Here is a 71,713-nt window from a genome sequence, read left to right as displayed (position 1 = left end):
TCTGGCTATTCTTCAATACTGTTAGGTATGTTTTTTGCATGGAGTTGATAGAGACCTTTATATGCCTGTTTTTTGGCTGAACTCTGTGGTTTATAATTGCCAGGGTTTTTTTAGCACATATTTTTACTTTTTTGTTACATTTGTACCCTGCGCTTTCCCACTCATGGCAGGCTCAATGCGGCTTACAAGGGACAGTGGAGGGTTAAGTGACTTGCCCAGAGTCACAAGGAGCTGCCTGTGCCTGAAGTGGGAATTGAACTCAGTTCCCCAGGACCAAAGTCCACCACCCTAACCACTAGGCCACTCCATTTGTAGCTGTGTTAGTACAATTTATATATTTATGATCCATATTAAACATTTTTCTGTATTCATAGACGAAGACCCTGGTAGTATGAAACATGTCCCTGTCAAGCTTTTAACTATTTATGTATTGTAAGATAAGCATTGCCATGCTGCAATAGATCAGAGGTCAATCAAGCCCAGCATCCTGTTTCGAGCAGTGGCCAATACAGGTCACAAATACCTGGCAAGATCCCAAAACTGTAAAACAGAATGAAGCCCCATAGTCCTTGGAAAGAATAAACAAGTGATTCATCTCTGCTCCACAAGAAAACAAACTGCATAAAAGGGAAGGGGACAAGATTTCATATACGACCTTTCTGTGGCTACAATCAAAGCACTTTACATATTAAATAAAGCGGGAATCAGGAAGAAAAGCTGCAGGGAATAAAGAGCCCCAGGAATGGATTGAGCAGTGCCAGTGAGGGGAGGAGAATGAGGAAGAAGAGCCTGAGGGAATAAAGAGCCCCAGGAATGGATTGAGCAGTGCCAGTGAGGGGAGGAGAATGAGGAAGAAGAGCCTGAGGGAATAAAGAGCCCCAGGAATGGATTGAGCAGTGCCAGTGAGGGGAGGAGAATGAGGAAGAAGAGCCTGAGGGAATAAAGAGCCCCAGGAATGGATTGAGCAGTGCCAGTGAGGGGAGGAGAATGAGGAAGAAGAGCCTGAGGGAATAAAGAGCCCCAGGAATGGATTGAGCAGTGCCAGTGAGGGGAGGAGAATGAGGAAGAAGAGCCTGAGGGAATAAAGAGCCCCAGGAATGGATTGAGCAGTGCCAGTGAGGGGAGGAGAATGAGGAAGAAGAGCCTGAGGGAATAAAGAGCCCCAGGAATGGATTGTGCAGTGCCAGTGAGGGGAGGAGAATGAGGAAGAAGAGCCTGAGGGAGTAAAGAGCCCCAGGAAGGGATTGAGCAGTGCCAGGGAGGGGAGGAGAATGAGGAAGAAGAGCCTGAGGGAATAAAGAGCCCCAGGAATGGATTGTGCAGTGCCAGTGAGGGGAGGAGAATGAGGAAGAAGAGCCTGAGGGAATAAAGAGCCCCAGGAATGGATTGTGCAGTGCCAGTGAGGGGAGGAGAATGAGGAAGAAGAGCCTGAGGGAATAAAGAGCCCCAGGAATGGATTGTGCAGTGCCAGTGAGGGGAGGAGAATGAGGAAGAAGAGCCTGAGGGAATAAAGAGCCCCAGGAATGGATTGAGCAGTGCCAGTGAGGGGAGGAGAATCAGGAAGAAGAGCCTGAGGGAATAAAGAGCCCCAGGAATGGATTGAGCAGTGCCAGTGAGGGGAGGAGAATGAGGAAGAAGAGCCTGAGGGAATAAAGAGCCCCAGGAATGGATTGAGCAGTGCCAGTGAGGGGAGGAGAATGAGGAAGAAGAGCCTGAGGGAATAAAGAGCCCCAGGAATGGATTGAGCAGTGCCAGTGAGGGGAGGAGAATGAGGAAGAAGAGCCTGAGGGAATAAAGAGCCCCAGGAATGGATTGAGCAGTGCCAGTGAGGGGAGGAGAATGAGGAAGAAGAGCCTGAGGGAATAAAGAGCCCCAGGAATGGATTGAGCAGTGCCAGTGAGGGGAGGAGAATGAGGAAGAAGAGCCTGAGGGAATAAAGAGCCCCAGGAAGGGATTGAGCAGTGCCAGTGAGGGGAGGAGAATGAGGAAGAAGAGCCTGAGGGAATAAAGAGCCCCAGGAATGGATTGAGCAGTGCCAGTGAGGGGAGGAGAATGAGGAAGAAGAGCCTGAGGGAATAAAGAGCCCCAGGAATGGATTGTGCAGTGCCAGTGAGGGGAGGAGAATGAGGAAGAAGAGCCTGAGGGAATAAAGAGCCCCAGGAATGGATTGAGCAGTGCCAGTGAGGGGAGGAGAATGAGGAAGAAGAGCCTGAGGGAATAAAGAGCCCCAGGAATGGATTGTGCAGTGCCAGTGAGGGGAGGAGAATGAGGAAGAAGAGCCTGAGGGAATAAAGAGCCCCAGGAATGGATTGAGCAGTGCCAGTGAGGGGAGGAGAATGAGGAAGAAGAGCCTGAGGGAATAAAGAGCCCCAGGAATGGATTGTGCAGTGCCAGTGAGGGGAGGAGAATGAGGAAGAAGAGCCTGAGGGAATAAAGAGCCCCAGGAATGGATTGAGCAGTGCCAGTGAGGGGAGGAGAATGAGGAAGAAGAGCCTGAGGGAATAAAGAGCCCCAGGAATGGACTGAGCAGTGCCAGTGAGGGGAGGAGAATGAGGAAGAAGAGCCTGAGGGAATAAAGAGCCCCAGGAATGGATTGAGCAGTGCCAGTGAGGGGAGGAGAATGAGGAAGAAGAGCCTGAGGGAATAAAGAGCCCCAGGAAGGGATTGAGCAGTGCCAGTGAGGGGAGGAGAATGAGGAAGAAGAGCCTGAGGGAATAAAGAGCCCCAGGAATGGATTGAGCAGTGCCAGTGAGGGGAGGAGAATCAGGAAGAAGAGCCTGAGGGAATAAAGAGCCCCAGGAATGGATTGAGCAGTGCCAGTGAGGGGAGGAGAATCAGGAAGAAGAGCCTGAGGGAATAAAGAGCCCCAGGAATGGATTGAGCAGTGCCAGTGAGGGGAGGAGAATGAGGAAGAAGAGCCTGAGGGAATAAAGAGCCCCAGGAATGGATTGAGCAGTGCCAGTGAGGGGAGGAGAATGAGAAAGAAGAGCCTGAGGGAATAAAGAGCCCCAGGAATGGATTGAGCAGTGCCAGGCTCATTTTATTTATTTGTAGCATTTGTATCCCACCAATTTCCAGGCTCAATGTGGCCATTTCCGGGTAACAGAATTACAAATGGTATTGCGTTAAGGTGCATACATACATGGTAACATACATGGAACATAATATATAAGATCTGTTTTCAGTTCGGAAGACGGCTACTGTGTGTGTGTGGCATTGCCTGGCACTGCATCCCCTGCTGCCCACCTCCTGCCAGTCTCCTACCTGCTCCATCCTCCTGCCCTTCTCCAGCTCCTCTGTGAATGTCTCCTGGGCTGCAGGGATGGGTTTCTCTGGAAGCCAGTGATCAGCTTCTTTAGCACTTGCTTCTGAAACAGGAAGTCTGTGCATTGAACAAAGGAAGAGAGACAGAGACTGAGAGACCTCCCTCCAGCCCTGTGAAGGCAGGGCCGTGCCTAGGGTCTCTGGTGCCCCCCTGCAGACTATCAGTTGGCGCCCCCCCTCCCCCCTCCCCCCCGTCTAGCATAAAATGCCATAAATAAGTAAATAAACGTTGAGCACCTGATTATCAAAGTGGACTTATTCCAAACACTATAATGAAAATAAAATGAGTTTTTCTACCTTTGTTGTCTGGTGACTTTGTTTTTCTGATCATGCTGGCCCAGTACCTGATTCTGCTGCTATCTGTCCTCTTAACTCCATTTCCAGGTCTTCATTTCCATTTGTTTCTTTACTTTCCTCCTTTATTCTTCATTTCTTGCCTTACATTCGTAAGTAAAAGCTGGGTCCTTGTTTTCACTGTCTTCCTTCCATCCCGCATCTGTCTTCGGTCTCTCTCTGCCATCCAGTGTCTGCCCTCTCTGCTGTCCCCTCCATTCAATGCCTGCCCTCTCTCCCTGCCCCTTCCATCTACATCTGTCCTCTATCTCTGCCCCTTCCATCCACCATCTTTCTGTCTGCCCTCTCTCTCTCTCCCCCTTCCATTCACTGTCTGCCCTGCTTGTAAAAGAAGTACTACTACTTATCATTTCTATAGCGCTACCGGACGTACGCAGCGCTTCACACTTGAACATGGAGAGACAGTCCCTGCTCGATAGAGCTTACAATCTAATTATGACAGACAGATAGACAGGACAAGTAAGGGATAAGGGTTAGGACAGACAGGACATATCAGGGATAGGGGACAGTTGAAGAGTTAGGTTTAGGAGTTAAAAGCAGCATCGAAGAGGTGGGTTTTTAGCTTAGATTTGAAGATGGCCAGAGATGAGGCTTGGCGTGACAGTAGAAGTACTAGATGTAACTGATGTATGTATGCACGTATGTATTTACTCCTTATCTGCTAGGCTACCTCCAGAGTGAAAGAGTAGGCTAATGGTTATTGCAGTAGGCTGAGAACCCGGTGAACTGTGCTCAGTTCCCATTGCAGCTTCTTTCTAACTCTGAGCAAGTCATTTAACCCCCCATCTCCCCAGGTCCAGAACTTAGATCGTAATCTCAGTAGGGAAAGTACCTGCGTATAATAAATGTAAACAGCCTTGGTTGTACCACAAATAGACAGTATATCAAAACCCATGATAAACTTAAAATACCCCAAAGCTGCAATGATCTGTGCTAACAACTATCATCTCCTGTATATTGTGATAAGGAAGAGGCTGTCCTACCCTGGTTAGGCCCCTAGAGGGCGCTGGCCCCCCTAAAATGTCCAGGGAGAAGGGCTAGGTGAGTTGAAAAAGGGAGCCAGCAGTGGGATATATGGCAGGAGGTCGCTAGGACCGGGGAGAGTCCTGGGGATAGAAACAGGTGCAGCAGGTTATGGGCTGGGTCCTGTTGGGGCAATTAACCATTTATCTACCCTCCTGAGTTGTGAGCAAGAGGAGGAAAAGGAAACCTAGCTGCTGTAGAGGAGAGCTAGGGGCTGGTATCTGAAGCAGAGTACTCCCCCATGAGAAGTGCTGGCTGTGCCCTTTGACTGGTGGTAGAACTGGGTGTTCCACAAGAAGGAAGCTGGCTGGGGTAAGATGGCCCTGGAGTATCAAGAGTAAAAGTCTGTGTGTCTAGACCAATGAAGAGGTACTGTGTGTTCCAGCTGAAGAGATTGTGTGTCCGGGGACTGGGGTAGTACTGAGCCCAAATGCCTGTGAGGGAGGGCTCAGGGGGAAGAAATCTATGGGTAATGAAATGTGCAAGAAGAAATGTTTAAAATGGAAGATTGCACTAAGCTGGAAGAACTGTATAAGCTTGTGAAAGTGTTTGAAGCTTAAAGAAGTGTGCCCCAGAGGCTGGAATAAAGATTTGTATGGAAGAAATCCTGTTGTTAAGACCTGACTCTGTTTGCCTTTGTGAGAAGCAGGTCACCCCGAGTGGAAAGGGGTAGGACATTAATTTGCATACAATCTGCATATTGTGAACCAGCTCACCCGGAGTGAGAGAGGGACCTGGGAGCCTGAGGTGGGAGCTTCCTCATCCTCACAGGAGCCTCATCTTTACAATATGCACAAATGAAGGAATAATAATAGAAAGGTAAAGCACATTTGACATACTCCCTTTCTATAGTACAACCAAAGCTGTTTACATACTATATACATAGTATATAGTACATAGTATATATTTCTAAGGCATTTCTCCCGTGCTGTGTTTACAAAAAAATGTTCTTCATGTGTGCACCACAGAATTTGCCATAAATAAATACAGCAGCAACATCCTAAGGATCCGGAATTGCACTTGTACCATAGACATCACGCAACATTAGGAGATTATGTTCCGGATTGGAGCAGCGGGTCGCAATTAGAACTTGACAAGCTTGACGGAGTTTAAAAAGGGGTTAGATAGATTCCTAAAGGACAAGTCCATAGACCGCTATTAAATGGACTTGGAAAAATTCCGCATTTTTTAGGTATAACTTGTCTGGAATGTTTTTACGTTTGGGGAGCGTGCCAGGTGCCCTTGACCTGGGTTGGCCACTGTTGGAAACAGGATGCTGGGTTTGATGGACCTTTGGTCTTTCCCAGTATGGCAATACTTATGCACTTATGTACTTATGTAATTCTAGTTAGTACTGAAGGTAACCTGCAGTGGACAGAGCCATGTCTGACAGGCACAAGAAGCGGAAGTAGCACATCCTGCGGGGTCAGGGGTGGTCTCTCAGCGAAAAGATAATAAATCATAACGGGAACGGCTGCCAGTTCACCTTGAGCTGAAATCCCGCAGCTCCTCCCCTTCCCTGAATGGTAAATTCAGGGCCGATCAGCTGGCCAGGAGCTGCCCTCAGCCCCGCTCCGAGGCTGCCTCTCCCACCAGGGGAGTGAGGGGCGCAGGAGGGGGGATGGTCGGAACTTAAGCTCGCTTGCTCGTTCGCTCATTCACTCACCCCCGGTACCGGGCTCTGCAGCTCTTCTCGTCCCGCCTCCGCCCGGAGCTCGAGACACCACCTCAGCCAGACAGCCGGAGAGAGTAAATCTCTTCTCGTCGTCATCGGGCCTCACTGTGTCCCGCCCTCGCGGAAATAGGAAGTTACCTCAGAGGAGGGCGGGACACAGAGAGGCCCGACGAGGCGGAGAAGAGATTTACTTCTTTTACAAGCACCAGGGCAGACGCAAGGTGCTGCCTGCAACGACACTTCACAATATTTTTTTTAAAGGTAGGATGGGAGGCTGGGAGCAGCGGGAGCGGTATGGCGGGGCAGCACCGCAGCGGCGCCCTTGAAGGTAGGCGCCCCCCTGCGGTGCTTACCCCGCTTACCGTGTTGGCACGGCCCTGTGTGAAGGATTTGCAAATGAGACTGGGCTAATGTTGTGTTATTTCATGATTCATTTACAGGATCAAGGAGGACTCAGAAGAGGCTAGTGAACTGGGCTGCACATTTTCACCCCTGACTGGCAGAAGAAGAAAACTCAGTTTGTGTAGGACAGAGTGGGTGTGTCACATCGCACTCTGGGAGCTGTAGACCTTCCTAGGAGAGATAACTGTGTAAGAATGTCACATCGCACTCTGGGAACTGTAGTCCTTCCTGGAAAGGCTTACTGTGTGACAGTGTCGTAGTACATTCTGGGAGCTGTAGTCCTTCCTAGAAGTCATTACTGTGTGGGAGTTTCACAGTGCAGTCTGGGAGCTATAGTCCTTCCTAGGAGGGATTACTGTGTGGGAGTTTCACAGTGCAGTCTGGGAGCTATAGTCCTTCCTAGGAGGGATTACTGTGTAGGAGTGTCACAGCGCACTCTGGGAGCTGTAGTCCTTCCTAGGAGGGATTACTGTGTGGGAGTGTTACACTGCACTCTGGGAGCAGTAGTCCTTCCTAGGAGGGCTTGCTGTGCAAGAGTGTCATAGTGCATTCTGGGAGTTGTAGTCCTTCCTAGGAGGGATTACTGTGTGGGAGGGTCAGAGTGCACTCTGGGAGTTGTAGTCCTTCCTAGGATGCATTACTATGTGGGACAGACCCAGTGCACTCTGGGAGCTGTAGTCCTTCCTAGGAGGGATTACTGTGTGGGAGGGTCAGAGTGCACTCTGGGAGCTGTACTCCTTCCTAGGAGGGATTACTGTGTAGGAATGTCACAGTGCACTCTGGGAGCTGTAGTCCATCCTACGAGGGTTAATGTGTTGGGGTGTCACAGTGCACTCTGGGAGTTGTAGTCCTTCCTAGGATGCATTACTATGTGGGACAGACCCAGTGCACTCTGAGAGATGTAGTCCATCCTAGGAGGGATTACTGTGTGGGAGTGTTACACTGCACTCTGGGAGCTGTAGTCCTTCCTAGATAGGCTTGCTGTGCAAGAGTGTCATAGTGCATTCTGGGAGTTGTAGTCCTTCCTAGGATGCATTACTATGTGGGACAGACCCAGTGCACTCTGAGAGATGTAGTCCATCCTACAAGGGTTTAATGTGTGGGGTGTCACACTGCACGCTGGGAGCTGGAATCCTTCCTAGAAGGCATTACTGTGTGGGGGTGTCACACTGCACTCTGGGAGCTGTAGTCCTTCCTAGAAAGGTTACTGTACAAGACTGTCATAGTGCATTCTGGGAGTTGTAGTCCTTACGAGGATGCATTACTATGTGGGACAGACCCAGTGCACTCTGAGAGATGTAGTCCTTCCTAGAAGGGTTTAATGTGTGGGAGTGTCACACTGCACTCTCGGAGCTGTTGTCCTTCCTAGAAGGGTCATAGTGCACTCTGGGAGCAGTAGTCCTTCCTAGGAGGGATTACTGTGTGGGAGTGTTACACTGCACTCTGGGAGCTGTAGTCCTTCCTAGATGGGCTTGCTGTGCAAGAGTGTCAAGTGCATTCTGGGAGTTGTAGTCCTTCCTAGGATGCATTACTATGTGGGACAGACCCAGTGCACTCTGGGAGCTGTAGACCTTCCTAGGAGGGATTACTGTGTGGGAGTGTCACAGTGCACTCTGGGAGCTGTAGTCCTTCCTAGAAGGGTCATAGTTTGTATAGGACAGAGCATGTGTGTCAGGAAGCAGAAAGTGACAGTCAGAGGGAGAGAGAGAGCGAGTGTAAACCCCCTAGTCGTGGAGCAGGTGAATATGAATAATGGAAGAAATAAATACATGAGTGTCACAGTTTTAAATAGGGTTCCCAAATAAACTCCACACAACCAAGGGATTTAGCAAGAAAAAATATTAAAGGTTTTATTAAAGGGTAAAAGGGATAGAGGGTAAAGTAAATAGAAACACTTGTTGGTTATGTTTCTTAAATGTTGGTACCAATTTTTACAGGTTGATGGTATTAAATAAAATTAGTGCAAGATGTTAAATGCTTTGAAATAAGTCACAAAGGAAATAAAGGCAATAACAATTTTAAAACTACGATTACAGTCACCAAGGATCACAGCTATCAAGACCCCAACTCCACATCTGCAGTAACCCAAAACATCCCACACATGTACACAGCACTAATTAGTGTACTCAGATCTGATATATATAGTTTTCAATTTGTGCGCACACAATAATATTACCGGTATATCAAATCTTCGCTAGCATCGCTGCTTTCTTGCGTTGGGTACCTTAGTCTTCTTCACTTCCACGCCTCTTCGGTTGGGGAGGTCAGTCCACTGGTCCAGGGACCCCTACTGCTCTGACTCAAAAAAAACTCAAAAAAGGAAAACCCTGACTTTCTGCGCTCGGTGTATGCGCTAACCTCAATCAGTAGTTTCTTTGGCAAGGAACTTGTGGACTAACTAGATGCAAATAAAACAGATAAGCGGGGAAAATTTCTATCTAAACCACCCAAAACATGACCCCTTTTTGTTTTGTTCTACAACCACCCCAAATCTCACTGATGGACGGCTACACTAACTCCCCTAGAGGCAGGCACTCACAGGACTCAAGGCATAGGCATGGCAGCTGTTCCCCAAGGCAGGCTTTTGTCTGGATCCCCGGAGGCAGGCATAAACAAGAGAAACACAGTGTTCACTTTTAGTCTGACCACTCAGTGCCGGGGGATGCCTCTTCTCTCTCTCTTTGTGGATGCTCAAACCTGCAAGCTTCTGGGCTAGATCCCTCCTGAGGCAGGCACTCAAAAAGCACAGTTTCTTTTCTTGTCTGGGCACTCAGTGCAAGGGAGGGGGGCAGTCTCTCTGTCTCTTCTTGTGGGGCTGCTTCTCATAAGCCTCTTCTTTACAGGACAGACTCACAGCCGGCTTCTCCTCTCTGGACAGGCAAACACTCACACAGAGGGATGCAGCTCTGCACTGCTCCCAACACACTCCAGACCCCCTTCTCTTTCCCCTCTGCTGCTCTCTCTGCCTGAGTGCCCGTATTTCTTCAGGACTCACCAGCTCTCTCTTCATCTGGAGCTCATCAGCTGCCTCTTCTTGTCTTGATTGGATCTTATTCTCATCCAGCCTGCCCGAGCATGTCCCTCTGCATGAGTCTGATTTCTCCCCTCAAGCCATGCTTGCAATCTCCATTGTCTGCAGATTGCCTTCTTGTGCCTCTGCTGCACTGTAAAACTTTTTTTCTTCTTTGTTCCACTCCTCCTGCCCTCTGGATTGGCTCAAAATTTGCGCCAATCAAAGGATCAGACTGCCTCCTGCCACCTCATTGGTCCAAATTCGTGCCTCTTAGCAGATCCTGGCTCCTATTGGCTGACTCTCACACTGTCCCTCCCCTAGTCACATCCCACTCTGGGAGTTGTAGTCCTTACTAGAATGCATTACTATGGGGAACAGTCCCAGTGCACTCTGAGAGATGTAGTCCATCCTACAAGGGTTTAATGTGTGGGGGTGTCACACTGCACTCTGGGAGCTGTAGTCCTTCCTAGAAGGGATTACTGTGTGGGAGTGTCACAGTGCACTCTGGGAACTGTAGTCCTTCCTAGAAAGGTTTACTGTACAAGACTGTCATAGTGCATTCTGGGAGTTGTAGTCCTTACTAGGATGCATTACTATGTGGAACAGACCCAGTGCACTCTGGGAGCTGTAGTCCTTCCAAGGAGGGATTACTGTGTAGGAGTGTCAAAGTGCACTCTGGGAGCTGTAGTCCTTCCTAGCAGGGATTACTGTGTAAGAATGTCACATCGCACTCTGGGAGCTGTAGTCCTTACTAGGAGGGATTACTGCGTGGGAGTGTTACACTGCACTCTGGGAGCTGTAGTCCTTCCTAGATAGGCTTGCTGTACAAGAGTGTCATAGTGCATTCTGGGAGTTGTAGTCCTTCCTAGGATGCATTACTATGTGGAACAGTCCCAGTGCACTCTGAGAGATGTAGTCCATCCTACTACGGGTTTAATGTGTGGGGGTGTCACACTGCACTCTGGGAGCTGTAGTCCTTCCTAGAAGGCATTACTGTGTGGGGGTGTCACAGTGCACTCTGGGAGCTATAGTCCTTCCTAGAAGGGTCAGAGTGCACTCTGGGAACTGTAGTCCTTCCTAGAAAGGTTTACTGTACAAGACTGTCATAGTGCATTCTGGGAGTTGTAGTCCTTACGAGGATGCATTACTATGTGGAACAGTCCCAGTGCACCCTGAGAGATGTAGTCCTTCCTAGGAGGGATTACTGTGTGGGAGTGTTATACTGCACTCTGGGAGCTGTAGTCCTTCCTAGATAGGCTTGCTGTGCAAGAGTGTCATAGTGCATTCTGGGACTTGTAGTCCTTCCTAGGATGCATTACTATGTGGAACAGTCCCAGTGCACTCTGAGAGATGTAGTCCATCCTACAAGGGTTTAATGTGTGGGGGTGTCACAGTGCACTCTGGGAGCTGTAGTCCTTCCTAGAAGGGTCAGAGTGCACTCTGGGAACTGTAGTCCTTCCTAGAAAGGTTTACTGTACAAGACTGTCATAATGCATTCTGGGAGTTGTAGTCCTTACGAGGATGCATTACTATGTGGAACAGTCCCAGTGCACTCTGAGAGATGTAGTCCTTCCTAGGAGGGATTACTGTGTGGGAGGGTCACAATATACTCTGGGATCTGTAGTCCTTCCTACGAGGGATTACTCTGTGGAAGGGTCATAGTGGACTCTGGGAGCTGTAGTCCTTCCTAGGAGGGATTACTGTGTGGGAGGGTCACAATATACTCTGGGATCTGTAGTCCTTCCTACGAGGGATTACTCTGTGGAAGGGTCATAGTGGACTCTGGGAGCTGTAGTCTTTCCTACGAGGGATTACTGTGTGGCTCAGAGTGCACTCTGGGAGCTGTAGTCCTTGCTAGGCGGGATTACTGTGTGGGAGTTTCAAGTGCACTCTGGGAGCTGTAGTCCTTCCTAGGAGAGATAACTCTGTGGGAGTGTCACAGTGCAGTCTGGGAGCTGTAGTCCTTCCTAGAAGGGTCATAGTGGACTCTGGGAGCTGTAGTCCTTCCTAGGAGGCATTACTGTGTGGGAGGGTCAAAGTGCACTCTGGGAGCTGTAGTCCTTCCTAGGAGGGATTACTGTGTAGGAGTTTCAAGTGCACTCTGAGAGCTGTAGTCCTTCCTAGGACGGTTACTATGTGGGAGGGTCAGAGTGCACTCTGGGATCTGTAGTCCTTCCTAGGAGGCATTACTGTGTGGGAGTGTCACAGTGCACTCTGAGAGCTGTAGTCCTTCCTATGAGGGATTACTCTGTGGAAGGGTCATAGTGGACTCTGGGAGCTGTAGTCCTTGCTATGCGGGATTACTGTGTGGGAGTTTCAAGTGCACTCTGGGAGCTGTAGTCCTTCCTAGAAGGGTCATAGTGGACTCTGGGAGCTGTAGTCCTTCCTCGAAGGCATTACTGTATAGGAGTGTCAGAGTGCACTTTGGGAGCTCTAGTCCTTCCTAGGAGGGATTACTGTGTGGGAGGGTCACAATGTACTCTGGGAGCTGTAGTCCTTCCTACAAGGGATTACTCTGTGGAAGGGTCATAGTGGACTGGGAGCTGTAGTCCTTGCTATGCGGGATTACTGTGTGGAGTTTCAAGTGCACTCTGGGAGCTGTAGTCCTTCCTAGAAGGATCATAGTGGACTCTGGGAGCTGTAGTCCTTCCTCGAAGGCATTACTGTGTAGGAGTGTCAGAGTGCACTCTGAGAGCTGTAGTCCTTCCTAGGACGGTTACTATGTGGGAGGGTCAGAGTGCACTCTGGGATCTGTAGTCCTTCCTAGGAGGCATTACTGTGTGGGAGTGTCACAGTGCACTCTGAGAGCTGTAGTCCTTCCTATGAGGGATTACTCTGTGGAAGGGTCATAGTGGACTCTGGGAGCTGTAGTCCTTGCTATGCGGGATTACTGTGTGGGAGTTTCAAGTGCACTCTGGGAGCTGTAGTCCTTCCTAGAAGGGTCATAGTGGACTCTGGGAGCTGTAGTCCTTCCTCGAAGGCATTACTGTATAGGAGTGTCAGAGTGCACTTTGGGAGCTCTAGTCCTTCCTAGGAGGGATTACTGTGTGGGAGGGTCACAATGTACTCTGGGAGCTGTAGTCCTTCCTACAAGGGATTACTCTGTGGAAGGGTCATAGTGGACTGGGAGCTGTAGTCCTTGCTATGCGGGATTACTGTGTGGGAGTTTCAAGTGCACTCTGGGAGCTGTAGTCCTTCCTAGAAGGATCATAGTGGACTCTGGGAGCTGTAGTCCTTCCTCGAAGGCATTACTGTGTAGGAGTGTCAGAGTGCACTCTGGAGCTGTAGTCCTTCCTAGGAGGGATTACTGTGTGGGAGGGTCACAATATACTCTGGGATCTGTAGTCCTTCCTACGAGGGATTACTCTGTGGAAGGGTGATAGTGGACTCTGGGAGCTGTAGTCCTTCCTACAAGGGATTACTGTGTGGCTCAGAGTGCACTCTGGGAGCTGTAGTCCTCGCTAGGCGGGATTACTGTGTGGGAGTTTCAAGTGCACTCTGGGAGCTGTAGTCCTTCCTAGGAGAGATAACTCTGTGGGAGTGTCACAGTGCAGTCTGGGAACTGTAGTCCTTCCTAGGAGGCATTACTGTGTGGGAGTGTCACAATGTACTCTGGAATCTGTAGTCCTTCCTATGAGGGATTACTCTGTGGAAGGGTCATAGTGGACTCTGGGAGCTGTAGTCCTTGCTATGCGGGATTACTGTGTGGGAGTTTCAAGTGCACTCTGGGAGCTGTAGTCCTTCCTAGAAGGCATTACTGTGTGGGAGTTTCAAGTGCACTCTGGGAGCTGTAGTCCTTCCTAGAAGGCATTACTGTGTGGGAGTTTCAAGTGCACTCTGGGAGCTGTAGTCCTTCCTAGAAGGGTCATAGTGGACTCTGGGAGCTGTAGTCCTTCCTCGAAGGCATTACTGTGTAGGAGTGTCAGAGTGCACTTTGGGAGCTCTAATCCTTCCTAGGAGGGATTACTGTGTGGGAGGGTCACAATGTACTCTGGGAGCTGTAGTCCTTCCTACAAGGGATTACTCTGTGGAAGGGTCATAGTGGACTGGGAGCTGTAGTCCTTGCTATGCGGATTACTGTTGTGGGAGTTTCAAGTGCACTCTGGGAGCTGTAGTCCTTCCTAGAAGGGTCATAGTGGACTCTGGGAGCTGTAGTCCTTCCTCGAAGGCATTACTGTGTAGGAGTTTCAAGTGCACTCTGAGAGCTGTAGTCCTTCCTAGGACGGTTACTATGTGGGAGGGTCAGAGTGCACTCTGGGATCTGTAGTCCTTCCTAGGAGGCATTACTGTGTGGGAGGGTCAGAGTGCACTCTGGGAGCTGTAGTCCTTCCTAGGAGGCATTACTGTGTGGGAGGGTCAGAGTGCACTCTGGGAACTGTAGTCCTTCCTAGGAGGCATTACTGTGTGGGAGGGTCACAATGTACTCTGGAATCTGTAGTCCTTCCTATGAGGGATTACTCTGTGGAAGGGTCATAGTGGACTCTGGGAGCTGTAGTCCTTGCTATGCGGGATTACTGTGTGGGAGTTTCAAGTGCACTCTGGGAGCTGTAGTCCTTCCTAGAAGGGTCATAGTGGACTCTGGGAGCTGTAGTCCTTCCTCGAAGGCATTACTGTATAGGAGTGTCAGAGTGCACTTTGGGAGCTCTAGTCCTTCCTAGGAGGGATTACTGTGTGGGAGGGTCACAATGTACTCTGGGAGCTGTAGTCCTTCCTACAAGGGATTACTCTGTGGAAGGGTCATAGTGGACTGGGAGCTGTAGTCCTTGCTATGCGGGATTACTGTGTGGGAGTTTCAAGTGCACTCTGGGAGCTGTAGTCCTTCCTAGAAGGGTCATAGTGGACTCTGGGAGCTGTAGTCCTTCCTCGAAGGCATTACTGTGTAGGAGTTTCAAGTGCACTCTGAGAGCTGTAGTCCTTCCTAGGACGGTTACTATGTGGGAGGGTCAGAGTGCACTCTGGGATCTGTAGTCCTTCCTAGGAGGCATTACTGTGTGGGAGGGTCAGAGTGCACTCTGGGAGCTGTAGTCCTTCCTAGGAGGCATTACTGTGTGGGAGGGTCAGAGTGCACTCTGGGAACTGTAGTCCTTCCTAGGAGGCATTACTGTGTGGGAGGGTCACAATGTACTCTGGAATCTGTAGTCCTCCTGTGAGGGATTACTCTGTGGAAGGGTCATAGTGGACTCTGGGAGCTGTAGTCCTTGCTATGCGGGATTACTGTGTGGGAGTTTCAAGTGCACTCTGGGAGCTGTAGTCCTTCCTAGAAGGGTCATAGTGGACTCTGGGAGCTGTAGTCCTTCCTCGAAGGCATTACTGTATAGAGTGTCAGAGTGCACTTTGGGAGCTCTAGTCCTTCCTAGGAGGGATTACTGTGTGGGAGGGTCACAATGTACTCTGGGAGCTGTAGTCCTTCCTACAAGGGATTACTCTGTGGAAGGGTCATAGTGGACTGGAGCTGTAGTCCTTGCTATGCGGGATTACTGTGTGGGAGTTTCAAGTGCACTCTGGAGCTGTAGTCCTTCCTAGAAGGGTCATAGTGGACTCTGGGAGCTGTAGTCCTTCCTCGAAGGCATTACTGTGTAGGAGTGTCAGAGTGCACTCTGGGAGCTGTAGTCCTTCCTAGGAGGGATTACTGGTGTGGGAGGGTCACAATATACTCTGGGATCTGTAGTCCTTCCTACGAGGGATTACTCTGTGGAAGGGTCATAGTGGACTCTGGGAGCTGTAGTCCTTCCTACAAGGGATTACTGTGTGGCTCAGAGTGCACTCTGGGAGCTGTAGTCCTCGCTAGGCGGGATTACTGTGTGGGAGTTTCAAAGTGCACTCTGGGAGCTGTAGTCCTTCCTAGGAGAGATAACTCTGTGGGAGTGTCACAGTGCAGTCTGGGAGCTGTAGTCCTTCCTAGAAGGGTCATAGTGGACTCTGGGAGCTGTAGTCCTTCCTAGGAGGGATTACTGTGTGGGAGGGTCACAATGTACTCTGGGAGCTGTAGTCCTTCCTACGAGGGATTACTGTGTGGCTCAGAGTGCACTCTGGGAGCTGTAGTCCTTGCTAGGCGGGATTAGGTGTTAGTAGTATATTACCTTTGTCCATTGGAAAAATCTGTGTGGAAGCATGTAATTTAGGTAGGAGGTAAGGTCTGTTATAAAACGTTGAGGGGCAGTTTTTATTAGTAACTAGGGCATATATCTAATTTGCAATGGAACTTGGTAAATTTGTTGATCACTTGGGTGATTGTTTTCTTCCTTCAATAAGTCAAAGTTTGTCCAGATTCGGTCAGCTGGGTATTTATCAGTAGTAGGGTCCAAACAGTTGATGAATTTTTCATAATCGTTTGAGTTAAGTGGTAGGGTGGATCGTGGCTTGATTATTTTCTCGTGGAAGTAGCTAATTCATTTGCTGATGGGGTATCTGTATTGGTTGTGGTAACCGGAGTGGAATAGCTTATGTGTATCCTTATATTCTGGCCCAATTTTGGATTTGTAATATGATCTTTTATCTTGTCTAATTGTATATTTGTATTGTCTTAGCAGTCATCTTTCCTTTTGTTCCATGTTCGTTCAAGTCTTCTCACCTGGGTTTTTCGTTTTTTCAAGTCATCATTAAACCAAGGTAGTGAACTGTGTCTACGTGATGTTCTTGTTTGTGATGGTGCTATTCTGTTGTTTGTGCCTTTTTGTGCTGCGTCCCAGAGCCCAACAGAACCAGCACTACTTACACAGACAAATTCTCCAACTGGTATCTTAGAATCCTGGTCAGCTGGTAAAGTCTACTAAAACAATAACAACTAGAAACAAAAAGAACCAAAAGAAGCTTCTTGGGGTTAATACAGGTTTATCCTTTACCAAAATTAGGAAAAAATAGTCTTGTACAGGGCTTTTTTAAGGGGGTACTTGGGGGTACTGAGTACCGGCACCTTTCCATTGTCCTGCTAAAATTGGCCCATGGTCCTCAAGTTTTAATGAAAGATCTCAGGCTCTACCCACCAATTCCACCTTGTCCTAGATTCTGTGACTGGTTGCAGGGGGCCTGGCTATTGTGGGCTGGGTCCCTCATTGATCACCTCACTCCTGAAGGGTGGCCTAACATTTGAGTACCTTTTTTGCTAGAAAAAGCACACTCTATAGGTACAGTATACAGAAATGGAAATTCAGTGGAAAAGGTCAGGACATTCTTTCAGTCTCCCTGGCGTGGGGCCAAAAGAGATGTACGCTGATCTCTTTCCTGTCTTACAGAAAAGTTTATATAGGGTTTTTTCCTTACAGTACAAATGAGTAAGAGGGAGGGAGGGGAGGTCCCCCCCCCCCCCCCCCCCCCCCCCCAGTTAGCATCTTGCAGGTACAGTCAGGATCTCTTTGTTTATAGTATCAACAAAGAAGTACATAGCATATGTTTGCATTTCCTTAGAAGATGGATTTGTTGTCAAAATGTTTTGGATCATTATCTCTCTTCTGGTCACATTTACAGTTTTCCCCACAAAAGAATCTATTTGTCAGAACTTTTGGTCTTTTGTCCTCAGTATTTTCCTTATCCTTATTCTAAAGAGAGGAGGCAAGAGTTTAACTGCTCCCTTTAGAGGTGTTACATTTCTCTCCTGACAGCCCAGACCCTGTGTTTGGAGACATGTCAGAACATAGATTCTCTTGTGTTCAAAGAAATACATAATAAAAGCTATTGCTACCTGGCTCCAGAGGTCTGTTTCTCCTTTTTGTGAGATACAATATTTGATCTATTGTTCTAGACAGAACAATACAGAAAAGTCATTCTCTCTTGCCTTGAAGTGGCCCCCTACAAAAGACATGGAAAAGAACTCTGTCGCCCAAATTCCCTGAGGCCTGTCCACACTTATGGGAGGGTCGTGGGCAGACAGGTTTACAATTACCTGGCTGGTCAAGAGGGGGGTAGAGTGAATTGCTTCCAGCAATAACTGTTCTCATGATCAGAAGGGGAGAAATCTCCATCTCTCCCTGTACGTTGAATACTGGAGGCCTTCTCTGTGCCTCCTCAAACAGTGTCAAGTGTGTTTCTACATCTATTGTCCCAGTTTAGGAGATATTGAATGGAAGCTATTTGTACTGACCATACATTCGTGTAGAACTGTTGCCAGAATTGTACCGGGTCAATTTGGCCTCTTGTGTTGTAAGTTTTACGTTCATGTTTCTGGACCAGATTTTTTCTTCGCCATTGTATGGATAAGTTTAATTTAAAGTGGTCTGACCATGGTATCTCAGACCCATCTCTTTAACAAGGCATACAAAAGATCAACCAATGTGAATATACACAGCTCCTCCACATATTTCCAGAACTGTCTGATAATATCTGCTTACTATATTACTATCACGTTATATCATTATCAAGTTACCCAAAATCCTTCTTGTTATACTATTATGTTTTTTCATTATCATGTTGTCCAAGATTCTTCTATAACACTAAATGTCTATTTTCTAACATATGCGTTGCTTGAGTGTTATGGAGGGGCATAATCGAACAGAAACGCCTATCTCCATGGGCGTTAATCTCCGAGAACGGGTCCGTAAAGGGGCGGAGCGAAGCGTAGTTTCGAAAAAAAAATAGACGCCCATGTGGTTATTCGCCAAGGTGTGAGCTGGGCGTTTTTGCTTTTCAGCGATAATGGAAAATGAAATCGCCCAGCTCAAAAACGAATAACTGCAAGGCATTTGTTCGTGGGAGGGGCCAGGATTCATAGTGCACTGGTCCCCCTCACATGCCAGGACACCAACCAGGCACCCTAGGGGGCACTTTTACAAAAACAAAAAAAAAGGTAAAAGACCTCCCAGGTACATAGCACCCTTCCCTTGTGTGTTGAGCCCCCCAAATCCCCCTCAAAACCCACTGCCCACAAGTCTACACCATTACTATAGCCCTATGGGGTGAAGGGGGGCACCTACATGTGGGTACAGTGGGTTTGGGGGTTGGACGACTAATAAGCATTAAGCAGCACAATTGTAACAGGTAGGGGGGGGATGGGCCTGGGTCCACCTGCCTGATGTCCACTGCACCCCCTAACAACTGCTCCAGGGACCTGCATACTGCTGCCTGGGAGGTGGGTATGACATTTGAGGGTGACAATAAAAAGTTGTGATACATCATTATTTTGTGGTGGGAGGGGGTTAGTGACCACTGGGGAGTCAGGGGAGGTCATCCCCGATTCCCTCTGGGGGTAATCTGGTCATTTAGGGCACTTTTGGGGACTTATTCGTGAAAAAACAGGGTCCAGGAAAAGTGTCCTAAATTCTAGCTAAAAACTGTTCCATTATCGGCGAAGGGCGCCCATCTCTGTTCGCCCGATAACCACGCCCCAGTTCCGCCTTCGACACGCCTTCGATATGCCCCCGTCAACTTTGTCCGCATCCGCGACGGAGTGCAGTTGAAAGCGTCCAAATTCGGCTTTCGATTATACCGCTTTATTCTTTTTTGTGAGATTAACGCCCATCTCCCGATTTAGGTCGGAACTTGGGCGTTTTTGTCTTTCGATTATAAGCTGGATGGTCTTCTAGGTGCAAGTTTATATCTCCTAATATTAGAAGATTAGAATTAGATACACGGGCATTAGAAATGAAGTCCATGTGGATTCTCTGGTGTTTTGTGAGGTTTCTTTTATGAGTGAAGCTTTTATTACACTCACTGCAGATGAATGGTTTCACTCCTGTGTGGATTCTCTGGTGTTTTGCGAGGTATTGCTTCTGATTGAAGCTTTTATTACACTCACTGCAGATGAATGGTTTCATTCCTGTGTGGATTCTCTGGTGTTGTGTGAGGTATTGCTTCTGATTGAAGCTTTTATTACACTCACTGCAGATGAATGGTTTCACTCCTGTGTGGATTCTCTGGTGTTTTGCGAGGTATTGCTTCTGATTGAAGCTTTTATTACACTCACTGCAGATGAATGGTTTCATTCCTGTGTGGATTCTCTGGTGTTCTGTGAGGCTTGTTTTATGAGTGAAGCTTTTATTACACTCACTGCAGATGAATGGTTTCACTCCTGTGTGGATTCTCTGGTGTTTTATGAGGTTTGATTTATGACTGAAACTTTTATTACACTCAGAGCAGATGAATGGTTTCACTCCTGTGTGGATTCTCTGGTGTTCTGTGAGGCTTGTTTTATGAGTGAAGCTTTTATTACACTCAGAGCAGATGAATGGTTTCACTCCTGTGTGGATTCTCTGGTGTATTGTGAGGTCTCCCTTCTGCCTGAAGCTTTTATTACATTCAGTGCAGATGAATGGTTTCATTTCTGTGTGGATTCTCTGGTGTTTTGTGAGGTTTGTTTTATGAGTGAAGCCTATATTACACTCCGTGCACATAAATGGTTTGATGCCTGTGTGGATTTTGCAGTGGCTTCTGAGTGCTTCTTTCACAGTAAAGCTTCTACCACACTCAGTGCATGCAAAAGGCTTTACTCCACTGTGGATTCTCTGGTGTTCTGTGAGGTTTCTTTTCTGAGTGAAGCTTTTATTACACTCACTGCAGATGAATGGTTTCACTCCTGTGTGGATGCTCTGGTGTTGTGTGAGGCTTGTTTTCTGACTGAAGCTTTTATTACACTCACTGCAGATGAATGGTTTCACTCCTGTGTGGATTCTCTGGTGTTGTGTGAGGCTTGTTTTCTGACTGAAGCTTTTATTACACTCACTGCAGATGAATGGTTTCACTCCTGTGTGGATTCTCTGGTGTTTTGTGAGGCTTGTTTTATGAGTGAAGCTTTTATTACACTCACTGCAGATGAATGGTTTCACTCCTGTGTGGATTCTCTGGTGTTCTGTGAGGCTTGTTTTATGAGTGAAGCTTTTATTACACTCACTGCAGATGAATGGTTTCACTCCTGTGTGGATTCTCTGGTGTTTTATGAGGTTTGATTTATGACTGAAGCTTTTATTACACTCAGAGCAGATGAATCGTTTCACTCCTTTGTGGATTCTCTTGGGCATTGGGACGTTTCTTATGACATTTTCTTCCTGTCTGAAGCTTTTGTCACGACTAGAACATGCAGATAATCTCTCATCAGTGTCATTTTTCTGGTATTTTATAACGCTTCCTTTATTGATAATGGTTTTCTCATCTACTGTAGTTGTACACACTCTAGTTTCTTTATTTTTGTTCTCGTGTTTCTCTTTCTTCCTACTGAAATCTTTCCCACTCTCAGAACCTATACAGTGTGTCTCTCTTATGCATGTTTTCTGCTGTTGCTGTAGTTCTCTCTTTTGACTGAAAGTTTTCCCACAGTCCGTACCTGTATATGGTCTCTCTTCAGTATCGGATCTCTGATGTGATTTCAGAGTTAATTGATCATTAAGGAATATCTCACATCCATCACACAAACATTTCTGAACTCTCATCTGGTTTGTCTGTTCTTCCACTGTTTGTGTGATATTACTGGTACAATGTTCACAGGAGCTGAGCTTCCTGTTGAAGGTTTTTGTTTATTTTGATTTTTTCCCTTTTCTCCCCAGTCAGAACAGGACGAAGTCTCTTCTTTCTCTCTTTCTGAGAACATCTTTTCCTCTTCAGGCTTCTCACTGAGCTTCCATTTATGTGTCTCTGCATTACTGTTCTTAGGGTCATCTTTTTCTAAATAAATTTAAAAAAGAGCATTGTATAGTACTGTAGGAGAACAGCAGTTTAACGAGTTCAATAAAAAAATTTGTATAAATACCCCCTCCCTGTTGGAAATACATTTCCAAGCTAATCACTACCAGGGATGAATACAGAATATATGATTATATTCAAGTTGATATTTAAAAGCACCTTTTGATCTTTGTACATAGATATTGTTTATCCCTATTGTCACGATTGTGGCCGTGACCCCTCCCCGACTTACCTTATTTCTGGGGGTCAGCTTCTTAGCTGGCTTCTGTTTCTTTCTGTCTGTCCTTTCTGAGCTAGCTCTGTCCTCTCTGTGCTGCCTGCTTCCTGCAGCATGACTCTAATTGCTTCGCTATACTGCACCTGTGTGTGTTGCCCTGACAGAGAGTTAGCTCTGTCTCTCTGTGCTGGCTGCTTCCTGCAGCATGACTCTAATTGCTTCGCTATACTGCAGCTGTGTGGGTTAAGCCTCTCTGTGTTTCAGTATGCTGGCATCCGTAACGACTATCACCCAATTGGGAGCTGCCAGAGAAACACCCTTCTGCAAATTGGCTGACCGGAGCCACCACGCGAGACTGTCCCTGGCCCGGCTCGACCAAGGAAGGCGTCATTGATAATCCAGCGATGTTGGCAACCATCTGCTCAAAAGGAAATTCTGAAGAGGCCGCATGTGAGCCCTTGCCCATTGGAATGACCTCCAAGGTCGCCGTCATGGAACCGAGGAGCTGAACATAGTCCCACACTCGGGGAGCGCAACAACTCAATAAGGTCCGTACCTGAGAAAGCAATTTGATCCTTCGCCCGTCGGGGAGAAACACCTTCCCCCGCTTTGTATCGAATTGCACTCCAAGATACTCCAGACTCTGATCAGGAACCAGATGACTCTTGTTCCATATGACCACCCCAACCTAAGGATTGCAACACCGCAATCACTCGGTCGGTGACCACTCGACTTTCCTCTGCTGTCGTCGCCCGAATCAGCCAGTCGTCGCGATATGGATGCACTCGAATCCCCTCCTTCCGAAGGAACACCGCCACCACCACCAAGACCTTGGAAAAAGTGCATGGGGCAGTGGCCATTCCGAAAGGAAGGGCCTGAAATTGGAAGTGCTGACCCAGCACCGCAAATCTGAGAAATCTCTGATGGGGCTGCCAAATGGGAATGTGCAGGTAAGCTTCCCTCAAATCGAGAGCCGTCAATAACTCGCCTGGTTGAACAGCAGCAATAACTGCCCTTAATGTCTCCATGCGGAAGTGATGAACTCGCAAAAACTGGTTTACTTTTCTGAGCTCGAGAATAGGCCAAAAAGCCCCTTCCTTCTTTGGAACCACAAAGAAGATAGAGTACGGACCTGTGCGCCTTTTGAGAGGAGGAACAGGCACGATAGCCCCTATCCTTAGCAGGTCTCGCAAACACTGCAGAACCACTGTCCTCTTGGCCTGCGATACACAGCGGGACTCCAGAAAAAAAGTCTGTGACGGGAGAGAAGAATTCTAGCTTGTAACCTTCTCGCACCACATCGAGGACCCACTGGTCCGAAGTAATTCTGGCCCACTCTGGAAGAAACAGAGAAAGCTGACCACCGATCTGCTCTCCTCCTGAGTAGACCTGCGCCCCATCATTGGGAGGCCCGAGAAGGAGCCCCCCTGACGAGAGGGGGATCCAGCTGGATGCTTCTCGTTGCGAAAGTAAGAATTCTGCCCAAAACGAGGACGATGAAAGGCTGCGTTGGGCCACCCGGGCGATACCGTCGCATCTCTCTGAAACATGACCTCGATGCTCCCTGCCTGGATGTAGACTTGGGTCTATCCTCCGGAAGACGCTGAGATTTAGAATCCCCCAAATCTTTAACAATCTTTTCCAAAAAGCAATTTCCCTCGGAAAGTCAATTTAATGAGCCGTTGCTTAGAGGCCATATCTACGGCCAACGACTGAGCCACAGAAGACCGCTGAGAGGAAACGGTCAAGGCCATGAGTTTGGCCGAAGCATGGACCAAATCATACAAGGCATCCACCAAGTACGCCAGCCCAATATCCATCAGGGGCAATTAAGGAGCGTCCGACATATCCGACTCCGAAAACAAATCCATGACAGAATGTAGCTAACTGAGACAAGCTCTAGCCGCATAAGAACTACAAACAGAAGCTTCAAGTGTCAAAGCGGCCACCTCAAAGGCACGTTTTAAAGAGGCCTCTAGCCATCTGTCTTGCACATCCTTAAGTGCCATACCACCTTCCACTGGAAGAGTAGTCTTCTTAGTGACCGCCGTCACCAGGGCATCCACCCTAGGTAGAACAAACTGCTCTAAACGTTCCGCTGAAACCGGATACAGCCTGGCCATAGCCCTGCCTACTTTCAGCCCCCCATCCGGATCCGCCCACTGGGCCGAAATCAACTCTTCAATAGCTTCATGTACCGGAAAGGCCTTAGAAGGTCGTCTGGTACTAGCCATCTTGGGGTTGACCGCCTGAGAAGCCGCAACCTCAGGATACTCTATATCCAGGGCTTCCAGCACCTGAGATATAAAGGAGGACAACTCCTCCTTATGGAAAATCCTCACGGCGGAAGAGTCCTCCGGTTGGTCAGTGAGGACACCGTCCTCTACCCCCGTCTGCTCCGAGAGAGCCACTACAGAGGAAGCTGCAGGTGACCATATGCAGGACCCCTCCTCAGACCCCAAAGAAAGCCTAGGCTTCTTAAGGGAGAAATCCTCTGGGGAAAAACCTGGATTGGCCGCTCTTGGAAACAGGATGCTGGGCTTGATGGACCTTTGGTCTGTCCCAGTGTGGCAGTACTTACGTACGTTCTCTTAGGCTGCTGCAGCTGGAATTATGATGTTGTGGTTGTCCGTCTGAGTAAGTGGAACAGACGTTTCAGCCAACATGCTGTGGCGTTCTTCATGGTGGCTGAAATGTCGGTTCTTACTCAAACGCGGCAAGACCCAGATAACTACAATAATAAACCTTTCAACGATTTTTCAATCTGCTGTTCTTTACTTGTTTTTCAACTGAAACCAATGACAACAACAAAGGCAGAGATAAGAAACAGACAATGCATCTAACTGTTCCTAAACCAATAAAGCTACTAGATTTGGCTCCGATAGCCCCCTACAGTATAAGATGAAACAACCACTGACCCAGCAAAGCCTCAACCTCCCCTTCCCCTCCCCAAACATAGAATCATGATGGCAGACAAGGGCCAAATGGCCCATCCAGTCTGCCTTTCCTGAGAAACCACTAACTCCTCCTTTTCCTAACAGATCCCACGTGCCTGTCCCATGCTTTCTTAAATTGACAGTCTTCGTTGCCACGACCTCCACCAGTAGGCCATTCCACGCCTCCACCACCCTTTCCATGAACGAATACTTTCGTAGATTCCTCCTAAGCCTATTTCTTTTAACTTCATTGTATGCCCCCTCATTCCAGAGTTTTCCTTTATTTGAAAAAAGCTCGCCGCCTCCTATATATCGACGACACTGTCACGGTTGTGCCCATGTTCCTTGCTCTCAATCACCTCGCCCCCCCGGTGGTTAGACCTGGTGGCTGCTGTGAACTGATGGCTTGCCGTTTCCCATGTTCCAGAAGATATGCTGGTCCGGTCCGGATCTTCCAGCCTTCCAGATTGTTTTGGGAGTTTTTTGTAACTAAGCAGTACCCGTACCTGGTGAACTCCCTTGTATGCTGCCTTTATTAATCACCTGGGAAGTTCTCTAGTTTGCCTTGCAACAGAGGTCCTCAGAGGAGTTTCCTTTGGTGAGAGTTAGTTGTAGTGCTGCTGTGCTATTTCCTGATTGTGGCTTTGACCCTGCTTGTCTCCTGGTTTATTCTTCTGTCTGTTGCCTGCCCAGACCCGGCTTGTTTTCTGGTTTATTCTGCTGCTTGCTGCCTGCCTGGAACCCCGGTGTGTTTTCTAGAAGTGACCTGCTGTTTGCCGGCTGCTGTTTCCTGCAGTTCTGCTTTCCTGCCCTGTCCGGTAAGTCCTGCCGGCCACCTGCACCCAGGGGCTCAACTCCTGAGGAACGGCGGTCAAGTGCAGGTGAAGTTTGGGCTGAATTCCTGTCCTGCTTGCTCTAGCTTGAGTTGTCCCAGCTGCAGTCTCTGCCTGGTAGTTTCAGACCTGGGTTTGCTGGTACGTCTGTTCTGCCTTGTCTGTTTTTGGGTGATTCTCCTGCCGCTGCCGCCCCTCTGAAGTGGCCCAAGGGCTCACTAACCCCGAGGTTCCACGAGAAATGTGACAGATTGCAAGGCCATGAGCTCGGAGGGATCATCCATCGTGCAGGCGCTGTAGGAGCATGCTAATGCCCTCCACACCCTGGGGGCACGTATGGACCAACTAGAGAGACTTATGTCGGCATCCCTAAAGTTAGCAGCAGATGCTTCAAGTTCAGGTCCAGCACCAGCAAGAGCTCCGGCCACGCCAGGGATCCGTCTGAAGTCACCACCTAGATATGACGGCAATCCCAAAGACTGTAGAGGTTTTCTCAACCAGTGTGAAATAATTTTTGAGCTCCAGTCTCAAGATTTCCCCACTGAGAGAACCCGGATAGCTTATATTATGTCTCTATTGTCCAGTCAAGCATTAGCTTGGGCATCCCCTCTTTGGGAGAGGGACAATCCGGTGCTTCATGATCTCCAGAGTTTCCTGGATCAATTTAAATGAGTTTTTGAAGAGCCTGGGAAGGTTACTTCCGCAACTTCTGCACTCTTGAGACTCAAGCAAGGAACACAGACCTTGGGTGACTATCCAGCTTATATTCGAAAGAGAAAAACGCCTATATTGCGACCCAAATCGGGAGATAGGCGTCTTTCTCCCGTGGGCGCCCAAATCGGTATAATCGAAAGCCAATTTTGGGCGTTTCCAACTGCAATCCGTTGCGGAAACGGGTAAAGTTGACGGGGGCATGTCAGAGGCGTGGTGAAGGCGGAACTGGGGCGTGGTTATCGGCCGAGGAGAGATGGGCGTCTTTAGCTGATAATCGGAAAAAAAAAGGCGTTTTTACTGCGATTTTGGGTCACTTTTTTTGGACCCTTTTTTTTCACGAACAAGTGCCCCAACTGCCCAATGACCACTGGAGAGAATCGGGGATGACCTCCCCGGACTCCCCCAGTGGTCACTAACCCGCTCCCACCATAAAAACCTCACTTTAAAAACTTTTTTTCCAGCCTCTATACCAGCCTCAAATGCCGTACCCACCTCCATGACAGCAGAATGCGTTCTATCCTGCGACAGCCTTTCCCTGGTTCTGATGTGGCTCTCGGGTGAGTGTGACACCTTTTCTGTTATGCGCACTGCAGAGTCACATCAGCAATGTATTGTGGTGGGGGTAGGGTATTGGGTTCCGTAATTCCACTAGCTTGTGGCAAATGCTCACGATGTTGGTAGTTGGTAGGCTGTACTCCCATGGTGCTTTCCCCCCTGCTAACTGGGTCAGAGGGTGTTTTTGAGCTGGGCGTTTTTAGTTTCCATTATTGCTAAAAAAAACAAAAAACGCCCAGCTCAAAAACATCCATTTTTTTTGAAAATACGGTCTGTCCCGCCTCTTCACGTACCCGTTTTCGGACATAGACGCCCATGGAGATAGATGTTCGCGTTCGATTATGCCCCTCTATGCGATCAGGTTCCGCACTTTGGCTTCTGAATTAGCCTGGATCAATGAAAGTCTGATCGCGACCTTTTGGCAGGGATTGGCACCGCAAATTAAGGATGAGCTGGCAGGACGTGAACTTCCCACCAGGTTGGATGATCTAATCAAGCTTTGTAATATGATTGATATTTGATTCCAGGAGCGTGGCCGAGAATGGCATTCCTTAGAAAAGATAGGTATTAAGACACCTAGCCATCAAGTTTTACCACAGACTCCTCGTCCGCAGGAGGTTCCCCCCCAACCACCAGTAGAACCCATGCAACTAGGTCATACTCCTCTCACGATTCAAGAGAAACAGAGGCGTCGGACCCTCAATCTTTGCCTGTATTGTGGTGATACGGGACACTACGCGGTCAACTGTCCACTGAAACCTGGATCCTTGGGGCCAGGTCTGACTGCAGGCCACAGTAATAAGTCAATCTTCTAACCTTCTGCGTACCCAATTCTTAATGTCAGCAGTGCTCGGCCTAGGTCACAGACAGGAGCATACTGAGGTCTTTCTGGACTCTGGGGCGGGTGGAAGCTTTATAGCCGAGTCTCTAGTCCATGGGCTTAACATTCCGACACAAGAATTACCTAAGACCATCCCGCTCTTTTCAGTGTATGGAAGCATTCAAGGATATGTAAACACTCAAACGGTTCCCATGAGCTTACGGATTGGCGATCACAGGGAGGACATCTCTCTATATGTCCTTCCCTCAGCAGTGCAGCCCATTGTATTGGGTCTTCCATGGCTACAGAGACACAATCTGGTCCTGGACTGGGGCAAGGGTGAGATATTGGACTGGGTCGAGTCTTGCAGAAAACGTTGTTTTATCCCTGACACCGATAGTGTGGTCGGTGAACAGCCGGACCAAGACTCAGGATGCGTGGACGGATATTAGTGACTCCCAGGACTCTAAGACTTCTACGAGGGGGCTGACCTGCGCATGTGCATTACCCCAGATCAGCCAGTGCCAAGCGGAATCCGGTAATATGCCCAGCCCCCAGAGTCCAGCCAACAGGAGTTCTAGGATGACTCCTTGGGGCCGGTGGTCCCGCACCTTACGTAAAAGCCGACCCCAGGCCCTAAGCTTCAGGACTATCCTGAGATCTGGAAATCTAAGAATCGGAAGTCTAGCTCACAGCAAACCATGGCCTGTAGCTCTACTCCAGCGCCGGGCACTCAACCCAGCTCCGTGGACAAAGCCCAGCCTCGCCCTCAACCGGCCATCTCACGACCTGCGCTTAATGATATGGACGTTGGTGACACGCCTAAACTTGTCAGCAGATTCCACCAAGAAGATCCAGAGAAATCCAGACCTCCTGAGAAGTCCAGGGAAGACTTAAGGGAGAGGTACTGTCACGGGAGTTTCCTTTGGTGAGAGTTAGTTGCAGTGCTGCTGTGCTATTTCCTGATTGTGGCTTTGACCCTGCTTGTCTCCTGATTTATTCTTCTGTCTGCTGCCTGCCCAGACCCGGCTTGTTTTCTGTTTTTTTCTGCTGCTTGCTGCCTGCCTGGAACCCCAGTGTGTTTTCTGGAAGTGACCTGCTGTTTGCCGGCTGCTGTTTCCTGTAGTTCTGCCTTCCTGCCCTGTCCGGTAAGTCCCTGCTGGCCACCTGCACCCAGGGGCTCAATTCCTGAGGAATGGCGGTCAAATGCAGGTGAAGTTTGGGCTGAATTCCTGTCCTGCTTGCTCCAGCTTGAGTTGCCTCGACTGCATTCTCCGCCTGGTAGTTTACAGTTCTGGGTTTGCTGGTACGTCTGTTCTGCCTTGTCTGTGTTGGGTGATTCTCCTGCCGCCACTTGGCAGTGGCCCAAGGGCTCACTAACCCCAAGGTTCCACAAGAAACGTGACACACTGAGGTATTTAAACATCTCTATCATATCCCCTCTCTCCCGCCTCCCTTCCAGCGTAGACATGTTGAGGTTCATGAGCCTGTCTCTCTATGTTTTATGACGGAGACCGCTTACCAATTTTGTAGCCGCCCTCTGGACAGACTCCATCCTGTTTCTATCCTTCTGGAACCCCAGTGTGTTTTCTGGAAGTGACCTGCTGTTTGCCGGCTGCTGTTTCCTGTAGTTCTGCCTTCCTGCCCTGTCCGGTAAGTCCTGCTGGCCACCTGCACCCAGGGGCTCAATTCCTGAGGAATGGCGGTCAAATGCAGGTGAAGTTTGGGCTGAATTCCTGTCCTGCTTGCTCCAGCTTGAGTTGCCTCGACTGCATTCTCCGCCTGGTAGTTACAGTTCTGGGTTTGCTGGTACGTCTGTTCTGCCTTGTCTGTGTTTGGGTGATTCTCCTGCCGCTGCCGCCACTTGGCAGTGGCCCAAGGGCTCACTAACCCCAAGGTTCCACAAGAAACGTGACACACTGAGGTATTTAAACATCTCTATCATATCCCCTCTCTCCCGCCTCCCTTCCAGCGTAGACATGTTGAGGTTCATGAGCCTGTCTCTCTATGTTTTATGACGGAGACTGCTTACCAATTTCGAAGCCGCCCTCTGGACAGACTCCATCCTGTTTATATCCTTCTATAGGTGTGGTCTCCAGAATTGCATCCCTCTCCTTATGCACCCAAGCATCCTTCTGGCTTTGACTGTCACCTTTTCTACCTGTTTGGCTACCTTAAGGTCATCAGACACAATCACCCCCAAGTCCCGCCGAGTGACAAATTGTGAAAAACAAAGTATAGGATACCGTAAGAATGCCAGAGTCATAGTTATTGAAGGTTTTACAGATAGGAATCTAAACAATACTCCAATGAAAACAGAAGAATCTTAGAAACAGGCCCACCCCAGGTACTAATGTCATCTCGCCATCACTCATTATCAGTCACACCGGCATCCTGTAGTGAGACTCACCCACTGCCAGTCACTACTTAATGTGCCTGAGAAGAGATTAAGAATAACGGGAAACCCTTACCTAGAGACATCAGGATCTCATAGTTGTCCTTCATCACCTCCCTCCAAAGCTCCTTCTGCTCCTCATCTAAATACTCCCACTCCTCCTGGGAGAAAGAGACAAAGACGTCCTCAAATGTCACCCACATCTGAAACACAAACCAGAAACACAATCAGGGACACAGGGAGGTGCTCAGAATGCATTAGATTTCAGCTCCTGCCTTTGTTTTGGGGGTTGTAACTGTGCAGATTTTTTTTTTAATTCAGCTTCAAAATTCGCCCTTTCCTCTCTGAATACACCACCCGAACTCTCGTCCATGCTCTCATTACCTCTCGCCTTGACTACTGCAACTTACTCCTCACTGGCCTTCCACTTAGCCATCTATCCCCCCTTCAATCTGTCCAGAACTCTGCGGCACGTCTCATATTCCGCCAAAACCAATTTACTCATATCACCCCTCTCCTCCGGTCACTTCACTGGCTTCCAATCAGATACCGCATTCAATTCAAGCTTCTCCTTCTTACCTACAAATGCATTCAGTCTGCTGCCCCTCACTATCTTTCTACCCTCATCTCCCCCTATGTTCCCGCCCGTAACCTCCGTTCACAGGACAAATCCCTCCTCTAACACCGCCAACTCTAGGCTCCGCTCATTCTGCCTCGCCTCACCCTATGCTTGGAACAACCTTCCTGAGCCCCTACGCCAAGCCCCCTCCCTGCCCATCTTCAAGTCTTTGCTTAAAACCCACCTCTTCAATGCTGCATTTGGCACCTAACTCTTCCGTTCACTAAACCCAGACCGCCCCAATTTGACCGCCCCTATCGGACTGTCCCTTCACTTGTCTCTTAGATTGTAAGCTCCTTGAGCAGGGACCGTCCCTCTATGTTAAATTGTACAGCGCTGCGTAACCCTAGTAGCGCTCTAGAAATGTTAAGTAGTAGTAGCTTTTTGTGTAGAATTCCCCCCCCCCCCCCCCCCCACCCGGGACTCCAGGACTGACTCCGCCTAAGCCGTCTCCCAGCTCAGGCTTGATTATCCCATCCCCTCAGTAATCTTGCTCCCAGCACATATACAGAAACCGAGCGCGTGAAACAATGCGCTTGCTGGCTCTGAACGCAACTAGCATGCAAATGCATGCAAAACAGGGCTCTTAGCTAAACCTATTCATCCCCAATGATCAGCGACCAGCACGCTAAAGATTGGCTCACTGGCTGTGGCAAACCCTACGCCATTGGGGAGGAATGGTGAACCCTGTCCAGCATGCATTTGCATGCTAGCAGGTCCCCATTCCCCCCAATGCAGCAGCCCCCCGCAGGAACCTTGACCCGACCCCCTGCCCAGCACGTCTCCAGCATCCCTCAGATGTTCCTGGTGGCCCAGCAGGTCACGAGACAATCCCCACCCCCCAGATGCGCTGGGATGGAAGAGGAGGGAGACCACCTTTTGACAACCCAGTCTTGTCAAACAAGTGCGGGAGGACTGTCTACCCCATGCTCAAATTTGCATGCAATTATCTCTGATCAGAGGTCCAGTAAAGCCCCCTGCTCTTCCAGCACTATTTTCAGAGCGCTGTTTGGAACAGAAGGGGCTTTTGATCATCTGCCCATTTGTGAATATTGCCAATACATATCACCAGCTGTCTCCCTCCCTCCCATACGGAACTTCTCCTGTCCTATGGAATCCCCCAAATTCAGCCACGTTTCACCCCTGACAGCCCCAGCTTTTCCTCTTTGTCCCTCCTGTAGCACCCCCTCCTCAGCTTGCCCTTTTCATCTCCTCTCTCTCCTCACTCCCCAATCTCTCCTTCCACCCCTAGTATGCACCTGCCCTCTCGCTGAGGATTCTAGGTCAGTTCCCACCGGATCGTTCCCACCCACCAATTCCCATGTGGACAATTCCCACCCATAACTCAAAAAATACAAAACACATAAGGCAAGTAATCTCCCTCTCTTTTCTCTTCCAGACCGTACCCCCTCACACCCCTCCTCCACAACATTACCTTTTACACATCCTTTTCCCCTTCCAGACATGCAGTTCATGAGGGGGGAACAAAAGTCCCCCCGAGCCCCCAAACTAGGTTTCAACCTAATTCAGTCCCTCAAAATGACACGCTGATTACGATTTATAACAAATGACTACCTATGAAAAGTTATTCTGTCCTCTGTGCACAGGCTCATTTCTTCTTGTGTGTGTGTGGCATTGCCTGGCACTGCATCCCCTGCTGCCACCTCCTACCTGCTCAGCACAAACCCCAAGAACCCCAGGAGAAGAATGAGGAAGAAGAGCCTGAGGGGCTACAGGGAATGGATTGAGCAGTGCCAGGCTCATTTCTTCTTGTGTGTGTGTGGCATTGCCTGGCACTGCATCCCCTGCTGCCCACCTCCTGCCAGTCTCCTACCTGCTCCATCCTCCTGCTCTTCTCCAGCTCCAGTCCAGGCTCCTGTGTGAATGTCTCCTGGGCTGCAGGGATGGGTTTCTCTGGAAGCCAGTGATCAGCTTCTTTAGCACTTGCTTCTGAAACAGGAAGTCTGTGCATTGAACAAAGGAAACGAGACTGAGACACCTCCCTCCAGCCCTGTGAAGGGTTTGCAAATGAGGAACAGTCCCAGTGCACTCTGAGAGATGTAGTCCATCCTACAAGGGTTTAATGTGTGGGGGGTGTCACACTGCACTCTGGGAGCTGTAGTCCTTCCTAGAAAGGTTTACTGTACAAGACTGTCATAGTGCATTCTGGGAGTTGTAGTCCTTACTAGGATGCATTACTATGTGGAACAGTCCCAGTGCACTCTGAGAGATGTAGTCCTTCCTAGGAGGGATTACTGTGTGGGAGTGTTACACTGCACTCTGGGAGCTGTAGTCCTTCCTAGAAAGGTTTACTGTACAAGACTGTCATAGTGCACTCTGGGAGCTGTAGTCCTTCCTAGATAGGCTTGCTGTGCAAGAGTGTCATAGTGCATTCTGGGACTTGTAGTCCTTCCTAGGATGCATTACTATGTGGGACAGACCCAGTGCACTCTGAGAGGTGTAGTCCATCCTACAAGGGTTTAATGTGTGGGGGTGTCACACTGCACTCTGGGAGCTGTAGTCCTTCCTACAAGGCATTACTGTGTGGGGGTGTCACAGTGCACTCTGGGAGCTGTAGTCCTTCCTAGAAGGGTCAGAGTGCACTCTGGGAACTGTAGTCCTTCCTAGAAAGGTTTACTGTACAAGACTGTCATAGTGCATTCTGGGAGTTGTAGTCCTTACGAGGATGCATTACTATGTGGAACAGTCCCAGTGCACTCTGGGATCTGTAGTCCTTCCTACGAGGGATTACTCTGTGGAAGGGTCATAGTGGACTCTGGGAGCTGTAGTCTTTCCTACGAGGGATTACTGTGTGGCTCAGAGTGCACTCTGGGAGCTGTAGTCCTTGCTAGGCGGGATTACTGTGTGGGAGTTTCAAGTGCACTCTGGGAGCTGTAGTCCTTCCTAGGAGAGATAACTCTGTGGGAGTGTCACAGTGCAGTCTGGGAGCTGTAGTCCTTCCTAGAAGGGTCATAGTGGACTCTGGGAGCTGTAGTCCTTACTAGGCGGGATTACTGTGTGGGAGGTTCAAGTGCACTCTGGGAGCTGTAGTCCTTCCTAGGACGGTTACTATGTGGGAGGGTCAGAGTGCACTCTGGGATCTGTAGTCCTTCCTAGGAGGCATTACTGTGTGGGAGTGTCACAGTGCAGTCTCGGAGCTGTAGTCCTTCCTAGAAGGGTCATAGTGGACTCTGGGAGCTGTAGTCCTTCCTAGGAGGGATTACTGTGTAGGAATGTCACAGTGCACTCTGAGAGATGTAGTCATTTCTTCTTGTGTGTGTGTGGCATTGCCTGGCACTGCATCCTCTGCTGCCCACCTCCTGCCAGTCTCCTACCTGCTCCATCCTCCTGCTCTTCTCCAGCTCCAGTCCAGGCTCCTGTATGAATGTCTCCTGAGCTGCAGGGATGGGTTTCTCTGGATGCCAGTGATCAGCTTCTTTAGCACTTGCTTCTGAAACAGGAAGTCTGTGCATTGAACAAAGGAAGCGAGACAGAGACTGAGACACCTCCCTCCAGCCCTGTGAAGGGTTTGCAAATGAGACTGGGACTGGGCTAATGCTGTGTTATTTCATGATTCATTAACAGGATCAAGGAGAAGTCAGAAGAGGCTAGTGAACTGGGCTGCACATTTTCACCCCTGACTGGCAGAAGAAGAAAACTCAGTTTGTGTAGGACAGAGTGGGTGTGTTACACTGCACTCTGGGAGCTGTAGTCCTTCCTAGGAGGGATTACTGTGTGGGAGTGTTACACTGCACTCTGGGAGCTGTAGTCCTTCCTAGATAGGCTTGCTGTGCAAGAGTGTCATAGTGCATTCTGGGAGTTGTAGTCCTTCCTAGGATGCATTACTATGTGGGACAGACCCAGTGCATGGTCTGTAGTCCCGCCCAGCGCATCCCAGGATGCAATAGGCGGGGCTAGCCGCCATTTTGCATCGGCGTCGACAGGAAGAGGAGGGAGGCAGGCAGGCTGCGTCCCTCCTCCAAGAAAAGGTAGGGGGGCCAGCCGGGGGGGGCCGGCAGGGAGGGTGGGTGACCACGGACCACCAGGGATTCTGAACGCCGGGGGAGGGTAGGAGTTGGGGATAACAGGGTGGCGGCCACAACAATTTCTTGGGGTTTGGGGGGCTGGACCTATAGCCCCCCCCCCCCCCGTCGCTGGATGGGAGGGTGGGAGAGGGTTTGGCCGGCGGCGGCCTCAACGTTTTCTGGGGGTTTTGAGGGGGGGCTGGAGACAACTGTTTGACAGGTTTGGGCTTTTGACAGCCCAGACCTGTCAAACAAGTGCGGGAGGATTGTGCTGAGCGCATGCTCAGGCGCAATTCTCCCGCACTTCAACATGATAATCAAAAATAATAGCGCTGCTTAGATTAGCATGCATTATCTTTGATCATCGATGCAGAAAAGCCCTGCGCTGTCCAGGCGCTATTTTTAGGGCGCTGTTTGGAACAGCGCGGGGCTTTTGATCATGAGGGCCTCTGGGAGCTGTAGTCCTTCCTAGGAGCGATTACTGTGTGGGAGTGTACCAGTGCACTCTGGGAGCTGTACTCCTTCTAAGAAGGGTCATAATGCATTCTGGGAGCTGTAGTCCTTCCTAGGAGGCATTACTGTGTGGGAGGGTCAAAGTGCACTCTGGGAGCTGTAGTCCTTCCTAGGAGGGATTACTGTGTAGGAGTTTCAAGTGCACTCTGGGAGCTGTAGTCCTTCCTAGGAGGCATTACTGTGTGGGAGGGTCAGAGTGCACTCTGGGAGCTGTAGTCCTTCCTAGGAGGCATTACTGTGTAGGAGTGTCAGAGTGCACTCTGGGAGCTGTAGTCCTTCCTAGGAGGGATTACTGTGTGGGAGGGTCACAATGTACTCTGGGAGCTGTAGTCCTTCCTACGAGGGATTACTCTGTGGAAGGGTCATAGTGGACTCTGGGAGCTGTAGTCCTTGCTATGCGGGATTACTGTGTGGGAGTTTCAAGTGCACTCTGGGAGCTGTAGTCCTTCCTAGAAGGGTCATAGTGGACTCTGGGAGCTGTAGTCCTTCCTCGACGGCATTACTGTGTAGGAGTGTCAGAGTGCACTCTGGGAGCTGTAGTCCTTCCTAGGAGGGATTACTGTGTGGGAGGGTCACAATATACTCTGGGATCTGTAGTCCTTCCTACGAGGGATTACTCTGTGGAAGGGTCATAGTGGACTCTGGGAGCTGTAGTCCTTCCTACGAGGGATTACTGTGTGGCTCAGAGTGCACTCTGGGAGCTGTAGTCCTTGCTAGGCGGGATTACTGTGTGGGAGTTTCAAGTGCACTCTGGGAGCTGTAGTCCTTCCTAGGAGAGATAACTCTGTGGGAGTGTCACAGTGCAGTCTGGGAGCTGTAGTCCTTCCTAGAAGGGTCATAGTGGACTCTGGGAGCTGTAGTCCTTCCTAGGAGGCATTACTGTGTGGGAGGGTCAAAGTGCACTCTGGGAGCTGTAGTCCTTCCTAGGAGGGATTACTGTGTAGGAGTTTCAAGTGCACTCTGAGAGCTGTAGTCCTTCCTAGGAGGCATTACTGTGTGGGAGGGTCAGAGTGCACTCTGGGAGCTGTAGTCCTTCCTAGGAGGCATTACTGTGTGGGAGGGTCACAATGTACTCTGGAATCTGTAGTCCTTCCTATGAGGGATTACTCTGTGGAAGGGTCATAGTGGACACTGAGGCATATTTTCAAAGCACTTAGCCTTCCAAAGTTCCATAGGTTTCTATGGAACTTTGGAAGGCTAAGTGCTTTGAAAATATGCCTCTCTGGGAGCTGTAGTCCTTGCTATGCGGGATTACTGTGTGGGAGTTTCAAGTGCACTCTGGGAGCTGTAGTCTTTCCTAGAAGGGTCATAGTGGACTCTGGGAGCTGTAGTCCTTCCTCGAAGGCATTACTGTGTAGGAGTGTCAGAGTGCACTTTGGGAGCTCTAGTCCTTCCTAGGAGGGATTACTGTGTGGGAGGGTCACAATGTACTCTGGGAGCTGTAGTCCTTCCTACAAGGGATTACTCTGTGGAAGGGTCATAGTGGACTGGGAGCTGTAGTCCTTGCTATGCGGGATTACTGTGTGGGAGTTTCAAGTGCACTCTGGGAGCTGTAGTCCTTCCTAGAAGGGATTACTGCGTGGGAGGGTCACAATATACTCTGGGATCTGTAGTCCTTCCTACGAGGGATTACTCTGTGGAAGGGTCATAGTGGACTCTGGGAGCTGTAGTCCTTCCTACAAGGGATTACTGTGTGGCTCAGAGTGCACTCTGGGAGCTGTAGTCCTCGCTAGGCGGGATTACTGTGTGGGAGTTTCAAGTGCACTCTGGGAGCTGTAGTCCTTCCTAGGAGAGATAACTCTGTGGGAGTGTCACAGTGCAGTCTGGGAGCTGTAGTCCTTCCTAGAAGGGTCATAGTGGACTCTGGGAGCTGTAGTCCTTCCTAAGAGGGATTACTGTGTGGGAGGGTCACAATGTACTCTGGGAGCTGTAGTCCTTTCTACGAGGGATTACTGTGTGGCTCAGAGTGCACTCTGGGAGCTGTAGTCCTTGCTAGGCGGGATTAGGTGTTAGTAGTATATTACCTTTGTCCATTGGAAAAAATCTGTGTGGAAGCATGTAATTTAGGTAGGAGGTAAGGTCTGTTATAAAACGTTGAGGGGCAGTTTTTATTAAGTAACTAGGGCATATATCTAATTTGCAATGGAACTTGGTAAATTTGTTGATCACTTGGGTGATTGTTTTCTTCCTTCAATAAGTCAAAGTTTGTCCAGATTCGGTCAGCTGGGTATTCATCAGTGGTAGGGTCCAAACAGTTGATGAATTTTTCATAATCGTTTGAGTTAAGTGGTAGGGTGGATCGTGGCTTGATTATTTTCTCGTGGAAGTAGCTAATTCATTTGCTGATGGGGTATCTGTATTGGTTGTGGTAACCGGAGTGGTGTCAAGAAGACTGTGCACAAATTGGAATAGCTTATGTGTATCCTTATATTCTGGCCCAATTTTGGATTTGTAATATGATCTTTTATTTTGTCTAATTGTATATTTGTATTGTCTTAGCAGTCATCTTTCCTTTTGTTCCATGTTCGTTCAAGTCTTCTCACCTGGGTTTTTCATTTTTTCAAGTCATCATTAAACCAAGGTAGTGAACTGTGTCTACGAGATGTTCTTGTTTGTGATGGTGCTATTCTGTTGTTTGTGCCTTTTCATGCTGCGTCCCAGAGCCCAACAGAACCAGCACTACTTACACAGACAAATTCTCCAACTGGTATCTTAGAACCCTGGTCAGCTGGTAAAGTCTACTAAAACAATAACAACTAGAAACAAAAAGAACCTAAAGAAGCTTCTTGGGGTTAATACAGGTTTATCCTTTACCAAAATTAGGAAAAAAATAGTATAGATACAGGGCTTTTTTGAGGGGGTACTTGGGGGTACTGAGTACCGGCACCTTTTCCATTGTCTGCTAAAATTGGCCCATGGTCCTCAAGTTTTAATGAAAGATCTCAGGCTCTACCCACCAATTCCACCTTGTCCTAGATTCTGTGACTGGTTGCAGGGGGCCTGGCTATTGTGGGCTGGGTCCTTCATTGATCACCTCACTCCTGAAGGGTGGCCTAACATTTGAGTACCGGCACCTTTTCCATTGTCTGCTAAAATTGGCCCATGGTCCTCAAGTTTTAATGAAAGATCTCAGGCTCTACCCACCAATTCCACCTTGTCCTAGATTCTGTGACTGGTTGCAGGGGGCCTGGCTATTGTGGGCTGGGTCCCTCATTGATCACCTCACTCCTGAAGGGTGGCCTAACATTTGAGTACCTTTTTTGCTAGAAAAAGCACACTCTATAGGTACAGTATACAGAAATGGAAATTCAGTGGAAAAGGTCAGGACATTCTTTCAGTCTCCCTGGCGTGGGGCCAAAAGAGATGTACGCTGACCTCTTTCCTGTCTTACAGAAAAGTTTATATAGGGTTTTTTTCCTTACAGTACAAATGAGTAAGAGGGAGGGAGGGGAGGTCCCCCCCCCCCCCACCAGTTAGCATCTTGCAGGTACAGTCAGGATCTCTTTGTTTATAGTATCAACAAAGAAGTACATAGCATATGTTTGCATTTCTTTAGAAGATGGATTTGTTGTCAAAATGTTTTGGATCATTATCTCTCTTCTGGTCACATTTACAGTTTTCCCACAAAAGAATCTATTTGTCAGAACTTTTGGTCTTTTGTCTCAGTATTTTCCTTATCCTTATTCTAAAGAGAGGAGGCAAGAGTTTAACTGCTCCCTTTAGAGGTGTTACATTTCTCTCCTGACAGCCCAGACCCTGTGTTTGGAGACATGTCAGAACATAGATTCTCTTGTGTTCAAAGAAATACATAATAAAAGCTATTGCTACCTGGCTCCAGAGGTCTGTTTCTCCTTTTTGTGAGATACAATATTTGATCTATTGTTCTAGACAGAACAATACAGAAAAGTCATTCTCTCTTGCCTTGAAGTGGCCCCCTACAAAAGACATGGAAAAGAACTCTGTCGCCCAAATTCCCTGAGGCCTGTCCACACTTATGGGAGGGTCGTGGTCAAGAGGGGGGTAGAGTGAATTGCTTCCAGCAATAACTGTTCTCATGATCAGAAGGGGAGAAATCTCCATCTCTCCCTGTACGTTGAATACTGGAGGCCTTCTCTGTGCCTCCTCAAACAGTGTCAAGTGTGTTTCTACATCTATTGTCCCAGTTTAGGAGATATTGAATGGAAGCTATTTGTACTGACCATACATTCGTGTAGAACTGTTGCCAGAATTGTACCGGGTCAATTTGGCCTCTTGTGTTGTAAGTTTTACGTTCATGTTTCTGGACCAGATTTTTTCTTCGCCATTGTATTACTATCACGTTATATCATTATCTTGTTACCCAAAATCCTTCTTGTTATACTATTATGTTTTTTCATTATCATGTTGTCCAAGATTCTTCTATAACACTAAATGTCTATTTTCTAACATATGCGTTGCTTATTAATCCAATTAAATTCCCATAAGTGGAGAAAGTCCTTACATTCTCGGGTATTCTTTGTGTTATGGTCTTCTAGGTGCAAGTTTATATCCCCTAATATTAGAAGATTAGAATTAGATACACGGGCATTAGAAATGAAGTCCATGAAATGTGGTTGGCATTCTTGCCAATTTCCTGGTGGTCTGTAAAACAAAATAATATTTAAATGGTCAAGCAAGGTGGAATGGTTTATACTAATGGAGGCATTTTCGAGTTGTGGTGTTATGGATGCGGCTTTAGTTGTTGCTGTGAGATAAGATTTGTAAATTAATGCAATGCCTCCTCCTCTCTTTCCCTTTCTTGACCAGTGGGTAATTTTGTAGCCGGGTGGGCAGAGATCCAGTAATATTGGGTCATTTTGATCGTGAATCCAAGTTTCATTGATGATTACTAGATCTAGGTTGTCATCAGTGCTCCAATCTGTTCTTGTAGTTGTTTTATTAACAGCAGATCTGACATTTGTATACCCTAATCGGATTATTTGGAAGGGATCAGTTAGGTTTGAGATTATGTTGATTTTTCTTAGATGTCTATTTACTGATGGTGGAGGTTTATTATGTCCCTTTTTTCCTTTTATCTTGATTTTGTTCAAGTGAGGTGATGATTCCATTATTTTGGTTATTATTGTGGTTATGGCGGTATGTATTGTGTCTGGCTGGTCGGTGGGGCAGGTGTATTATGGGAATGCTATTAGTTTCAGATAGAGGGGTGGTTAGTATGTGACGAATTAGGGTGAGTAGATGGAGAAGAGTAGTTTAGTAATATTCATCTTGGTATTATTTCATAAGGGATGTTTGATTGATAGTGTTCGGTAGTTGAAGTACAAACTGTGGGGTTATTGAGATCGATTTTCTCAGTTGTGTTATTAATTTTGAAGAAGATTTTTCAATTGCGTTGCAATACTCAATTTTTGATATTACAGTTAGTAATGTGGAGGAGTGGTGGACTTTGGTCCTGGGGAACTGGGTTCGATTTCCACTGCAGGCACAGGCAGCTCCTTGTGACTCTGGGCAAGTCACTTACTACTACTACTACTTAACATTTCTAGAGCGCTACTAGGGTTACGCAGCACTGTACAGTTTAACAAAGAAGGCCAGTCCCTGCTCAAAGGAACTTACAATCTAAAGGATGAAATGTCAAGTTGGGGCAGTCTAGTTTCCTGAATAGAGGTAACGTGGTTAGGTGCCGAAGGCGACATTGAAGAGGTGGGATTTGAGTAAGGATTTGAAGATGGGCAGGGAGGGGGCCTGGCGTATGGGCTCAGGGAGTCTATTCCAAGCATAGGGTGAGGCGAGGCAGAAAGGGCGGAGCCTGGAGTTGGCAGTGGATGGATTTGTCTTGAGAGCGGAGGTTACGGGTAGGAACGTAAGGGAAGATGAGGGTAGAGAGGTAAGGAGGGGCTGCAAATCGAGTGCATTTGTAGGTTAGTAGGAGAAGCTTGAACTGTATGCGGTACCTGATCGGAAGCCAGTGAAGTGACTTGAGGAGAGGGGTGATATGAGTATTTCAGTCCATGCGGAAGATAAAACGTGCAGCAGAGTTCTGAATGGACTGAAGGGGGGATAGATGGCTAAGTGGGAGGCCAGTGAGGAGTAGGTTGCAGTAGTGAAGGCGAGAGGTAATGAGAGAGTGGATGAGAGTTCGGGTGGTGTGCTCAGAGAGGAAAGGGCGAATTTTGCTAATGTTATAGAGGAAGAAGCGACAGGTCTTGGCTATCTGCTGGATATGTGCAGAGAAGGAGAGGGCGGAGTCGAAGATGACTCCGAAGTTGCGGGCAGATGAGACGGGGACGATAAGGGTGTTATCAACTGAGATAGAGAGTGCCCCAGGTACAAATAAGTACCTGTATATAATATGTAAGCCGCATTGAGCCTGCTACGAGTGGGAAAGCGTGGGGTACAGATATAATAAAAATAAAATAAAATAATTCAGTGAAAGGCAATATGATGCAGAGGTATCAATAAAGATCAGAAGTCTACAGAATGAGTCAATTAATATAGTTCAATATAATGCCTCTATGTGACCTTAACTGAGCAATATACTAGACAGTAGTAGGATCCAGATCTTGAGTCACTCCACTTAGTTACAAGCTATCTGGATTTGACTAAACAGTATACAAAACCATCTAAATTTGAGTCAATTAATACATATAAGTACATAAGTAATGCCATACTGGGAAAAGACCAAGGGTCCATCGAGCCCAGCATCCTGTCCACGACAGCGGCCAATCCAGGCCAAGGGCACCTGGCAAGCTTCCCAAACGTACAAACATTCTATACATGTTATTCCTGGAATTTTGGAGTTTTCCAAGTCCGTTTAGTAGCGGTTTATGGACTTGTCCTTTAGGAAACCGTCCAACCCCTTTTTAAACTCTGCTAAGCTAACCGCCTTCACCACTTTCTCCGGCAACGAATTCCAGAGTTTAATTACACGTTGGGTGAAGAAAACTTTTCTCCGATTTGTTTTAAATTTACTACACTGTAGTTTCATCGCATGCCCCCTAGTCCTAGTATTTTTGGAAAGCGTGAACAGACGCTTCACATCCACCTGTTCCACTCCACTCATTATTTTATATACCTCTATCATGTCTCCCCTCAGCCGTCTCTTCTCCAAGCTGAATAGCCCTAGCCTCCTTAGTCTTTCTTCATAGGGAAGTCGTCCCATCCCCGCTATCATTTTAGTCGTCCTTCGCTGCACCTTTTCCAATTCTACTATATCTTTCTTGAGATGCGGCGACCAGAATTGAACACAATACTCAAGGTGCGGTCGCACCATGGAGCGATACAATGGCATTATAACATCCTCACACCTGTTTTCCATACCTTTCCTGATAATACCCAACATTCTATTCGCTTTCTTAGCCGCAGCAGCACACTGAGCAGAAGGTTTCAGTGTGTTATCGACGACGACACCTCTATGTGACCTTAACTAAGCAATATATACCAGACAGTAGTAGGATCCAGATCTTGAGTCACTCCACTTAGTTACAAGCTATCGGGATTTGACTAAACAGTATACAAAACCATCTAAATTTGATTAATCAATATACAAATCTAGTCAATAGAAAATGCAGATCTTGAGTCTCTTCACAGCAGTTACAAGCCACCTAACACCATCTATACTCGGCCTTTGTTACAAAAAACAGCTGTTCATAATTTGTTAGGATTGTTGCAATGGTCAAGAGTGATGATCATCGAAGTACTAGTAGTGGTCTTACTGGTGGTGAAAGCAATGCTCGTTATGAGACCCTGATTTGATTTTTTTTAATTCGCACGCTGTTTCAATCTCACCATTAAGGCAGCAGCACGCTCAAGTGGACACTAACATGTGGTCCTGATGCTTAGGGTGTCCATCGTTGCCATTCGAATCAAAGAAGCGGTGGTGGATCGTGATCCCTTCAATGATGGACAGTAGCTCTAGCGACTTATCAGTTGAAAGTGGCGGTTGAAGAATATCGGGCAGACGCGCCAATCCTCAGCGAATGCACTGCCTCCAACCAGGTGCACACTTCTAGGCCAGGCCTGACCTCGTGGCACGGGGCAGAGGATCGATGAACGTGGAACCGCATGAGAATGTCCACCTGGCAGGAAAATGGAGTGAGGGAACCCCAGCCGTGATTCCTCTGACTGAGGACTAGAAACAGCGCTTCCTCAGCCGTAGATGACACCTAGCATCAGGTAACTATGATCTGGATTGTTCTTCCCAATGTGCATCACTTTGCATTTGTCCACATTTACCCCCCTGTTTTGAAAGATGCACAGCTTTAGCATCTCCTCACAGGGAAGTCATCCCATCCTCTTTATCATTTTCATCGCCTTCCTCTGTACCCTTAACGTTTAGCTAGATCTTTTTTTATATCTAGTGACCAGAATTGCACAGCTCGCAGGTAGAGTTAACAGCAGGTGGAGAGAGTGCTAGGCCCATTGCATGGGACAAAAGTTTGCTGTATATATGTGTGATGAATTTCAAGTCTGTATATATTTTTTTTAACTATCACTAATCACATCATTTATTACATTTGTATCCCACATTTTCCCACATATTTGTAGGCTCAATGTGGCTTACATAGTACCGGAGAGGCCTTTGCAGGCTCCGGTGTGAACAAATAAAGGGTGATGTTGTGGTAAGATCAAGTTCATGTGGCACAGCCACATTAGGGAATCAGAGAACGGAAGAGTTGTGTTACATCCATTACGTGCTTTAGTTTGGTTGTGTTGCAGAGATTAGGCATTTCAGTTGGATCGGTAGGGTATGCCTTTTTAAACAGGTTGGCTTTTAGTGATTTTCGGAAGTTTAAGTGGTCGTACGTCGTTTTCAAGGCTTTTGGTAATGGGTTCCACAGTTGTGTGCTTATGTAGGAAAAACTAGATGCGTAAGTTGTTTTATATTGAAGTCCTTTGCAGCTTGGGTAGTGCAGATTTAGATAATATTGTGTTGATTCAGATATATTTCTAATTGGTAAGTCGATCAAGTCTGTCATGTAACTCGGGGCTTCTCCGTAGATGATTTATAAAAAAAGAGACAGAAAAGTTAATTGTGATCCAGAAATAAAAAAACAAAGAATACAATGTTTTTAGTCCACATTTATGGAGAAGAGATTAAGGACAAATTAGAACAAATCAAAAAGGGAACTTTTGCAATTAAACTAAAGATATGGATGAGGCTGGGCCAGGGATAAAGGCAGTCAAGGAGTATTCATGTTCAGTCACTGAGGAGCCCTAGGGTCCGTTTCAGAGCTGCAAGTTACAAATGTTGAAAGATGTGCAGGATCAAAAAATATTGAACTCCTTGCAGAGTAAGAAAACACTAATGTAGATACTGAAGGATGATCGAGGCAGCTTCAGCAATACAAATTGTTTCCTCTTCCTTTGAGTAACCCAAGATACATCAAGAAACATATGAACCTGCAATTCATAAATTACAAATCTCTATTTTTGAAAAAGAATTTCATGAGCCATTTTCTATCTGAACCAAGAAAGTTGCTGAAATCACCACTTCGGTGTCCCATCTCTCAAGGAAATTAGTTAAGCCTAGACTGTCCGTGGACACTCCACATGGTTTGGGGCATGTTTTCTTCTTAGAACTTGGAAGATAATAAACCTTGGAGGATCTGATGTCGCTGGAACCTTCAATGCCAAAATCAGAAAACTTTTGGAAAGTTTGTCAGTCTTAAATCTGAAGGTCTGACCATAATTTCCGACGACTCCACCTTGCTTCTTTCATCTAAATCTCACCATGTGTTTCCAAAGGTGCAAATAACCTTCAAAACCTCTGATTTCCTCTCAAATTCAACTGATGATTAGAAATAGCCTATAGTCTCTAAACTGAACACCTAAGGACAAATTAGAACAAATCAAAAAGGGAACCTTTGCAATTAAACTAAAGATATGGATGAGGCTGGGCCAGGGATAAAGGCAGTCAGGGAGCCGGTTGATATTGTATATCTGGATTTTCAGAAGGCGTTTGACAAAGTGCCGCACGAAAGACTCCTGAAGAAATTGCAGAGTCATGGAATCGGAGGTAGGGTATTATTATGGATTAAGAACTGGTTGAAAGATAGGAAGCAGAGAGTAGGATTGCGTGGCCAGTATTCTCAGTGGAGGAGGGTAGTTAGTGGGGTCCCGCAGGGGTCTGTGCTGGGTCCGTTGCTTTTTAATGTATTTATAAATGACCTAGAGATGGGAATAACTAGTGAGGTAATTAAATTCGCCGATGACACAAAATTATTCAGGGTCGTCAAGTCGCAGGAGGAATGTGAACGATTACAGGAGGACCTTGCGAGACTGGGAGAATGGGCGTGCAAGTGGCAGATGAAGTTCAATGTTGACAAGTGCAAAGTGATGCATGTGGGTAAGAGGAACCCGAATTATAGCTACGTCTTGCAAGGTTCCACGTTAGGAGTTACGGATCAAGAAAGGGATCTGGGTGTCGTCGTCGATGATACGCTGAAACCTTCTGCTCAGTGTGCTGCTGCGGCTAGGAAAGCGAATAGAATGTTGGGTGTTATTAGGAAGGGTATGGAGTCCAGGTGTGCGGATGTTATAATGCCGTTGTATCGCTCCATGGTGCGACCGCACCTGGAGTATTGTGTTCAGTACTGGTCTCCGTATCTCAAAAAAGATATAGTAGAATTGGAAAAGGTACAGCGAAGGGCGACGAAAATGATAGTGGGGATGGGACGACTTTCCTATGAAGAGAGGCTGAGAAGGCTAGGGCTTTTCAGCTTGGAGAAGAGACGGCTGAGGGGAGATATGATAGAAGTGTATAAAATAATGAGTGGAATGGATCGGGTGGATGTGAAGCGACTGTTCACGCTATCCAAAAATACTAGGACTAGAGGGCATGAGTTGAAGCTACAGTGTGGTAAATTTAAAACGAATCGGAGAAAATTTTTCTTCACCCAACGTGTAATTAGACTCTGGAATTCGTTGCCGGAGAACGTGGTACGGGCGGTTAGCTTGACGGAGTTTAAAAAGGGGTTAGATAGATTCCTAAAGGACAAGTCCATAGACCGCTATTAAATGGACTTGGAAAAATTCCACATTTTTAGGTATAACTTGTCTGGAATGTTTTTACGTTTGGGGAGCGTGCCAGGTGCCCTTGACCTGGATTGGCCACTGTCGGTGACAGGATGCTGGGCTAGATGGACCTTTGGTCTTTCCCAGTATGGCACTACTTACTTGTATGTACTTATGTACTTATGAGTATTCATGTTCAGTCACTGAGGAGCCTGACATTTTTCTTGAGTCTGCCCCCCTTCAATCTCATTTCATGTCCTCTCGTTCTACCCATCTCTGGAAAAGGTTCGTTTGCGGATTAATACCTTTCAAATATTTGAACGTCTGTATCATATCACCCCTGTTTCTCCTTTCCTCCAGGGTATACATGTTCAGGTCAGCAACTCTCTCCTCATACATCTTGTAACGCAAATCCCATACCATTCTCGTAGCTTTTCTTTGCACCGCTTCAATTCTTTTTACATCCTTAGCAAGATACGGCCTCCAAAACTGAACACAATACTCCAGGTGGGGCCTCACCGACTTATACAGGGGCATTAAAACCTCTTTTCTTCTGCTGGTCACACCTCTCTCTATACAGACTAGCAACCTTCTAGCTATGGCCACTGCCTTGTTACACTGTTTCGTCGCCTTCAGATCCTCAGATACTATCACCCCAAGATCTCTCTCTCCATCTGTACATATCAGACTCTCACCGCCTAACACATGCGTCTCCTGTGGATTTCTACTCCCTAAGTGCATCACTTTGCATTTCTTCGCATTGAATTTTAGTTGCCAAACCTTAGACCATTCTTCTAGCTTCCGCAGATGTACAGTTCAGGCAGGTGGTAGAGGGAGGTGTCCTAACTGCCGGCTGTAAGGATCGTCTAAAACAACATACAAACCTGACATCCAAAAATGAGAGAGAATGCTTGTCTAGAATATTTTGCAATAATTGCGACTCTTACACAGAAAAAAAGCACAAATACAAAGTCATAAAATGTTTGCAGTGTGGTGATCCTGTACTGAAAGGCGAATAACATTTATGCTATATGACAAGGCTGGCTAGACGTAAAACATATGAAAGGTGTATCATTTAAGACTGTGAATATATGCAGGAGACAGGGTTACACATCCCCAACTACATCTTTACAAAGGATCTTTACCGTGAGCATGACTGGGAATTCAAGGGGGTGAACTATCTGAGTTCGTAAGTTGTTTCATTGACAAGTGGTTCAAGGACTACACTTTCATAGCTCAGAATTCAAAAGGCTACGATGGGTATTTCATCATCAGTCAGCTGTTGCAGGAAACAATGGATATGAGTTTGTTAGCGCAATGTGGTAAGCTTTCACAAACCAGAGTTGATGCGCTGGTCATTCATTTAATAGATTCTCTAAAATTTCTGCCCATGAAGCTTACCAAGCTCCTGCAAGCCATGGGCTTTGAAGGTAGCAAAGGGTATAGTCCTCTTTTTTAACACCATGGAAAATCAAAACTAGGTGGGGGAAATGCCTGAGGAAAAGTAGGACGGTGTTGAGAGCATGATGCGCGATGAAAGAGAACCTTTCACATGACGGTACAGCTAGAACATGATTATGACTTCTAGCCTTCTAATGTAAGCAAGATGTCTATATTTTTATGAAAGCCTGTGTCCTGTATAGAGAGGAAATTATGGAAATGACTGACAAAACTGAGGAGATAGAAGTAGAAGAAATACCGTGGGGTGGGGCAATGACCCTAAGGAATTGTATAGACCCGTTCCAAATCATCACATTCAGTTCCGTGTGTATGACCATGTTCAGGTTGGTGTGCTTACAACTGAGAATCATAGCTCTGCCGTTGACTGACGATTATCATCAGCAGAACAAAAGATATTCAACTGCCACTATCCGCTGCCTAATATACACCGAGGACAAAACACAGAAAGATCAGGCACTATCTAAATGGTGGTGAAATGCAGATGGGCGACTACTTTCTTGACGGTTATGCCGTCATTAAACTGCCTTTACTCTTTTGTCAATAAAACTAAAGAATATCCTATTGGTCACCCCTAAATCATCTATGAAAATTTTGGACCCTTCGATTATTTAGGGCTTGTATAAGCCAAGTTGTTCCCTCCTGTTAGGCTGCATGGTAAACTCATGTTTCTGTTGTGTTGCATGTGTCTACACACCTCTTTGAGAATACATAAGCATGCATCTGCGTCAAAAGCAGGAAGCATCGGGGTTTCCTCAGTGGTGTACTGATGCTGAACAAAACAGGTACATAGATGATTTCTATCAGAAAGAAAGTGTGCTTTTACATGCTGATCAGATAACCGTGAACAAAACTGTTTTTAAACTCTTTGTACAGCATTCTATAAAGTTCTAAAGAGAGACTTTCGATAGATGGTAAGCTTAATAAACCTAAATAAGGATACTTCCAGCAATCCCTTAGTAGAAGATTGTAATGGGATCAATGGGTTGTAATTTTGGATTACGATCCAAGGGTGCCAGTGGGTGAACAAACCAAAATATCCATCCAACAAAAAGGGATAGTCAGAAACAAGGACCGGTGGTTTGACCCTGGAGAATCCCCCACAGCGGCTGCTGAAGATGTCACATCTTTCTTCGGTTGACCAAGAGGGATAGAGGTGGCTTCAGGGGAATAAAATCTCACCTTACCCTTATGCTTAGAAGGCACGATAGAGCAGATTCTCCTGTGTCCTCTCAGCCATATTGCTCTCTTTTATTACACTCACTGCAGATGAATGGTTTCATTCCTGTGTGGATTCTCTGGTGTTCTGTGAGGCTTGTTTTATGAGTGAAGCTTTTATTACACTCAGTGCAGATGAATGGTTTCGTGCAGGTCTTTTTCTGCCGTCATCTACTATGTATGTTACTATGTATTCCTGTGTGGATTCGTTGGTGTATTGTGAGGTTTGTTTTATGAGTGAAGCTTTTATTACACTCACTGCAGATGAATGGTTTCATTCCTGTGTGAATTCTCTGGTGTTTTGTGAGGTTTCCCTTCTGCCTGAAACTTTTATTACACTCCGTGCAGATGAATGGTTTCATTCCTGTGTGGATTCTCTGGTGTATTGTGAGGCTTGGTTTATGAGTGAAGCTTTTATTACACTCACAGCAGATGAATGGTTTCTTTCCTGTGTGGATTCGCTGGTGTATTGTGAGGCTTGATTTCTGACTGAAGCTTTTATTACACTCACTACAGATGAATGGTTTCACTCCTGTGTGGATTCTCTGGTGTTCTCTGAGGCTTGTTTTCTGGTTGAAGCTTTTATTACACTCAGTGCAGATGAATGGTTTCTTTCCTGTGTGGATTCGCTGGTGTATTGTGAGGTTTGTTTTATGAGTGAAGCTTTTATAACACTCACTGCAGATGAATGGTTTCATTCCTGTGTGGATTCTCTGGTGTATTGTGAGGCTTGATTTATGAGTAAAGCTTTTATTACACTCACTGCAGTTGAATGGTTTCATTCCTGTGTGGATTCTCTGGTGTATTGTGAGGCTTGATTTATGAGTAAAGCTTTTATTACACTCACTGCAGATGAATGGTTTCATTCCTGTGTGGATTCTCTGGTGTATTGTGAGGCTTCCCTTCTGACTGAAGCTTTTATTACACTCACTGCAGATGAATGGTTTCATTCCTGTGTGGATTCTCTGGTGTTTTGTGAGGTATTGCTTCTGACTGAAGCTTTTATTACACTCACTGCAGATGAATGGTTTCATTCTTGTGTGGATTCTCTGGTGTCCTGTGAGGTTTCTTTTATGAGTGAAGCTTTTATTACACTCACTGCAGATGAATGGTTTAATTCCTGTGTGGATTCTCTGGTGTTTCGTGAGGTTTGTTTTCTGACTGAAGCTTTTATTACACTCACTGCAGATGAATGGTTTGATTCCTGTGTGGATTCTCTGGTGTTCTGTGAGGTTTCTTTTATGACTGAAGCTTTTATTACACTCACTGCAGATGAATGGTTTCATTCCTGTGTGGATTCTCTGGTGTTCTGTGAGGCTTGTTTTCTGACTGAAGCTTTTATTACACTCACTGCAGATGAATGGTTTCATTCCTGTGTGGATTCTCTGGTGTTTTGTGAGGCCTGTTTTCTGACTGAAGCTTTTATTACACTCAGTGCAGATAAACGGTTTCACTCCTGTGTGGATTCTCTGATGTTTTCTGAGGCTTGTTTTATGACTGAAGCTTTTATTACACTCACTGCAGATGAATGGCTTCACTCCTGTGTGAATTCTCTGGTGTTTTGCGAGGTATTGCTTCCGACTGAAGCCTTTATTACACTCAGTGCAAATGAATGATTTAATTCCTGTGTGGATTCTCTGGTGTATTGTGAGGCTTGTTTTCTGACTGAAGCTTTTATTACACTCAGTGCAGGTGAATGGTTTCATTCCTGTGTGGATTCTCTGGTGTATTGTGAGCTCTCTCTTCTGCTTGAAGCTTTTATTACACTCAGTGCAGATAAACGGTTTCACTCCTGTGTGGATTCTCTGATGTTTTCTGAGGCTTGTTTTATGACTGAAGCTTTTATTACACTCACTGCAGATGAATGGCTTCACTCCTGTGTGAATTCTCTGGTGTTTTGCGAGGTATTGCTTCCGACTGAAGCCTTTATTACACTCAGTGCAAATGAATGATTTAATTCCTGTGTGGATTCTCTGGTGTATTGTGAGGCTTGTTTTATGAGTGAAGCTTTTATTACACTAAGTGCAGATGAATGGTTTCATTCGTGTGTGATTTCTCTGGTGTTGTGTGAGTTATTGCTTCCGACTGAAGCTTTTATTACACTCACTGCAGATGAATGGTTTCATTCCTGTGTGGATTCGCTGGTGTTGTGTGAGGCCTGTTTTATGAGTGAAGCTTTTATTACACTCAGTGCAGATGAATGGTTTCACTCCTGTGTGGATTCTCTGGTGTATTGTGAGGTGTCCCTTATGACTGAAGCTTTTATTACACTCACTGCAGATGAATGGTTTCATTCCTGTGTGGATTCTCTGGTGTATTGTGAGGCTTGTTTTCTGACTGAAGCTTTTATTACACTCACTGCAGATGAATGGTTTCATTCCTGTGTGGATTCTCTGGTGTATTGTGAGCTCTCTCTTCTGCTTGAAGCTTTTATTACACTCAGTGCAGATAAACGGTTTCAATCCTGTGTGGATTCTCTGATGTTCTCTGAGGCTTGTTTTATGACTGAAGCTTTTATTACACTCACTGCAGATGAATGGCTTCACTCCTGTGTGAATTCTCTGGTGTTTTGCGAGGTATTGCTTCCGACTGAAGCCTTTATTACACTCAGTGCAAATGAATGATTTCATTCCTGTGTGGATTCTCTGGTGTATTGTGAGGCTTGTTTTATGAGTGAAGCTTTTATTACACTAAGTGCAGATGAATGGTTTCATTCGTGTGTGGATTCGCTGGTGCTTTGTGAGGTTTCCCTTCTGCCTGAAGCTTTTATTACACTCCGTGCAGATGAATGGTTTCATTCCTGTGTGGATTCTCTGGTGTATTGTGAGGTTTACCTTCTGACTGAAGCTTTTATTACAATCAGTGCAGATGAATGGTTTCATTCCTGTGTGGATTCTCTGGTGTTCTGTGAGGTTTGTTTTATGAGAGAAGCTTTTATTACACTCAGTGCAAATGAATGGTTTAATTCCTGTGTGGATTATCTGGTGTTTTGTGAGGTTTGTTTTATGAGAGAAGCTTTTATTACACTCAGTGCAAATGAATGGTTTAATTCCTGTGTGGATTATCTGGTGTTTTGTGAGGTTTGTTTTACGAGAGAAGCTTTTATTACACTCACTGCAGATGAATGGTTTCACTCCTGTGTGGATTCTCTGGTGTATTGTGAGGTCTCCCTTCTGCCTGAAGCTTTTATTACACTCAGTGCAGATGAATGGTTTCACTCCTGTGTGGATTCTCTGGTGTTCTCTGAGGCTTGTTTTCTGGTTGAAGCTTTTATTACACTCAGTGCAGATGAATGGTTTCACTCCTGTGTGGATTCTCTGGTGTTCTCTGAGGCTTGTTTTCTGGTTGAAGCTTTTATAACACTCACTGCAGATGAATGGTTTCATTCCTGTGTGGATTCTCTGGTGTATTGTGAGGCTTGATTTATGAGTAAAGCTTTTATTACACTCAATGCAGATGAATGGTTTCATTCCTGTGTGGATTTTCTGGTGTATTGTGAGGCTTCCCTTCTGACTGAAGCTTTTATTACACTCACTGCAGATGAATGGTTTCATTCCTGTGTGGATTCTCTGGTGTATTGTGAGGCTTGATTTATGAGTAAAGCTTTTATTACACTCACTGCAGATGAATGGTTTCATTCCTGTGTGGATTTTCTGGTGTATTGTGAGGCTTCCCTTCTGACTGAAGCTTTTATTACACTCAGTGCAGATGAATGGTTTCATTCCTGTGTGGATTCTCTGGTGTTCTGTGAGGTGTCCCTTCTGACTGAAGCTTTTATTACACTCACTGCAGATGAATGGTTTGATTCCTGTGTGGATTCTCTGGTGTTTTGTGAGGTGTCCCTTCTGACTGAAGCTTTTATTACACTCACTGCAGATGAATGGTTTCACTCCTGTGTGGATTCTCTGGTGTTCTCTGAGGCTTGTTTTCTGACTGAAGCTTTTATTACACTCAGTGCAGATGAATGGTTTCATTCCTTTGTGGATTCTCTTGGGCATTGGGAGGTTTCTTATGACATTTTCTTCCTGTCTGAAGCTTTTGTCATGACTACAACATGCAGATAATCTGTCATCAGTGTCATTTTTCTGGTGTTTTGTAACGCTTCCTTTATTGATAAAGGTTTTCTCATCTACTGTCGTTGTACACACTCTAGTTTCTTTATTATTGTTCTCATGTTTCTCTTTCTTCCTACTGAAATCTTTCCCACACTCAGAACCTATACAGTGGGTCTCTCTTATGCATGTTTTCTGCTGTTGCTGTAGTTCTCTCTTTTGACTGAAGGTTTTCCCACAGTCCGTACCTGTATATGGTCTCTCTTCAGTATCGGATCTCTGATGTGATTTCAGAGTTAAATGATCATTAAGGAATATCTCACATCCATCACACAAACATTTCTGAACTCTCATCTGGTTTGTCTGTTCTTCCACTGTTTGTGTGATATTACTGGTACAATGTTCACACGGAGCTGAGCTTCCTGTTGAAGGTTTTAGTTTATTTTGATTTTTTCCCTTTTCTCCCCGGTCAGAACAGGACGAAGTCTCTTCTTTCTCTCTTTCTGAGAACATCTTTTCCTCTTCATGCTTCTCACTGAGCTTCCATTTATGTGCCTCTGCATTACTGTTCTTAGGGTCATCTTTTTCTAAATAAATTTAAAAAAGAGCATTGTATAGTACTGTAGGAGAACAGCAGTTTAACGAGTTCAATAAAAAATTTGTATAAATACCCCCTCCCTGTTGGAAATACATTTCCAAGCTAATCACTACCAGGGATGAATACAGAATATATGATTATATTCAAGTTGATATTTAAAAGCACCTTTTGGTCTTTGTACATAGATATTGTTTATCCCTATTGTCACGATTGTGGCCGTGACCCCTCCCCGACTTACCTTATTTCTGGGGGTCAGCTTCTTAGCTGGCTTCTGTTTCTTTCTGTCTGTCCTTTCTGAGCTAGCTCTGTCTCTCTGTGCTGCCTGCTTCCTGCAGCATGACTCTAATTGCTTCGCTATACTGCAGCTGTGTGGGTTAAGCCTCTCTGTGTTTCAGTATGCTGGCTGCCTGTGTCTGGTAGTTGTGACATCTTCAGGCAGGGCCTTGATAAGGAACACCTGATACAAAGAGACAGTCTCTGCTCTAAAGAGCTTACAATCTAAGTAATACAGACAAGACAGTTACGGGTGAGAAGGAAGGAAGGGACAAGGGGAGGGCAATTGAGTAGTGGCTAGGAGCTAAAAGCAGAAGTGAAAAGGTGGGTTTTCAGCATAATTTGAAAACAGGTAGAGATGGAGCTAGACTTATAGGTCCAGGAAGTCTATTCCAGGCATAAGGTGCCGTGAGAGAAAAGGAGTGAAGCCTGGAGTTAGCAGTGGAGGAGAAGGGGGACAACAAGAGAGATTTGTCCAGTGAGCGGAGTTCACGGGGAGGAATGTGGGGAGAGATGAGAGTGGAGAGGTAATGGGGGGCTGCAGAGTGGATGCATTTAAAGGTCAGTACGAGAAGTTTAAACTGAATGCGGAAGCGGACAGGGAGCCAGTGAAGTGACTTGAGGAGTGGGCTAGTGTGGGTATAACGATTCTGGCAGAAAATAAGTCAGGCCGCAGAATTTTGGACAGATTGGAGAGGAGAGAGATGGCTGAGCTGAAGACCAGTGAGAAGTAAATTGCAATAGTCCAAGCGAGAGGTGACAAGGGTGTGGATAAGGGTTCTGGCAGCGTATTCAGAAAGGAAGGGGAGAATTTTGCTAATATTATAGATAAAGAAGCGACAGGTTTTGGCAATCTGTTGAATATGGGCAAAGAAGGAGAGAGAGGAACCAAAGATGACTCCAAGGTTACGAGCCGAGGAGACAGGGAGGATGTGAGAGCCATTAACAGAGATAGAGAAAGGGGGAAGAGGGGAGGTGGGTTTAGGGGGAAAAATGAGAAGTTCAGTTTTGGTCATGTTGAGCTTTAGATGGCGTTGAGACATCCAAGCAGCAATGTCGGACAAGCAGGCTGAGATTTTGTCCTGGATCGAGGTTGAGATTTCAGGGGTGGAGATGTAGATCTGAGAGTCATCAGCGTAAAGATGGTACTGGAAACCATGGGATGAAATCAGGGTACCAAGGGAAGAGGTATAGATGGAGAAAAGGAGGGGTCCAAGGACAAAACCCTGAGGCACACCAACAGAAAGCGGGATGGAAGTTGAAGAGGATCCACCAGAGTGAACACTGAAAGAACGAAAAGAGAGGTAAGAGGAGAACAAGGAAAGAACAGGGACCTGGAATCCAAGCGAGGACAGCGTATTCAGAAGTATAGTGTGGCAACAGTATCGAAAGCAGCAGATAGGTCAAGAAGGATAAGGATAGAATAGAGACCTCTGGATTTAGCCAGTAGCAGGTCGAGACTTTGGTAAGTGCAGTTTCAGTAGAGTGAAGAGGGCGAAAACCAGATTGGAGTGGGTATTGACGAAGAAAGAAAGTCAAGACAACGGTGGTGAACGTTCAAGTAATTTGGAGAGGAAAGGGAGATGGGGCGATAGTTGGAGGGACAGGTAGGGTCAAGTGAGGGTTTTTTAAGGAGTGGAGTGACAACAGCATGTTTGAAGGCCATAGGAACAGTTGCAGTGGAGAGTGAAAGATTAAGGATGTGACAGACAGGCTGCAAGATGCAAGGCTAAACCTTCAAGGTGCTTGTTCCCCAGATAAACTAATTTGAGCGTTACCTTATCCTGAAGTTCACAGGAAGAGATTCACCAGTAGCCAATCATACATTTGTTACAGAAGCTTAGTTATTGTAAATATGAGAATAGATATCTGATTGCAAACTTGCCAATAATAAGTTCTATTTTACTTAAAGCAAGTTCTATTCTTTACCGTCTATGTTCAGGCTAATTTAGTAAGTATATTTTTATATATTTTATTATGTACTTTTTCTCTTGCTAGGAGGAAAAGGTTTCTGATGTTCTGTATGCTTAAAGCTTTTGCTTATCACTATGTCAGCTGTCGAACCAACGTCTTCATTAAACTAAAAACCTAATGAAGAAGTTGGTTTGGCAGCTGACATAGCGATAAGTGAAAGTCATTAAGCATACCGAACATCAGGAGCCTTTTCCTCCTAGCAAAAGAAAAAGTACATAATAAAAAATAAACATAAAAATATACTTACTAAATTAGCCTGAACATAGACCAGTGATGGGCAACCTTTTGAGCTTGGTGTGTCAAAATTCACCAAAAAACCGAGCATAACTTGGGTGGTGTGTCACTTCGAGAAAAATCACTGCTACTAGGACCGCCCCCGGGCCCCCCCCCCCACCCGAGATCACCGCCCACCCGAGGTTGCTGGGCCCCCCCTCCACCCGCTACCGGGCCCAGAACTAACCTTAAGCCTCCTTTCACGTCGCAGCAAGCAGCAGCAGGGCAGAACTCTCCTCCTTCCTTCTGTGCTCCGCCCTCGCGGACGTTACGTCAGGCGAGGGTGGGACACGGAAGGAAGGAGTGGCCTGCCCTGCTGCTGCTTGCTGCGACGTGAAAGGAGGCTTTAAGGTTAGTTTCCGGGAGCGAGGAGGGAGGGCGGACCACACTGTGGCGGCGCCGCGTGTCAGTGCTGACACGCGTGTCATAGGTTCGCCATCAGGGACATAGACGGTAAAGAATAGAACTTGCTTTAAGTAAAATAGAACTGTTTCATGGTCAACTTGTCAGCCTAGTCTACAAACAATAATAAGTTATACAAGCAAAAAGAGTCTCTTTCTTCCTGTGAGAGGAACTAGACCAGCCAGGAAGCAAAGTTCCTGTTTCTGAGGTAACAAAACATTCCTTTTATTCTTTTATCTAATTGTGTGTATGTGACAATTCTCATGTCTCTGCGGTGCCCACCTTATCTAAAAACAACATCTGGCTATATTTGTTCCTGCAAAACCAATCTCATGACCCACAGCCACAAATCTGCATGATAGCCCTAGGGCTTGTTTCACCTCCTTCTTCACCTCTCCCTGTTGCTGTGCTTGCAAGTGGAATGTTACATAAGAACTTCTGCTGGAATTCTGCCTATGAACTCCTGATGACCTTACCTTGATGGATTACAGAGTTGCGGAGACTCTGCTTCACAGAGAGAAGGGCAGGAATCTTAGGAGTTACACAGTAGTCCACCATTTTATGGATTGCAAATTTATACAATATGCTGAGCTGGGCTAAGCTCCTCCATCGAGTCTCCAACAGTGGCCGATCTGGTCACAAGTGCCAGGCAGATCCCAAAAAGCAGATCTATTTCTCATGATTCATTTTCCAGTGATGAGCAATGGAACCCCCAAGTCTATTTATGGGCTTTTCCTCCAGAAACTTTCAAACCTCTTTTGAATCCCTCTATATTAGCTGCTTTGACCACATCCTCCAGCAAATGAGTCCACAGTTTAATTATGAGTTGCAGGTAAATGGCAGATGATGTTTAATGTGAGCAAGTGCAAAGTGATGCATGTGGGAAAGAGGAACCCGAACTATAGCTACGTAAGTCTCCAACCAAGAAAGGGATCTTGGCTTCGTTGTTGATGATACATTGAAATGCTCTGCCCAGTGTGCTGCGGCAGCTAAGAAAGCAAATAGAATGTTAGGTATTATTAGGAAAGGAGTGGAAAACAAAAATGAGGACATTATAATGCCTTTGTATCGGTCCATGGTGCGACCGCACCTCAAATATTTTGTTAAATTCTGGTTGCTGCATCTCAAAAAAGATATAGTGGTATTAGAAAAGATACAGGGAAGGGCAACGAAAATGATAAAAGGGATGGGACGACTTACCTATGAGGAATGGCTAAAGTGTCTAGGGCTCTTCAGCTTGGAGAAGAGATGGCTGAGGGGAGATATGATAGAGATCTATAAAATAATGAGTGGAGTGGAACGGGTAGACGTGAATCGTTTGTTTACCCTTTCCAAAAATACTAGGACTAGGGGCCATGCAATGAAGATACAAAGTAGTAAATTTAATACGAATCTGATCAAATTTTTCTTCACTCAACGTGTAATTAAACTCTGGAATTCGTTGCCAGAGAATGTCGTAAAGGCAGTTAGCTTAGCAGGGTTTAAAAAGGGTCTGGCCGGCTTCCTAAAGGAAAAGTCCATAGACCATTATTAAATTGGCTTGGGAAAATCCACTGCTTATTTCTGGGATAAGCATCATAAAATGTATTAAGCTTTGCTGGGATCTTGCCAGGTATTTGTGACCTGGATTGGCCACTGTTGGAAACAGGATGCTGGGCTTGATGGACCTTTGGTCTGTCCCAGTGTGGCAATACTTATTATGATGTTGTGGTTGTCTGTCTGAGTAAGTGGAACAGACGTTTCAGCCAACATGCTGTGGGTTTCTTCATGGTGGCTGACAAGTCGGTTCTTCTTACTCAAACGCGGCAAGACCCAGATAACTACAATAATAAACCTTTCAACGATTTTTCAATCTGCTGTTCTTTACTTGTTTTTGAACTGAAAACAATGACAACAACAAAGGCATTGTATGCCCCCTCATTCCAGAGTTTTCCTTCATTTGAAAAAAGTTTGCCACCTCCTGTATGGGAAAATTAGGTCCTTTTTTAAATTTTATTTTTAATATTCTCAATACACAATGCATTCACAAAAGAGAAATAGTACAACACACTCAGCTAGCAAGTGTTAGTCTGTAGTTTAACATAACAGTCAATAACAGGTTTATAATTGAAATGCACTCCTTATTGAGTTTTTCTTTTACCCCCATCTTGGGAAAATTAGGTCCTTACCTGATAATTTTCTTTCCTTTAGTCACAGCAGATGAATCCATTAACTGATGGGTTGTATCCGCCTACCAGTAGGTGGAGATAGAGAACACTGAAAGTATACAGTGATCCTGGACATCCAGTCCCTTCTACCTTCAGTATATGAAATTTCCAAAGCTGAGTGAAGAAGAAAGGCAAAATAACATGAACTTTCCTCACAGAGAACAAACGCTCCCTGAACCCGAGCAAGAACAAAGCAAAGGAGGGACCTTCTCAACCTCCTGTTATATAACAGCATGCAGCATCTCTGAGAGCTTGTCTTCACGTACTCCTAATGAGACAAAATATCTGTATGAAACATCTGTACAAAAACAAAGTCAGACAGGGATGGATCATGGATTCATCTGCTGTGACTAAAGGAAAGAAAATTATCAGGTAATGACCTAATTTTCCCTTCCTTGTCATCAACAGCAGATGAATCCATTAACTGATGGGATGCACAAAAGCACTCCCTAAATAGGGTGGGAACGTACAACCCTGCGAACAAGAACTTGCGCCCCAAACTGTGCGTCCTGTCGCGCTGCAACATCCAGCCTGTAATGCCACAGAAAGGAGAGCTGAGAAGCCCAGGTAGCCGCACGACAGATCTCTTTGTAGAGAAAGGACACCCATTTCAGCCCATGAAGAGGACATCGCCCTCATGGAATGCGCTCTAAACGCTTCAGGTGGAGACCGACCAGAAAGCAGAAAAGCAGAAAAAATGGCTTCCTTAAGCCAACGGGCCATAGAGGCTTTAGACGCTGGAAACCCGTGTCGTGAACCTGCCAACAGAACAAATAGATGGTCAGAATTCCTGAACTCATTTGACATCTGTAGATACTGCAACACAGCCCTGTAGACATCCAAAAGGCGCCACTGCCCAAAGGATTCCGGAAAGTCCTCCTTACGAAGGGAAGGCAGAAAAATGGGCTGGTTAAGGTGAAAAGCTGAAACCACCTTAGGCAGGAAGGAAGGCACTGTTCGGACGGTTACACAGGACTCCGAGAACCGCAGAAAAGGATCCCGGCAGGAAAGAGCCTGCAGTTCAGACAGTCTTTTTAGTGGCAATGATATTGGCACAAAGAGTATCTTGAGAGTCACATCCTTCTCAGAAGCACAGTTAAGTGGCTCAAAAGGAGATCGCCAGAGCGCTTTCAATACGAGCCCCAGTGTCCCAGACGGCCAAGGCGACTGTAAGGGAGGACGGAGATGTAGCGCCCCTCTGAGAAATCGGGCAACATCCGGATGAGCAGCTAGGGACAAGCAGGAGACTTTCCCCCGGAAACAAGCCAACGCCGCTACTTGAAGTTGAAGGGAATTGTAAGCCAGGCCCTTCTGTAAGCCATCCTGTAAAAAGTCCAACAATTGTGAGGCAGAAGCTAGAGTCGGAGTGATAGACTTCTTAAAACACCATGCCTCAAAGCTGCGCCAGATCCATGCATAGGCCGCAGGGGAGGACCGCGTGCGAGCCTGAAAGAGGGTGGCAATGACCTTGTTAGAATAGTCCTTGTCTCTCAATTGTGCCCTTTCAAGAGCTAGGCTGTAAAACCAAAGTGGCAGGGATCTTCCATAGCCACCGGACCTTGAAGAAACAAGTTCGGGACTACAGGCAGAGGAAACGGAGCCTCCACCAGCATTCGCCTGAGGTCCGCGTACCACGGACATCTCGGCCAATTCGGAGCGATAAGAATCACAATCCTTGGTGCAGGCGAATCCGAAGCAGAACCCGCCCTATCAAGGGCCACGGAGGGAACACGTACAGGAGGCCCGAAGACCAAGTTTGAGCAAGTGCATCCAACCCTGCAGCGCAAGGGTCTCTTCTTCTGCTGAAGAAGCGAGAAACTTTGGCGTTTGCACTTAGACGCGATGAGATTCAATCCTGGAATCCCCCATTTGGCACAAAACTGAAGAAAAACTTCCTCGACAAGTTCCCATTCCGCCGGGTCGAGTTGATGTCTGCTGAGGAAATCGGCTTGCACGTTGCTTTGACCGGCAATGTGAGCCGCGGACAGCAGCTCCAGGTGGCACTCGGCCCAGTCGAAAATTTCAGACGCCTCCGTGGCTAGGGCTCTGCATGGAGTGCCGCCCTGACGATTGATATAGGCTACCGCTGTCGTGTTGTCTGAAAGAACTCGGACTAGGCGACCCTCCAGAGTCCTGTGGAAGGCCAGAAGAGCTTGGAATATCGTTTTCAGCTCCAAGCGATTAATGGACCACCCCGCTTCCACGGTTGTCCATTGACCCTGAGCATAGTGTCCCAGGCAATGTGCTCCCCAGCCTGATAGGCTGGCATCCATTATCACCAGGCGCCAAGAGGGGACAGCCAGCGGCATCCTTCATCGTAGCATGATGTCGGAGAGCCACCAATCCATGCTGCGCTGGGCCGCAAGGAGCCACGGAAGCCTGCGTTGGTATTCCTGGGAAATTGGAGACCATTGCTTCAGCAGGGAAAGTTGCAGGGGTCTCATGTGTGCTCTCGTCCAAGGAACCACTTCTATGGTGGCTGTCATCGATCCCAGGAGCTGGACAAAGTCTGAAGCTCGATGGCGGGGCATCCGCAGGAGCAGTCGGACCTGATTCTGAAGCTTGAGTCGCCTGTTGTCGGGGAAAAAGACGAACCCCGAGGCCATGTCAAACCGGACCCCCAAATACTCGAGAGACTGAGAGGGGGTCAGGTGACTTTTGGGCATATAGACCACCCAGGCCAGAGTCTGAAGAAATGTTATAACTCTGGTTGTGGGAAGTCGGCTTTTGTTCGCCGAATCCGCCCTGATGAGCCAGTCGTCAAGATAAGGGTGAACTTTGATACCCTCTCGCCTGAGAAAGGTGGCCACCACTACCATCACCTTGGAAAAGGTGCGAGGTGCTGTTGCCAGGCCAAAAGGCAAGGTGTGAAACTGGAAATGTCAGCTCAACACCGCAAACTGCAGGAACTGCTGATGCGGGGGCCAAATAGGAATATGCAAATACGCTTCCTTCAGGTCCAGAGACGTGAGAAACTCCCCTGGCTGTACCGCTGCAATGACAGAGCGCAGGATTTCCATGCGGAAGCATCACACTCTTAAGGCCTTGTTGATTCTGCATTAGTTGAGGATCGGTCTGAAAGACCTGCCTTTTCGAGGCACCACAAAATAAACGGAGTAGCGACTGCAGCCGCGTTCAGCGGGAGGAACCGGAACCACCGCTCCGAGCTTCAGTAGTGACCACAAGGTCTCCTCGACCGCTGCCCGTTTGACGGCAGTGCCGCATCGGGACTCTAAAAAGGCGTCTCCAACCAATTCCAACTGGTAACCTTCTCTGATCAGGTCCAGGACCCACTGATCAGAAGTAATCTTGGTCCACTCCCTGAGAAAGAGGGAGAGGCGACCCCCTACTGCGGGAACCAAAGAGTGGACCACCGTCCCATCATTGTGAAGGGTGCCCCTGAACTCCTGGGTGTTGACTGGATGTCGCAGACTGCCTGTCTGTACGAAAGGAGTTCCTCTGCTGAAAGCGGGAACGTTGTGAAAACCCCGCCGAACGCCCAGGGCGGAATCTTCAAGCTTCTCGAAAACGTGGTCTGAAAGAGGGGGGAAAGGAAGGGCTCTTGGAAGAAGGCCTTGACCTATCCTCAGGCAACCATTGGGATTTAGAGTCCCCTAGGTCCTTGAAATTCTTCTCCAATTCCTCCCCAAATAAAAGGAGGCCCCGAAAGGGTAACCTCACCAGCCTTTGTTTAGAGGCCATATCAGCCGCTCAATGACGAAGCCAACGAAGGCGGCAAGCAGAAATAGCTAAAGACATCTGTTTAGCAGATGCTCTGACCAGATCATAAAAGGCATCAGCCAAAAAGGCCAGAGCAGACTCCACATGCGGGGCGACCTCAGAGAGGGAACCCACTCCATCCGTGGGCTGTTCAACCGCTTGCTGTAGCCAGGAAAGGCAAGCCCATGCTGCATAGGAACTGCAAATAGCTGCCCTTAAGGAGAGGGCCGAGATTTCAAAGGACCGCTTCAAGGCGGATTCCAGCCACCGGTCCTGCATATCCTTCAATGCGATTCCTCCCTCCACAGGGACAGTAGTTTTTTTTTTTTTTTTTTTAACTTTTTATGACTTTTTTTTCCATACAGTGACAAAACAATAAAAGATAACAATACTTTTCCTGTGTACAGCTGTGCTTAATTTATCTTTTACAACCACCGCTCCGAGCTTCAGTAGTGACCGCAAGGTCTCCTCGACCGCTGCCCATTTGACGGCAGTTCCGCACCAGGAGTAGCAAATTCCAACCGGTAACCTTCTCTGATCAGGTCCAGGACCCATTGATGAGAAGTAATCTTGGTCCACTCCTCAAGAAAGAGGGAGAAGCGACCTCCTACTGCGGGAACTGAAGAGTGGACCCATCATTGTGGAGGACGCCCCTGAACTCCTGGGTGTTGACAGGACGTCGCAGACCACCTGTCCGTACGAAAGGAGTTCCTCTGCTGAAAGCGGGAACATTGTGAAAACCCCGCCAAACGCCCAGGGCGGTATCTTCGAGCCTCTCGAAAACATGGTCTGGAAGAGGGGGGAAAGGAAGGACTCTTGGAAGAAGGCCTCGGCCTATCCTCAGGCAATCGTTGGGATTTAGAGTCCCCTAGGTCCTTGACGATCTTCTCCAATTCCTCCCCAAATAAAAGGAGGCCCCGAAAGGGTAACCTCACCAGCCTTTGTTTAGAGGCCATATCAGCCGCCCAATGACGACGCCAAAGAAGGCGGCGAGCAGAAACAGCTAAAGACATCTGTTTAGCAGATGCTCTGACCAGATCATAAAGGGCATCAGCCAAAAAGGCCAGGGCAGACTCCACACGCGGGGCGACCTCAGAGAGGGAACCTACTCCATCCGTGGGCTGTTCAACCGCTTGCTGTAGCCAGGAAAGGCAAGCCCATGCTGCATAGGAACTGCAAATAGCTGCCCTTAAGGAGAGGGCCGAGATTTCAAAGGACCGCTTCAAGGCGGATTCCAGCCACCAGTCCTGCATATCCTTCAATGCGACTCCTCCCTCCACAGGGACAGTAGTTTTCTTAGTCACCGCAGTGACCAAGGCGTCCACCTTAGGCATCCCAAAGAGGGACAAGTAGGATTCACCCACAGGGTAAAGGTGACAAGAAGGGACAGCCAGTGGCATCCTGTGCAGAAGGAATGGATCCTCAGGAGCTTAGTCGAGATCGGGTGGCAGAGCCGGTGGTGGGAGGCGGGGATAGTGCTGGGCAGACTTATACGGTCTGTGCCAGAGCCAGTGGTGGGAGATGGGACTGGTGGTTGGGAGGCGGGGATAGTGCTGGGCAGACTTAAACTGTCTGTGCCAGAGCCGGTGGTGGGAGGCAGGGATAGTGCTGGGCAGACTTATACGGTCTGTGCCAGAGCCGGTGGCGGGAGGCGGGGCTGGTGGTTGGGAGGCGGGGATAGTGCTGGGCAGACTTATATGGTCTGTGCCAGAGCCGGTGGCGGGAGGCGAGGCTGGTGGTTGGGAGGTAGGGATAGTGCTGGGCAGACTTATACGGTCTGTGCCTTGAAGAGCACAGGTACAAATCAAAGTAGGGTATACACAAAAAGTGGAACATATGAGTTATCTTATTGGGCAGACTGGATGGACCATGCAGGTCTTTTTCTGCCGTCATCTACTATGTTACTATGTTACATAGCCCTAGCCACTTTCAAGGGGCCATCAGGTTCAAACCATTGAGCTGTAATAAGCTCTTGGATGGAGTCATGCACTGGAAAAGCCCGAGAAGGCTTTCTAGTACTGGCCATCTTAGGGTTAATAGAAGAGGCTGTGGCCACGTCAGGATCGTCAATACTGAGGGCCTTTAAGGCATCAGAAATGAGAGCTGGCAGCTCGTCGCGATGGAAAATCCGTACCGCTTTAGGGTTATCCAACTCCTGTGGCAAGCAGCTACCCTCCTCTGGATCATTAGTCCGTGAGGGCCTGCCAGACCCTTCAGAATCCCCCAAACCAGACAACGGGGGAGAAAGGGGTGACGGAGAAGCACACTCAGATGTTGTGGTCACTAGTCTGCGTTTAGCCTCAGCCAAGAGCTCTCGGGAAGAGATAAAGTCTCCAGCAGATGCTGGGCTTTCAAAACCTGGAGGCAATCCAGTCCGCAGTAAATTTTCAGAAGGCACAGGCAGGGCTCTTTTTTAACATAAAGGCCGTATGCATCAGGGCTCTGTCCTTTCCTGGTTCTCTTCCTACCTCTCCCTCTGCACCTTTAGTGTTCACTCTGGTGGATCCTCTTCTACTTCTATCCCTCTGCCTGTCGGCGTACCTCAGGGTTCTGTTCTTGGTCCCCTCCTCTTTTCTATCTACACTTCTTCCCTTGGTTCATTAATCTCATCCCATGGCTTTTCCTACCATCTCTATGCTGATGACTCCCAAATCTACCTTTCTACCCCTGATATCTCACCTTGCATCCAAACCAAAGTTTCAGTGTGCTTGTCTGACATTGCTGTCTGGATGTCTCAATGCCACCTGAAATTAAATATGACCAAAACCAAGCTTCTCATTTTCCCCCCCAAACCCACCTCCCCGCTCCCCCCGTTTTCTATTTCTGTTGATGGCTCTCTCATTCTCCCTGTCTCCTCAGCTCGAAACCTTGGGGTCATCTTTGACTCTTCTCTCTCCTTCTCTGCTCATATCCAGCAGACCGCCAAGACCTGTCGTTTCTTTCTTTACAACATCCGTAAAATCCGCCCCTTTCTTTCCGAGCACTCTACCAAAACCCTCATCCACACCCTTGTCACCTCTCGTTTAGACTACTGCAATCTGCTTCTTGCTGGCCTCCTACTTAGTCACCTCTCCCCTCTCCAGTCGGTTCAAAACTCTGCTGCCCGTCTCGTCTTCCGCCAGGGTCGCTTTATTCATACTACCCCTCTCCTCAAGACCCTTCACTGGCTCCCTATCCGTTTTCGCATCCTGTTCAAACTTCTTCTACTAACCTATAAATGTACTCACTCTTCTGCTCCCCAGTATCTCTCCACACTCGTCCTTCCCTACACCCCTTCCCGTGCACTCCATCCTGTTTATATCCTTCTGTAGGTGTGTTCTGTCCTCCGACAGCCTCGCACTAGTTTATAACGTGATCCTAAAATGTGTGTAAAGCCTTTACTGTTATTCTCAGTTCCAAGGACTATCATTGCTGCAGTTCTCACTGGAAAAATACATGAGCAATGCACTATGGGAAATGTAGTTCACAGGCAGTGCAACCACACTTGTTTGGCTGTGTAAGAACTGTTACCACTGGTTGTGAGGCTGCCCAGACCTTCTCTCTCTCTGCCAAGCTTGGCTCTTTTGTCTTCCTGCTATTATTTCTTGGTCATTCTATCCCTGTCCTGGGAGGTCAGCCAGGTATGACCTTTCCCTCCTATCTCTAGGACTACCCCTTGCTACCCGATGGCAGGCTCTGCTCCCATTGGCTTCTATCTGCTCCGCCCTGAGCCTGTGTAAAGCCCCAACACCTCTCTGTCCTTTGAGCCACGAGGCATTCCAATACCATCTAGCCAGGAACCTGGAGCAAACTCCATCTCGCTCCAGACAGCTCTGTCCTGCTGAGATAGATTCCTAAAGGACAAGTCCATAGACCGCTATTAAATGGACTTGGAAAAATTCCGCATTTTTAGGTATAACTTGTCTGGAATGTTTTTACGTTTGGGGAGCGTGCCAGGTGCCCTTGACCTGGATTGGCCACTGTCGGTGACAGGATGCTGGGCTAGATGGACCTTTGGTCTTTCCCAGTATGGCACTACTTATGTACTTATGTACTTATGTCCCTGTAAAGAACCTGGTTTTTTACCCTGAGAATATCTCCTTTCAAATGAGATATCGCACATTCCAGTCACCCAGTTTTGGACTATTTCTACCTGTGCAACCACCCTTTCTCCCCCCTGCAATACAACTACCTCTCCTCAGATTCCCACTTCCTACAGCCTCCAGATTAAGAAGTCTCTGTATCCAGAAGCAGCATTTCTGAACATCTATCTGTGATTTATTCAATAAAAGAGACTTCATAAAATAATAGAGACTTCAGGTGATTGCTGTGCCAGGGTTATACTCCATGATATTGGGGCTTCTAATTACCAAGCTCCAAGAGTCATGACAAGGTGTGGTCTCCAGAATTGCATCCCTCTCCTTATGCCCCCAAACATCATTCTGGCTTTGACCATCGCCTTTTCTACCTGTTTGGCTACCTTAAGGTCATCAGACACAATCACCCCCAAGTCCCGCTGAGTGACAAATTGTGAAAAACAAAGTATAGGATACCCTAAGAATGCCAGAGTCATAGTTATTGAAGGTTTTACAGACAGGAATCTAAACAATACTCCAATGAAAACAGAAGAATCTTAGAAACAGGCCCACCCCAGGTACTAATGTCATCTCGCCATCACTCATTATCAGTCACACCGGCATCCTGTAGTGAGACTCACCCACTGCCAGTCACTACTTAATGTGCCTGAGAAGAGATTTTAAGAATAACGGAAAACCCTTACCTAGAGACATCAGGATCTCATAGTTCTCCTTCATCACCTCCCTCCAAAGCTCCTTCTGCTCCTCATCTAAATACTCCCACTCCTCCTGGGAGAAAGAGACAGAGATGTCCTCAAATGTCACCCACATCTGAAACACAAACCAGAAACACAGTCAGGGACACAGGGAGGTGCTCAGAATGCATTACATTTCCGCTCCTGCCTTTGTTTTTGGGGTTGTAACTGTGCAGATGTTTTAAAAATTCAGCTTTATCTATCTTTTTGTGTACAATTCCCCTGGCATTAACACCCAGCTCTTCTGTTCTCCAGGACTGACTCCGCCTAAGCCTTCTCCCAGCTCAGGCTTCATTACCCCATCCCCTCAGTAATCTCAGTCTCCAACTAGTATGAACCCCTCCCTATGAAGGCTGACCCCCCCCCCCTCCCACCCAGCAGTTTTCTCTGCCCCGACCTTTATTTCTTTTTTTGCTCATTCCAAGAATCCCACCTTCCCATTCCTCCCAGAGCACACAAATCCCATACCACTGCACACTGGTTCTCTTTCTGAAAATCTCTCTTGCACCCAGCTCACACCCTCCATTGTTCTCTCAACATCCTCAGCACTCACAGCATCATAGCCATCCCAACCACCACCGCATATACACTCTCCCCACAGCTCTAGCGGCCCTTCCCTACCCCCCTACCTTCAGTTGGAGGAGAGAGATGGCCTCCTCTGGGATGCACTGGGCTTCACACCGCACCGATGGAAGAGGAGGGAGACCACCTTTTCACAACCCAGACTTGTCAAACAAGTGCGGGAGGACTGTCTACCCCATGCTCAAATTTGCATGCAATTATCTCTGATCATAGGTCCAGTAAAGCCCCCTGCTCTTCCAGCACTATTTTCAGAGCCCTGTTTGGAACAGCACGGGGCTTTTGATCATCTGCCCATTTGTGAATATTGCCAATACATATCACCAGCTGTCTCCCTCCCTCCCATACGGAACTTCTCCTGTCCTATGGAATCCCCAAAATTCAGCTACGTTTCACCCCTGACACCCCCAGCTTTTCCTCTTTGTCCCTCCTGCAGCACCCCCTCCTCAGCTTGCCCTTTTCATCTCCTCTCTCTCCTCACTCCCCAATCTCTCCTTCCACCCCTAGTATGCACCTGCCCTCTCGCTGAGGATTCTAGGTCAGTTCCCACCGGATCGTTCCCACCCACCAATTCCCATGTGGACAATTCCCACCCATAACTCAAAAAATACAAAACACATAAGGCAAGTAATCTCCCTCTCTTTTCTCTTCCAGACCGTACCCCCTCACACCCCTCCTCCACAACATTACCTTTTACACACCCTTTTCCCCTTCCAGACATGCAGTTCATGAGGGGGGGGGGGACAAATCCCCCCCCCACCCCCAGAACTAGGTTTCAACCTCTTCCATGTTTAATTATAAGACATAAACATCGCCACACTGGAACAGACCAAAGGTCCATCTAGCCCAGCACCCTGTCACCCAGGTCACAATCACCAGACAAAACCCATGGAGCAAAGCATTCTGTACTGCTTGTCCCAGGAACAGTGGCCCCCTCCCCATGTCCATTCAATAACATTCTATGGCCTTTTCCTTTAGGAAGCCGTCCAAACCTTTCTTAAACTCTGCTAAGATAACCGCCTTAACCACATTCTCCGGGAACGAATTTCAGAGTCGAAGTACGCGCTGAGTAAAGAAAAATTTTCTCTTATTTGTTTAAAACTTACTGCACTCTAGCCTCATTGCATGCCCCCTTGTCCTAGTATTTTTAGAAAGCGTAAACAGACGCTCCATACCTATTCCACTCCACTCACTATTTTATATACCTCTATCATATCACCTCTCAGCCACCTTTTCTCCAAGCTGAAGAGACCCAGCCGCTTTAGCCTTTCCTCATAGGAAAGTCGTCCCATCCCCTCAATCATCTTCATCGCCCTTCTCTGCACCTTTTCTAATTCCACTATATCTTTTTTGAGGTGCGGCGACCAGAAGATAAAATTATGTATCATACCTGATAATTTTCTTTCCATTAATCATAGCATATCAATCCATAGACTGGTGGGTTGTGTCCATCTACCAGCAGGTGGAGATAGAGAGCAATCTTTTGCCTCCCTATATGTGGTCATGTGCTGCCGGAAACTCCTCAGTATGTCGATATCAAAGCTCCATCCGCAGGACTCAGCACTTTGAGAATTACACCCAGAAAGGGACACTCTGCCCAGCTCACCACCGCCGAAGCGGGGGAGGGGAATCAACCCAGCTCACCACCGCCAAAATGGGGGAGGGGAACCCACGCCTGCCGACGCGGGGGGCCTGGCTTATCCTGCTACCGCAACCGTGGGAGGAGCTGGCTTACCCTAACACCACCGAAGCGGGAGGGATACAAAGCTACCCTACTGCCGCACAAAGCGGGAGGGAGCGCCGGCATAATTTAGTTATCAATCCAGCCACCATCGAAACGGGGGGAGAGGAAGCAGCAGCACACTGTAACACAAAATCGTCTCAACTCGATGAAACTCCAATTGGAAGAACTTGAACCCGAAGTCCTTCTGAACAGGAACTGAAAACTAAACTTGAACCTGAAATAGAACCAGAACAAAAAACAATACAGATATCTGGGAGGGGCTTTGGATTGATATGCTATGATTAATGGAAAGAAAATTATCAGGTATGATACATAATTTTACCTTCCATATCATCAAGCATATCAATCCATAGACTGGTGGGATGTACCGAAGCAGTACTCACCCAGGGCGGGACATGGAAATCCCTGAACGTAACACTGAAGCTCCAAACTGGGCCTTGGCCCGAGCAGCCACATCCAAGCGGTAATGTCGTGAGAAGATATGAACAGACGCCCACGATGCCGCTCTGCATATCTCTTCCAAGGAGACGGATCTGGACTCTGCCATCGAGGCCGCCTGTGCTCTAGTAGAGTGCGCCTTCAGCCGAATAGGCGGAATCTCCCCTGCAGCCACATAAGCTGCCGCAATCGTCTCCTTGACCCAACGTGCCACAGTAGGCTTAGATGCCTGCAGACCCTTACGAGGGCCTGCGAACAGCACGAACAGGTGATCCAACTTCCGGAAAAACATTGTTCACTTCCAAGTATCTGATGATGACTCGTCTAACATCCAGACATTTGAGAGCAGGGTACTCCTCTGGGTAATCCTCCCTATGAAAGGAGGGTAGATAAAGCTGCTGATTCACATGGAAGCGAGAAACAATCTTGGGCAGGAAGGAAGGCACTGGGCGAATCGACACTCCCGCCTCAGTGAACCGCAGGAATGGCTCTCGGCACGAGAGTGCCTGGAGCTCGGAGACTCTTCTGGCTGAAGTGATAGCCACCAAAAAGACCGCTTTCAAAGTCAGGTGCTTCAGCGATGCCCTCGACAAGGGCTCAAAGGGCGGCTTCTGCAAGGCCCGCAGCACCAGGTTGAGATTCCATGTAGGCACTATCGAGTGCAGAAGAGGGCGCAGGTGATTAACTCCTTTGAGAAAGCGCACCACATCTGGATGCGAAGCCAGGGAAGCACCCTCCAGACAGCCCCTGAAGCAAGCTAGAGCCGCCACCTGGACTTTCAGCGAATTGAGCGACAGGCCTTTCTCCAGACCCTCTTGCAGAAAAGCCAACACTGAAGATATTGGAGCAGTGAAGGGCGATAGAGAGCCTGCCTCGCACCACGATGCAAAAGTACGCCAGACCCTGGCATAAGAAGTAGAAGTAGAGCGCTTCCTCGCTCTCAGCATAGTGGCAATGACCTTGTCTGAGAAGCCCTTCTTCCTCAGCCGCTTCCGCTCAAGAGCCAGGCCATAAGACCAAAGGGGGAGGGATCCTCCATCACCACGGGATCCTGATGCAAGAGGCCCCACTCCACTGGCAGCCTCAGAGGGCCGTCCACTGAGAGCCTGATTAAGTCCGCATACCAAGGACGACTGGGCCAATCCGGACCCACCAGGATCACCCGGCCCGGATGCTTTGCAACCCGGCCTAGAACTCTGCCCATCATGGGCCAGGGCGGGAACACGTAGAGAAGCTCCCGGGCCGGCCACTGCTGGAGAAGAGCATCGACTCCCAGAGATCAAGGGTCCCGTCCTCTGCTATTACGGAGTGGAGAGTCTCCATCCGGGTGTGCCGTATTTTCAAGGCCCGATTGACTCCCTTGAGGTCGAGAATAGGCCAAGCAGAACCTCCCTTCTTTGGCACCACAAAGTAAATGGAGTAACGTCCCTTGCCAAGTTGATCTACTGGCACTGGGACCACCGCGCCCAGGCAGATCAGGTTGTCCAAAGTCTGCTGCACCGCCGCTGATTTGACTGGAGACTAGCAGGGAGAGTTCACAAACCCGTCTCTCAAGGGCCGGCAGAACTCCAACTTGTAGCCGTCTCTGATGACTTCCAGAACCCAAGCGTCTGAAGTTACCCTGGTCCACTCTCCCAGAAATGAGGATAGCCGTCCTCCTATCTGCTCTGGGCCATGGACCAGGGCCCCGTCATTGGGTATGAGACCCTGGGGGAGGGCCGGAGGACGAACCTCCGGGACGGCGGTCCCTGCGAAAGGAATGCTGCTTGGGGGAGAAGTTCCGCTTGAAGGAAGAGGAGGCAGAGGAGGTCGACTTGCCCGGGCGATACAGACGGGCTTCCTGAAATCGGCCCTTGGAGAAGCCAGGGCGAGCACTGCTGGCCCGTGCCCTGACCTCCAGCAACCTCTTGCCCTTAGACGTGCCGAGCTCCGTCACGATCTTGTCCAGCT

At 47.5% G+C, this 71,713-nt stretch overlaps 1 long non-coding RNA gene across 1 annotated transcript; it reads right to left on the bottom strand.

Moving 5' to 3' along the window:
* Positions 1-20,944: 20,944 nt before the first annotated feature.
* On the bottom strand, positions 20,945-33,936 carry LOC115459214. Its single transcript, XR_003940220.1, has 3 exons — positions 33,820-33,936; positions 32,319-32,448; positions 20,945-20,955 (listed from the first exon to the last, which is right to left on the bottom strand). It is a non-coding gene; the product is annotated as an uncharacterized LOC115459214 (long non-coding RNA).
* Between the last annotated feature and the right edge of the window lie 37,777 nt (positions 33,937-71,713).

The sequence above is a fragment of the Microcaecilia unicolor genome, unplaced genomic scaffold (assembly GCF_901765095.1).
Source record: "Microcaecilia unicolor unplaced genomic scaffold, aMicUni1.1, whole genome shotgun sequence".
Classification (NCBI taxonomy): Eukaryota; Metazoa; Chordata; class Amphibia; order Gymnophiona; family Siphonopidae; genus Microcaecilia; species Microcaecilia unicolor.
The sequence above is the reverse complement of the archived record's forward strand: the minus strand, read 5'-3'. Positions and strand labels throughout refer to the sequence as shown.